Source organism: Lissotriton helveticus, chromosome 9 (genome assembly GCF_964261635.1).
Source record: "Lissotriton helveticus chromosome 9, aLisHel1.1, whole genome shotgun sequence".
In the NCBI taxonomy this organism is placed as follows: domain Eukaryota; kingdom Metazoa; phylum Chordata; class Amphibia; order Caudata; family Salamandridae; genus Lissotriton; species Lissotriton helveticus.
Window position 1 is genome coordinate 1,199,844,786 of NC_136070.1, and position 72,089 is coordinate 1,199,916,874.

A 72,089-nucleotide genomic window follows, 5' to 3' on the forward strand; every position below is an offset into this window, starting at 1 on the left:
CTTCCGAGGACCGGCTTCTGGCATTTCAGCCATCTTCAGCCCGGCTTGCTTGAATCCAGTGGCAAAGTGAGCAAGGGACTCACGTCTGAGCATATCCTGCCAACTTATGGCGAACAAAGCGGTACAAAAGGGGATGATGATGGACGGAGCATCTGAACCAATCAAACACTCACATAGTCAGCATCGTATAGAGGTGTCTTTGATAGGGCAGGTCTCGAACTAGTACATGCCATTCACAGTTTTGAGGCAAGCATTATAGAGTAGACTCTCCTTTGTCCCCTTGCAGGCATCAGTGGAGCCATATTCACCAGTGGTCATTATTTTATGGTCAAGTTCTCTATAGACAATTAGATCCACAGTTCAGTTTTAGTATTTCTAACATGTTCGCGTGGAGCGAAGGAAAGGCATCATGCACTCAGAGCCAACGATCTACTTGGGTTTGACAGACCTTTACTCTACACCCTGAGTGCCTCGTGAACGGGTTGGGCAGCTAGATCAGATGTCTCTTTTTCTCAAACGTTTATCCTTTAAGGGTTTCATTTCCAGATTCTGACATTCCTCTTATCCATTGCCACATTATTTCTAGAACCCACTTACTCTATACCATTTGCTCAGAATCATACCCATTTTCTTTTTCTTCTCTACTCCTCCCAATCCTACCTACCCAAATATTTATTTTATTTTATTCCTCATCATCTTCTACCCAGATGACATTTGTGCACCCACTTGTTGACAATAAATTAACCACAAAACAATGTAAGCCGTGAAAGCAAGGGACAAACAAATGGTAGGCGCAGTTAGACTTACTTAACGTTCTCGCTGGATTCATGCTCAAACTTTTAGCCAATGCACCAGGTTTAAAGTTGGGCTGTTCTCCACCCTAGTTCACCTGGAGGAACTTTCCCCATACCTCTGATGCCTGGGGTCGTCGCGTGGAGTTTCATCCACATGACGACTCAAGGCATCTCTCTTCCTGTCGAGGCCTTTCCTGACGCCACATGCACCATTTGTTAAAAATAAAACACAGCGCATCTGGAAGTCTAAAGTCTAACTACTGTTTAATTAAAAAACACAAGCCGCACAGCAAAAGAGTTGAAGACATTTCTCATTTCAAACGACATGGACTCTTGTTAGAAGGGCCAATTGAACAATAAAGCTAAACTATGTAGAATTTTAGACTAGTATATAAATGTTTTTTTCTCAATACAAAACAATGGAGTTAAAACACGTGAGCAGGTGGCAATGATTTTCTCCCCAAGGAAGCGATGAACATCCCTGAGAAGATGATACCATTCATACATACGAAAATGAGGTTGCGCTTCCAAGAATTGTGTAGGCCTGGGCCAAATGCAAATTATGATGGAGTAATTGATGTAATTTTGGGAATTTCAAGTTACCATTATTGCGAAATTTCTGCAATTCCTTCATTATGCCACTTTGCATAATTACGTATCAAAATATACGGCAACTGGAGCATCTGCTATAAACATTTATTGTGAATGATTAGGAACAACAGAATGTGAGTGTTTTTTGCACTGTTTTTGGCATGAAATACATCATCGTGTGAAACATTTTAGCATGAAATGAACAATTTGCATTTTCCTTTATTATACATAATTTTGCCAATGATTTGCATAATCACACAATAGCAACTTATCGTTTTATTCACCTCTAAAAATGTACAAATGTACAACTTTGTGTATCCTAGCTTCCATGTGTACTAGTACCATGATAATTAACAAGCATATCCAAAGCCAATGCAAATTTCAAACCAATATAAAACAACATGCATAATAGTGGCATTCGCACGCAGGAAGTTTTTTTTCCCTGTGTGTGAGCTAACGTGAAGCTTCCCACATGAACTTAACACCATGCTTCACATGGTGATTCTGGCTAGAGTAGAGATAGCGAGTTACTGTTGACCCTCCCGAAATAGGATGACGAGCACCACTGAAGTACACTTTTCTCTCTGTCATGCAACAAAACGTAAGCATGCCTTCTGTTGTAGTGTGTTTTCTTCCCTTCTTTCTTTGCATCAATACTCTCCCTTCTGTTCAGCCTGAATGACTGGAGAATGTAGGATGATGTCACGGAATGTTGATGTGTGGTCTTGGTGAGAGTGTCAGTTGAAGATGAGAGGCTGAGCAGCAGGGAGGCTGCTCCTGGTGGTGCTACTATTATTTACCATCTTACTACTATCTACCTTCTTCTACTTACCTGGAACTTAATATATTGAATTACATCTTGGAACCTATCACCTTGTCTACGTTGTGGACTTTTTTACTTAGTACATTTTGGCGACGATTCGACTCAGAACTGTGGTTCTGAAAATCTGGGTCCTGTGGTTCTGAAAATCTGGGTCCATATAATCGTTCTGGACTCGAGAATTAAAACTTCGTCGAAACATGACGAATTTGGTATCAAAAGACCGAGAATAACGAGTACATCATGTACATATATTTTCAGCACATTCGAGTGACGATTTCACCTCGAAATCGTCATTTGCGTTCTGGACCCGTGGCTTTTATCCATGTGTTGCCCTTTACATAGGCCTTAATCCAGTTGAATTCAACTCCACAAGGACACATACTCCTTAATCGACTTTTCCATGACCTGTACAAGTTGGAACCATTGCCCCAGGCCGAACTCGTTAGGTCAGTTCCCCTCCCAGTGGCCGAGCAAGATAGCATCTAGGCTCAACAAACCATAAAACCATTTCAGCGCGCACACCTGCCATATCTCCCTCACATCTATCTCCACTCTTTTGCTTCACTTACTTTATGGTGGGGAGGTGCCCGTTTTTATTAGGGGTCCAGTGATATCTGATGAAATGTTGGGCCTTGCCAAGTGATTTGTTGTAGGCAGCACGAAGTGAAATATGGACATGTCATCAAGACTCTGCGTTTTCTTTGTATTAGAAATATGTTAACTATTTACTTTACAACCAAGAATGTTTTGCCTGAAGCCTAATATTGTGTATAAGAAGAGAAGCCTGATTTTGTGAAAGCGAGCAGTCTCCTGAGAATATACTTCATATGTCGTACTTCTAGGACACTTGTTACCTTGGTTGCAGCCAATAAACTAATCCTTGACTTCACCTAGAAGACTCTGAGTTTCTGTAGGTCTGGATCAGGAAGAACCCGAGGTCTCTGGGTGTACCCTGACACTGCTGGGTTACCGGTTCTGTGCCGGTTCTTAAAAACCCAGTACCTCAGCTGGCGCCCAACGTTTGGGGCGATTCCAGTGGTACCAGTCAGCCAGAAGATCGTGAGGAGCTTCGTGTGGAAATTCCGGAGGACGGCCAACCACCTCATTGACCCCTGCATGTCGACGTGGTCCGAAGGTCTTTGCTGCGAGGTTCCCCGCTTCCCGACGGCTACAAGGACTGCTGCCCTGGCTATCGCCCTGATTTGGACCCTTGAAGTTTGGTAGAGCGAAACACTAAGACGAGTCTTCTGGTGACGTCATCGATATTTCAGTTAAGTGGAGCGTCTCCCAGTCCTTAGTTGGTCTTAGTTTTGGGTATCCTTTGGGATAATTTGTTGGTACTTGCAAGCACCAAAACCGAAGGACTCGTGTATTCACGAGAAATATCGTAATCGATAATCCTTTGAAGTTTGGAACTAGACTAGAGAGCGAAGATGCCTGGTCTTAGACTTGGGAATTTGTTTTGTCTTGGTGGTAATAATAGGGACTCCCGATTGGAGGACTCATGTCCGGTTCCTCCAGTTGGAACTCCGACTTATGAGCTATATGTGAAACATGGGGTAGGCCCCATCACCTACAACGAAGTATGGATTAAATACACCAGAAAAGATGGTGTTCTAAAATGACCCCAATATGGTAGCTTTGATTCCGAAATCTTAGACAACCTTGAAGTAAAACTCTTTAAAAAGAAAGCCCGGCCGGCGATGTTTGACTCTTTCCGCCTATGGCGTAAAGAAGCCAAGCAAAAGGAAATGAAATTAGCTAAGATAAGAGAGAAGGGGGACTTTCAGTAATGCAAGCTGCTATGCAGTTTAAAGACAATGAAGAAGAGCAGATGAATGAGCAGTTGCACAGGCAACGTAAAATGGCAGTAGATAAATGCTATCCAGTTTTGCCTTCTCCTCAGCAAGAGGCTGCAAAAGAGCGTGAAAAAGACCCATTAATGTCACATTTGTTAAATTCACCACCCCCCTATGCGCAGAATGCCACGCCCCCCCCTGCAACCTTTAGTTGCGCAAACTCCGCCTCCTGCTACTCCACAGCACCCACCAGCTGTTCTTCAGCTGGCTCCTACTTCTTTGGTGCAGCCTCCTCCAGGCCCACCGACCACCTCTGTTTCACCTGTGTTTTCTACGATTTTGCCTACTGTATTTTTCACGTCTCCTAATGCCCCCTCTACGATTTTGCCTAGTGCCCCCTCTATTTCCCCTGATACCTCTTCTGCTATCTCTACCCCTGCCTTATCTCACCCCGTTTTTCCATCTGTTCTTCCTTCAGTTTCACCTTCCATTCAGCAGAAAATGGCCAATACTGTTACTAACCTTCTTTTACCTCTTTTCGGGTCGCCTACTACGATCCCTAACATGGGAAGAAGACAGTTGCGAAGTCGACTGCCTGATTATCAAGAGAGAGACTCACTGAATAGTTTAGCACGGAAATGGGTCATGGACACTGTGAGATATGATGTACAGTCTGTCATGGAAGTCTTCCATCAATGGGAAGCAGCGACACAGAGATATGTTTTTGAACAGATGTGTGTTTTCCTTTGCGAGGATTTAGAAGACAATGATCAGGAATGCATCCCACAAGAGATGTGTCGTGTGCGGTTTAAGTTTGGAGAGGGTATGATTGTAGGTCCAGATGTGGAGAAAGCAGTTGAAATGTTGTTATCATATCGGAGTAAGGGGAGCAGTTCTGAGTCACAATCTGAGCCTAGTACATCTAGTAGGAAAAAGGCGCGACAATACCCTATGAGAGAAGTTCCCCCACAATGGAGAGAGGGCGACACAACCGCTAACCCACCTATTCTGCCACACTTTTAGCGTGTATGGGTACATGTCCCATGGAAGCGAGCTGAAGTTTTAGCACTCAAACAAACATTACCAGATCCACGTAAAAATCCTGCAGGGTACTATAAAGAGTTGTCGCAAACTGCTGGGTCATGTATAATGAATTTAGCCGATATCGATATGTTATTTGGGAATATCGTTCCACAGCCTTTATGGGGTAAAATTCGTCATATAGATCATGACCAGGAATTAGGTAACTCATGGGCTAATATTACTGCTGCAGATGCCCGACAAGTTGGTGGTGCCAAGCCTGAGCCTTTGATAGCAGAGCTCCCTGGTAAAATAGTAGATTACATGAAAACGATAATGCCTGCAATACGTGTAAATTGGGATAAGCTGTCTGCATGTAAGCAGAAGAAAGAAGAAACAGTCTCGGATTTCTTCACCAGATTTGAAGAAACATTTGTTGACCACAGCGGTCAAGACATGACGACAGAAGGTGGTCAGAGATTGTTTGTCGATAAATTCGTGCACAATCTGCTTCCAGAATTGTGTAAAAAACTAAAAGATTCAGAAAGTTCTTGGGCAGTCTCATCTTCAGCCCAGATATTGGCTACTGCAAAATATTACGAGAATAGAGACAAAGATGAGAAAGATAGAGTAGAAAAGAAAACTAGAGAACTAAAAACGAAGGTTTTGCTACAGCAAGCCTACCCGCCACGTGGTGGTGGTAATCAAAATAATAATGGTCAGAATCACTACCAAAATACTTTTCAGCAGCCTCAACAGTATCAGAGGAACTCGCAAAGAGTCGAGTATACCCAACCCCGCGTATCTGTAGGCCCCAACCAGTGTTTATATTGCAAACAAGAGGGTCATTTCAAGTATAATTGTCCTATTCTATTACAATGTGCAAATGGAGTTTCTGGTGTGAAAGGTCGTGGCAGTCAGCAAGCACCTAGAGGTAGAGGGCGTGGAAGCGCCCCTCAGAACACACGTCCCCTTCCACCACAAAACTCTATGAACAGGTTTGATCAGCAAAATAACGTATCTGACAGGACAGCTCAATACTACGTTGATGATTATTACACAGAAGATGAGCATTGGGAAGGTAATGATTGCTAGGACAGCCATAGACAAAGAGAAGGAGTTGTTTCAGTTCCAGTAGATCAGAGTGGACCTTACGTCGAGGTGATTACATCAGGTGTGTCAGAGCCTTTTCTGTTAGATACTGGTGCTACAAAGAGTTCTATTATGCACTCCAAACTCCCTGGCGCACCTTTGTCTGGCGAAACGAACGTTTCTGTAGGTTTTTCTGGCGCCCCAGTTAGAAATCCAATTTCTGACCCTTTGTCTCTTTCTGTTGGTCCCTGCGAATTCGAAGCACCCCTCATTCTGACAACGGGTTGTGGTGAAAATTTGTTAGGATTGGATTTGCTAAAAAGATTGTATGCGACTTTGTACTGTTCTCCTTCAGGAGTACAACTTACTTTAGGTAAGAAAGTAGTTTCTCCCATGTATTTGTCGAGAGATGCACTTCCAGCAGAATTGTCACTTCTCCCAGATATTCTTTGGGCCACTGGTCCTAATGATGTAGGTCTTTTAGAAATTCCACCATATGTTGTAACATTGAAGTCCAATGTCAAAATGCCACGAATTCCCCAATACAAAATATCTAATGAGGGTGAAAAAGCTTTGCTAGCAATCGTTTACGAATTGATTGAAAAGGACGTGATTGAAGAAACACGAGGCAACATTTGCAATAGTCCTGTTCTGCCTGTTTTAAAACGAACTGACCCTTCTCAGCCACCTGTGTACAGATTTGTGATTGATCTTCGAGAAGTGAATAAGATAGTTGTGCCACAATTCCCAGTTGTCCCCGACATTAACACATTATTGACTATGATTCCAGCTTCTGCTTCGTGGTTTTCGGTGATTGACCTAAAGAATGCTTTCTTCAGCATCCCAATTGCTGAGGAAAGCAGGGATATTTTTTCCTTCAATTTAGGAGGTCGCAGCTTCCGTTTTAAACGCGCTCCTCAGGGCTACTGTGAAAGTCCATCTATATACAGTCAAGCTCTGAAAACACAGCTTGATACGATTGTTTTGCCTCAAGGTGCCACGCTTGTACAGTATGTGGACGATTTGCTCATTGCTGCAGACTCTGAGAGAATTTGTAAAAAAGCCACGCTGTTATTATTGCGTCATCTGTGTGCTTTACATCACAAGGTGTCACTTTCCAAGCTTCAATATTGCCGACAAGAAGTGACCTACTTAGGTCACCTCTTATCGAAGGAGGGAAGGAAACTGACCCCAGAAAGAATTCAGGCAATAGCGAAATTGAATGTGCCAAGAACACAGAGAGAAGTGCGTGCTTTCTTGGGCATTACATCGTACTGTAGACAGTGGATTCCACATTTTTTGTTATTGGCCAAACCCTTGGTGGCATTAACGTGTAAAAATACACCCAATCCCATTCCTTGGTCTGAAGAGTGTCAGAAAAGTTTTCTCGAATTACGCACAGCATTATGTTCGGCTCCTGTGTTAGGTACCCCCAACTACAGTAAGCCTTTCACACTGTATGTCCACGAGAAGGAGGGCTGTGCATTGTCTGTGTTGACTCAGTCATTTGGAGGCAGACAGCGGCCATGTGCCTATTTTTCGTCAACTTTGGATCCGGTAGCTAAAGCATTGCCAAGTTGCTTGAGGGCCACAGCAGTAGCAGCTGTTTCTATTCGACAGTCTGCTGGTCTAGTAATGAATAATACACTAATCGTGATGGTCCCGCATGCAGTGGACACATTGTTAAATAGGACCAAGACACAGCACTTAACTAGTGCGCGACTGTCCAGTTACGAATTGACACTGCTAGCGAGCCATGTGCACATAAAAAGGTGCAGTACCTTAAATCTAGCCACATTGTTACCAATTACAGAGGAATCAGATGCTTTAGAACAGCAAGATTGTTTTCTCGCAACAGAGGAAGAAACAAAAGGGAGAGTAGATTTATTTGACACTCCTCTTGCTGAATGTGATGGTACATTATGGGTGGATGGTTCATGCTTCAAGCTCCCAAATGGTAACGTGACTGCAGCATATGCTGTCATGACTTTGCACACAGTTGTTGAAACTGCACGAGTACCACATGGTTCAGCTCAAGCTGCAGAATTAGTTGCACTAACGAGAGCATGTGTTTTGTCTAAAGGAATGAGAGTGACTGTCTACACTGATAGTCAGTATGCGTTTGGAGTGGCTCACAGTTTTGGACGATTGTGGAGAGAACGTGGGTTCCTGACTTCGCATGGAGCTAAGATTCAGCATGGTCAGTTGGTGAATGAGCTTCTTGAATCACTGACCTTACCCCTGCAAATGGCGATTGTGAAATGTAGTGCTCACAAGAAGGTGACTGATGATGTTGGTCGTGGGAATGCATTTGCTGATGAGACCGCTAAAGAAACGGCAAAGAATGTGATGAGCCGAATATATGTCGCAGGCCCTGAAAGATGACCTGGTGATGTCGGAATATGTGAGGACACGATAGAGAGTGTGAAGTCCATCCAAGCTGAGGCCACAGAGAAAGAGTTGAGCACGTGGAGAGAGAGTACAGTTAGAATGGATGCAAATGGTTGTTGGATTGAATTGACAGAGCATCAGAGATGGTTGTTACCCGATGCATATGTGCTTGCAGTGGTTACAATGGCCCATGGAATGGCTCATATCAGCGTGAAAGGGATTTGCGAGTTGTTGGCCCCAGTGTGGAAGAATTCAGGGATTCCCAAGTGTGCAGAGAATGTTGTCAAGAATTGCATGGTATGTCTGAAGCACAATCCTGGTAGGGGAACCCCAACTCCAGCTGGTCATTTTGCACCTCCTACGTATCCGTTCGAGGTTTTGCAGCTAGATTTCATACACATGGAGAGGTGCAACAACTTAAAATACGTGCTCGTTGTTGTTTGTGCTTTCTCAAGATGGGTAGAAGCATATCCCCTAACAGACAATACTGCCTTGTCCACAGCAAAAGCCCTTGTGAAAGAGTACTTCCCCAGGTTTGGAATGCCTAGAATGGTCTGGTCTGATAATGGAAGTGAATTTGTGGGTCGTGTGATGAAAAGAGTGTGTGAAGGGTTAGGCATTAGGCAGAAGTTCCACGCTGTAAATCACCCCCAATCAGCTGGATTAGTAGAATGTTACAATGGCACTTTAAAACTTAAATTGGCCAAAATCCAAGCGAGCACAGGTCTTAAATGGCCTGACGCTCTACCCTTAGCACTCCTATCCACCAGAATGACTGTGCATTAGCGAGTGAATCTCAGCCCATATGAAATTGTCTTTGGCCGGCCAGCCAACATATGGGGAGTGCCTAGGCCCACGAAGTTCAGCGAGCTAGAACACCCTATTTTGCTTGATTACCTGTATGAATTGACGGCTAAATTGCGTGTTTTGCATCAACAGGTCCACAACACCCTGCCTCCGGTCTCTGAGACTCCAGGTCACTCCATTGTCCCTGGCTCCTGGATCCTTGTGAAAAACTTCCAGAGAACCAAGAACGACCAGCCCAGGTGGACCGGGCCACACCTCGTCCTTCTTTCCACGAGGTCAGCCGTTCGAGTGGAGGGGAAGGCCAACTGAATCCACGGGATCCACTGTAAAAGAATACCTTCACCTCTGCCACATGACCAGTGGGTCCAGAAGGGTGTCACTGACCGAGAGTTTACAACTGTGCCACGTGTCATACCTTTCAGCAATGACCGTGTAAAAGGAACTAGCCCTGAATGTGAAAGCGAGAACATTTTTCAAGAGACTGTGCCACCATCAGAGCGATTGAACTCTTTGGAGCCTGAACTCCTGTTTCAGGACCAGACAGTACCAGGGAAAAGACGCTACAATCTGAGACCGAGGAAAACGAACCAATGAGAGTGATTCCTTTTTATGATTTGAGACCAAGACCAATGGACAAATAAACATATCTTTTTTTCCTCCCAAGTACTATTTTTTGAAAGTGCAGCTCTCCCATTTAGGAAACTTGCTTATTTTTGTTTTTCGAACCGCCATCCGGGTTCCGCTGCTAGGGCTGCGGTTGATTAAAGTCTTTGGGGTGCAGCTGACGACGTTAGGTCGGTAGTTCTGGTTGGTCCAAGGGAGTTACCCTAGACTAACGGAAGCATCCTTTAGCAGAGGCAACCTACCACCGCGGGCAGCACCTTAGAGAGTATGGAGTTTCCTGATGTGGAGAGACCTGCCAAACAAATGAACTTTAAGCAGAGACTGTGTAACACGATGACAAAGAAAAGTTTTATAATATTGTGTATTTTTATGCTATCCAGCGTAATGATCTTTTTGATAAGTTATGCTTTATTCTCTTTCCATGTGACATTTGTGCCCACTGCATCACCCATACCTCCTCCTACTGTTTCCTCTCATTCTTTCCACCCCCTGCCTGACCACGAATCCAATAGAAGGGTAGAGTTCATTAATAACTCCTTCGTTCAGTTATTACATCAACACCAACTTGTAATGAACACAACTAACTGTTGGGTGTGTGGTCTCATGCCCCACACAACGGATAAAGGTATTAGGCATACAGGACCATGTTCATATATGCACGAGAAGTCCAACCCCTACGTTCTGTAAAAGACAACCTCAAGACTAGCGCCCTAGTCAAAGGTATAGTTGACATGATTAAGGAAGTAACTTCTTATGAAGATACTCCGGATGATGAAATACTTGCATATGTAGGTTGGAACGTGACCGGATATGGAACTACTTTAAGTGAGAAACAGCAAGCTAAAAGATCCTCCCCAATCTGGATCGTACCCCATCAGGGTCACCTGTGTCTGCAAGGTATTGGTAAGAATCCCAGAGCTCAGCTAGGGAAGAGTATCTGTACAGAAACATATGTTTTTGGGTCTCAGACTTCCCCAGCATTCTTAGCTGCTAAGGGTACTTATTTCATCTGCCATGATAGGGCCTATACATGGTTGCCCCCTGACTTCTTGGGCTCATGTTTTGTTTCATTCCTGTTGCCTCCCACCTACACAGCAGCGGCGGATTACCACCGGACAAGGGTAGTTAGAGGTGTTTTGAGTAAAGAAGACACTGCAGGTCAAGAATTTGGGGACTTTGCAAAGGGTTTTCTGCCGTTCTGGGGATCCATGGCTAACAGCAGAAACATAAGGCAATTAACAAGGGTAGTTGAATCCACCGTGACTGAAACTGCTTGTGCCCTTAGTAACTTGACTGCTGAGCTCCAGTCGGATCGACTTATGACCCTTCAGAACCGGGTCGCTTTGGATGTTATACTTGCCGACCGAGGTGGAGTATGCAAATTGATCCAGTCTAGTTGTTGCATTTTCATCCCAGATAATGCTCCAACAGTGTACAGGGCCATCTCCAAGCTACATAAGATTTCCGAATCTATTCATGTGGATAAAGGAGATTGGTCGTTAATGGGATGGTTCTGGGAACTGATATCTGCCTGGGGATGGAAAATTCTAATGGTCATTGGGATGGTCTTAGCCATTCTTTTCCTGTTCTGTCTGTGCATACAGTGTGCTCCTGCAATATGTAGCCTCTGTGTTACATCATGTGCAAGGAAGACTGTGTCAAGAGGTGAACTAAGTACTAGAATGATGTTACAGCAACATCTCAATGACTTTAGGAATATAGATCTGGACTCAGACTAACATGAGGATAGATTAATTGCCTATGTAAGGGCAAAAGGAGGGATTGTGGTTCTGAAAACCTGGGTCCTGTGGTTCTGAAAATCTGGGTCCATATAATCGTTCTGGACTCGAGAATTAAAACTTCGTCGAAACATGACGAATTTGGTATCAAAAGACCGAGAATAACGAGTACATCATGTACATATATTTTCAGCACATTCGAGTGACGATTTCACCTCGAAATCGTCATTTGCGTTCTGGACCCGTGGCTTTTATCCATGTGTTGCCCTTTACATAGGCCTTAATCCAGTTGAATTCAACTCCACAAGGACACATACTCCTTAATCGACTTTTCCATGACCTGTACAAGTTGGAACCATTGCCCCAGGCCGAACTCGTTAGGTCAGTTCCCCTCCCAGTGGCCGAGCAAGATAGCATCTAGGCTCAACAAACCATAAAACCATTTCAGCGCGCACACCTGCCATATCTCGCTCACATCTATCTCCACTCTTTTGCTTCACTTACTTTATGGTGGGGAGGTGCCCGTTTTTATTAGGGGTCCAGTGATATCTGATGAAATGTTGGGCCTTGCCAAGTGATTTGTTGTAGGCAGCACGAAGTGAAATATGGACATGTCATCATGACTCTGCGTTTTCTTTGTATTAGAAATATGTTAACTATTTACTTTACAACCAAGAATGTTTTGCCCGAAGCCTAATATTGTGTATAAGAAGAGAAGCCTGATTCTGTGAAAGCGAGCAGTCTCCTGAGAATATACTTCTATATGTCGTACTTCTAGGACACTTGTTACCTTGGTTGCAGCCAATAAACTAATCCTTGACTTCACCTAGAAGACTCTGAGTTTCTGTAGGTCTGGATCAGGAAGAACCCGAGGTCTCTGGGTGTACCCTGACACCGCTGGGTTACCGGTTCTGTGCCGGTTCTTAAAAACCCAGTACCTCAGAACCTACAAAGTATGTCTATCTTTTACAAGGAACTTGGAAACTGGAATTAAGAAATCTACAAAAGAAACTACATTATACTTAAATTCAAGCTTGAAGTATCTACATGTATACTACTTTAACAAACTGGCATTCCCCAGCCCCACCGTGACCTTAATATCCGTCAGCCTTATCTTGGGCGTGCCAGTTTCCACTTCACAAGCTTGGTTATTGGAGCAACTTGTACAGTTTACCCAGAACGCCTTTCATTTTAAATATTCATTGGTGAGTCAAGTTGTGTCTATTATTTGGGAGCACTGTTGAGACTTTGCTAAAGAGGTCGTTTTTTTTTAACCATCCTGTTTCTATTTAAAATATAAGCACAAGCTATCCACAGAGCTCACACATCCAGCGTGTGCAATCCTACCTGTTTGTGCACAGCTCCATGGATCCTTTGTGACAATGGCTTCTCCCTCTGCCAGTCTGCCTGCTCTGGTATGTTTTGGTGCCCAAGCGTAGCGAGAGCCATTCTGCAAGCACATCGATTGTGTGCCGCCATCTTTTGTTTGGCAGGAAGAAGTACTTTTCACCATCTACTGCGCACATGAAGCGCAAGTACCACCAAAGGAGATTATTCTACAACGTTTGGACATCAGACACCATCTTACTACTATCTACCTTCTTCTACTTACCTGGTACTTGATATAATAAATTACATCTTGGAACCTATCACCTTGTCTACGTTTTGGACTTCTTTACTTAGTACACCTTCAAGGCCTTTAAGGAATGGTAGCATGCTCATTCTTTGCCTTGCTATTGGGCAGGAAGACTCATTTGCAGAATCATAGTTTCCTTTTGCGCCTATGGTTACATCTGCTGTATTATTCCTTTTTTTCTTATTAAAGTTTTACAATATGTCTCTCTTCCTTGGTCTGGACTGTAATCTCTTCATCTCATAAATATTTTTAGTTTGCACTTCTAGATTGCTGCATTCCACAGTTATGTTAAGTCCGGAACTCAAGCAAAGTTACCAAAGGCAGATCCAAAGATACCCTCTCCCAATTTGTTTGTGACAATGTGACAAACCCTGACAGTGGAGAAAAGGAATAGAACAAAGACATTAGCACATCTAAGTTGTGCTTAAGAGCCAAAATTGCTTGGTACATATAGAATGTTTATGGAGTGCAAATCCACATTTGTGATTACACTTGAAGGTCTATTTACTCACAATCAATAATACCCCAAAATGATGTAACAACACATCTGCTCTCAGAGATCTGGAGATGACCTTAGAAAATAGGCATACTCCCACCAGGTAACCTCCCATGACGGATGACCCTCAATAAATTTGTCCAGCCTCATCGTACAAAGGAGAGATACCAAAAAGGGTCAGAATTTGCAGTTTAACACCCTCCAGACCCAAGACCTGCTAACCTTCAGAAGACTCCTCAAGACCAGGCTTTTCAAGCAGTAGCAGCTTCCCAACCCCCAGCGCCTTGAGACCCTCACGGGTAAGTAGTGCGCTTTACAAATGCTTGATTAATTGATTGATTGCCCCAATAAATGAACGGTCCATCTGTTCTCTGAATGGCCAAGGCCAAATGCTGCTTCCAAGACCTGGCAAACTGAGTAAGGAATGCTTTGGTTTTGTTTGGGAGTGCTTTTATAGTTTGTCTCCATACTGAGGCAGTATTGCTGAGGCTACTAGTGGTCCTGACAACATGTGCGTACATGCCCTTGTGATGCAAGGCAAGCATGAACATGTGAAAAGGGGGATTGCCATGGCACATGTATAACCATTGAAATAGGCTATATCTACTTATAGTTATATTGCTCCCAAGAATCTTTGATGCTTCAGAAATTCAGAGACAGCCCAGTAGCCTTTACATCTCCCAATTTCCCAGCTCAAGAAGCTACTCACTTTTCACCAACCTCTTCTGATCACCAGATGCATTTTGTATCCCCAGCCCACACAACCTTACACACATGCAGACCAGCCCCTCTCACACCAGTCTCCCATCTCCTAAGAGAAGCAGGGGGTTATTCAGACTCTAGCAAACATTTCCAGAGATAGAGGTCATCCTCAGAAGCAGTCCAGCTGCACTATGTAAATTGCCTGCCTTACCATAGCCTAAGATTCTGCATCTAGTACCGCACCCAGCAGCAAACTGGTGTATGTGCTGGAGATAGCAGAGTGGTTGTATGTGCTGTAAATGTCTGACTCTCAGTGATGACCTGCACGTGTGAGTCTGTGTTTCTGCATGGTATAACTGTAGGATTGCCTAAGTAGAACTGCGATAGCAAATTTATTAGTGTGGGTGTATGTGTGGGTATGTGTGTTTTCGATGTCTGCGCACAGTTCTGTGTATTGAATTGTGTCATAGGTGTGATGCAGACAAGTAATGTGTATAAGTACAATCATGTGTGTTCATCTCTAGTTAACCATATATGTGGGGGATCTCTGTGTGTGGGGTCTATTTGTGCCTGGGCCTAAATATGTGTGTGTGGATATGTGTTGTGTGTGTATGTGATTGCCTTTTTCTCTTTGTGCCTTTGTAGGTAGGTCTCCTTTTGGGAATTATGTGTCTATGAATATTACTACCTATTTGCAGGTGTTTAGGGGGATTTGAGTTGCCTTTGTGTCTCTGTGTTTGTGGGTTTGTGTGAGGTGGTCTGTCCTTGTGTGTGTGAATGGTGGTCTGTCTGTGTAAATTGGTCGATGTGGGTGGGTCTGTGTGTGATAAGTACTTGGATATTTCTGTGTAGAAGCCCTTTGAGACTAGAAATGTGTTTGTATGTAGATTTCGTGGAGATACGTGTGCTGTACACAGGACTATGTGGGGGTGGATGGGTGCAGGGGAAATATTTGGGTTTTGGCCTGTGTGGGGGTTTTGAGCACTGTTTACGTGGATCCAAGGGAGCACTTGCTTGCCTGCTGATCTATGTGTGCCTTTTTGTTAGTGGGTCTTCGTACCGCTAGCGGGAAATGCATGTAGGATGCTATGTATGTGGATGCGGCCTCGATTGTCCATGAGTGTGAGATTCTCTATTTCTATAAGCACATGCACATTAGCATAGCATGGATGCCCTGGGCAATGGAGCAAACCAGGAGAATGTTGAACACCCTGTGTTATCTTAATTCATGCATGCGATGGTCATTACTTCAAACTGTTCAGTTAAATGGTCATTATTTTAAATCCTACTTGATAATGTCACCCTTTTAGGCTGTGGATAATTTGGTAATCACTTATAAACATGCCTTGTTTCCTTGTAACTTCTTGTTCTATCTGATGCTGTCATTACTTGAAAGACTGCCTTATAGGTAATCGTTTTCAATTTTGTATGACACTATTGGGACTATTAATCCTGACTGATATGATATTTTTTTTAAACCTGCTTAATAAAGTGATTATTATTAACCCTTAATGGTCTACTAATTGCATTGAATGCTATCTGTTGTGATCACTGCCATTTCAAAGCTTGTCATTGTTTCTGATAATGCCTGTTAAAGACACGACTGGCCAAATTTATCAAGGTTTTGCGTTGCCCTGGCACCACGCAAGAGGGCAAGAGTAATGCAACAGTAAGAGAGATTGATTATGCTATGCAAGGACACCTTGTGTGGCCCTGTGTGGCTTAATAAATGTAGAGTAACGCTAAGCAGCGCAAATTGCTGCCTTGCGTTACTCTGCCTCAGGGAGGCATTCCATGGGTGGGGTGTGGGTGTTCCCATGCATGCACCCATGGATTTTGGCAGATTCCCAGACTTACCATTACCGGTAAACCTGGGAATGCTTCAAAATGCTATGCCTCCCCAGGTGAGGTGCAAAGAGGATAATTATGTCTATTTCTCCTATTTGCTTCCTCTTTCTCTGTGAGCTGCATTCTGCATCATACAGAGAAAGAGGAAAATGCCTCTGAGGATTGTTTTTGTGCAGGAAGGCGCCCCTTTCTGCACAAATAACAATTCTGTCAGCAACACAGGCACCATTGCACCATGGTGCAAGGGTGTCTGCATTGGCGCTAGGCAGCAGATTGTGTGCCAGTGCAGGCAGTGGGCAGGAACGCGCCATATAATGTTAAATATGGCACCTTCCTGCCCTCTGCCTTTCATGCAGGGCAGCAAGGTGGCTTGTTTCATTTTGTTACGTGAATTGTTGATAAATTTGTGTAAGAGAGAAAGAGTGTGTGTAAATAAAAGTGCTTTCATTATTATTATGCAATGTTACAGAAGGACAGGTTAACATCCAGGTGTACGCACTTGGCGAGGAATTCACTGGGCATGCACCGAGTGAGCAGGAATACTATGAATATGTAGGGGTGATGTATGGGTCCTAGGGTGGCAAAATAAATGTTTAATTTACAAGAGAAAAAACTTCCACACTTGCTCTGTCTATATCAGGGATACTAAAAGTACGACCCGGGGTCGCATGCCGCCCTCCTGACCATTGATTGCAGCCCCCTGGTGAAAAGCAGCACTGGGCTGCTCTTCACTTGCCAGGCCAGGAACATTCAGGAATCTGTGAAACAAACGGGCGTACTTTATTTACAGGTTAACTAGAGTAATGGTAAAGAGGAAAAGAAGGCGTCCTTGACAACTTATCTTTAGGAACACCTTTAGTTTTAAAAACATCTTGCACTAAAAATGTAAAAACATAATAAACTATCTGCAAACTTCAAAAAAGTGTATTTTATTAACATGCATGAGCATTTTACCTTAGTAGATCAGATTATTTCACTGCATTTATTAGAAGTGATAGTTATCAAACATGATCTTAGAACCATTCCTGCCGCTCCCATTCTGAAAATAATGCCATTAGTGAACGAAGAGGCATGTCATTTGTTAGGTGCACCCTTAGTTGGCATATAATTGGAACACCATTATACTTTATTAAATAAAACTCAAGAGAAGGTTTGTATAGCAAACATCCCAAACTCGTATATTTTAAGGGGCTCTCATATGTGATAATGAAGAAATTGGAGACAAAGTGAAATTAACCAATTGCCTAGGATAACAGAATTTCATCAAGTGAGGAAGCCAAGACTGATATCAAATTTTTTGGGCTTCACATTTTGCAGTTCAGCCACCAGATGAGTATCTCTTTCCCTCTCTTGTTTTATATTAGAATTAATTCTTGGTGCATGAGAATATATTGATGGAAGCAGACAGAAGTCACACGAAGGCTCAGTTTTGTTGTCCTCTGCATGCATCTGCTTCATGCCCCCCTATGCCCACCTTTCATCACTCCGACCCTCGTATTGTTGGCATCGGTGTGGCCCCCGGGCATGCCACAGATACTACTTGCGGCACCCAGGGAAATGTTTGGGAGTACCCATGTTCTATACTGATGCTATTTTGTAGATCTGGGTTTTCTAGTTACAATGTCATAAGTTAGGTAACAGAAATGCTCTTTTAAAGCAGATACAACTCCACTGCAGTATAATGAACTACATAGAGCAGCTGTGTTCTTTATGGTCCAAATGCATTCTTTATGAGCCATGTGTTCGAAGCCAGCCTGCCACCCTTTCTTGGACCGGTGTGCAACATTCAGTTTCCCATTCTGTTCAATGCATTTTGTTTTTTCTCCCCTTTTGCTTGTTCCAGACCTGGGGATATTACTAGTGATGTTTCTAGATCATATGACATCACACATGGAGGTCCCCTGAATGTTCATGTCATGGTATCCACCTTTGCGGGTAAGCAAGCTTTTCTTTCTCATTTAACGTGCTGTTGGCCTTCACAATATGTTTTCATCTGTATACAGGTACTTAGGCCTCAATAGTAGTTCTTCAATGTTTTGCTGTCCTCACTCTGGTGTATTCCAAACCTTGTGGGCGTTCATGCCTGTGTGTGTATGGATGTCATGCTTTCTCATGCATCACCTTCCTCTCTGCTAGTCCACATGGGAGGATGACTTTAGCTCAATGTAAGTGTAAGGCCTGAAGTAGCTGTCAGCCCTGAAACTAAGTTCTAATTTATGCAACACTGTCACGCTCCAGACTTTTTGCATTTTATTTCTTAGCTTGAATATACTTGGGGCATTCCTGCTGTGTGGACGTGCATATCCCTGTTGGTAAGTATTAGAATAAATTAATTTGTTTACTGCGTTTCATGCTGCAACAAATCCCTAGTGCATAATTTGTAAGAATTTTGTTTCTGAAGGGCCCCCCACCTACCCGTTGGGATTGCAAATGCTGTTCAATCAACCAATCAATCAGTAATCTTATTAAGCGCAAACTACTCACCTGTGAGGATCTCAAGGTGCTAGGGAGGGGCTGCTCTTTCTAAATATCAAGACTGCCTTGTCTTGAGTGCACCTCATGCCTCTTTCTTCCCTAACCCTAAACCTATTGTCACTTTAACCCACAGCTGTGTGTTATTTAGATCGACTCTCTCCCTTTTCAGTGTTTTCCTTTCTTTCTTTTACTTGTTCTCTCCCCCCTTTGCCTCCTTTCTCTGTCTTCAACTGGTGATGGTGGAGAGTCAGTCCCAGTCCCCCAATGCTGTGACCACACACCTGCAACCACCTGCAACTGTCCGGTTGCTGTGGCTGGACTGAAGAACAAAGCATCCAGAAACTTTAGACAAATAGGCCAAACTTACTATGAAATCATGCAATGCAGGGCTGAAAGTAGAGTTGCTGCATTGCGTTGCATGAACGCGCAAGAGAAGAACAGCAACATATCTACTAAGATATGATGCTGTTCTTTTATGTCTCTTTGCTGACACACTTTTGCCTACCATGTTCCAATGCAGACATCCTACTGTAAAGGTGTCTGCCTTGTGAAAAGCATAGTTTTAGAGCAGGAAGGGGCCCCTTCCAGTATGAAAAGCATGCTTTATGGTGTTTCCAACATTGTATGTGTGCCTCAAGGAGGTGCATAATTTTGGTGCAAATCCCTGCCTACTATTTTTTGTAGAGAGGGATTTGCATTAAAACGCATGAGTGGTTGCAAGGCAACCCCCATGAACCATCCATGGAAAGCCCCCTTAAAGCGAAGTAACTCTAGGCTAAGCATTGTGCAGCTTTGAATTACTTTGGGTGACAATCCAATGCAAATCGAGATTGACAGTAGGTTGCAAATAAATCTCAACACAACACTTTGGGGGTCATTAGGATGACGGGCGGACTTTGTCCCCCCACCATCCTGTCGGTATTCGGGACCATAAGGTCGGGGGTCCCGTGGGGGGTATTAGGATGTGCCCGCCACAGTGGCGGGCAAATCCTGCATTTTTAGCATTGTGGCGGGCGGTGCTCTCTGCGAAAAAATATGTTTCAGCATTTGCATTTACAAAGCAGCAGGCACCGCTCGGTGCCTGCCGCTTTGTAAATGCAAATGAAGGGGGGTACCACAGGTACCCCCCGTGTGCACCCCCTACCTATACTTCACTCTGGGGGCCCGCAGGGGTCTCCCAAAGTGAAGACCGCATGCCTTACCGTGGCGGCATCGCCGCAGCGGAAAGGCACCTAAATTCAACGATCATAATATGGCTGGCGGTGTCTGATAGACACTGCCACCATATTATTCCTTTTCCACCCTCGGCCGCAAGGCGACCGGGGCGGAAAAGCGCCGTCCGCCGAGGTCCCTCCCGCCATACTAATATGGCAGGAGGGGGAAACGAGTGTGGATGTCGGGTGGATTGCCCCCACCAGGCTAGCGGTGGCTACCGCCAGCCTGGCGGGGGCAATCCGCCCGACATCCTAATGGGCCCCTTTGTGTCGGAATTACATCACAAAAGTAACGAAACCCGAAGCAAAATTTTAGTAAATTTGAGCCGAGGTTATGACCTCAACGTGTCAATTCCATTAAAAAAGTATCCTCTGTTATGGTCATGATGTTGGAGACCTATTTACTGGGTACTGGCATTTTATTGAAAATTATATATATGCATTTGCAGCTCCAGAATGCGAATAAGCATTGGCCGCGGCCTCAAATTTAAACCTGTGTGTTCGAGTAAGAGAGAGTGAGTCATTCAAGACAAGAGCTGCTGTAAGTGACAATGATTGACTGTCATATGAAGAGCTAAAGTTCATCCCCTCCTTGGCATTGAATAGAATTACACATGGATTCAAGATTCTTATCCTTTTATGACCATTAGAAACCCATTTCATGCTTTTAGGAGTTACATGCTGAAGGAGTCACAGAGCTTCCTGCGGATCTTATAGTTATCTGCCTGATTGAATGTCAAAAGCATTTAGGTGTATCATTTAGAAAATATACAGTGATAAAATATTACTGCTGCAGCAAGAAAGTACTTCAACAGAGGCAGGATGGCTACTTTCACCTCGATCGACAATCTCATTTCAAGGTCATTGTCTGCCCTTAATGGGACAGTTTGTTATGGGGACCACAATAGTACCTGCACTTAAAGAGACAGACAGGTAACAAGTCTAGCTGTCTAGGAAAAGTATTGTTGACTTTTGGATTCCTGTTTCTTGCGATGCATTGATACTTGCATTTAACAGATAAGATAATTACATATTAAATCAATACATTGTACTAAATACTGTCAGGTGCCAAAGCAATAAAATGTATCTAGATTTAAAAACTGAGAAGAATATATTGTTTCTGTGAAGCATTGTTCTCTATTGCATGAACCAAAACATGTGCATATTGAATAATATGTGTCTCCTATTTTTTATATTTGAAGAATGTACGAGATGCTGCAGTGTGTGGGTTTGCCTAAGTATGTGTATGTTTTGCACAGAGATGTAGTAGTGATAACTGATAAAGCTTTGCCTTGAAAGTTGTGAGTTACACAACAAATTGAAATGCATCAAAATACATTCTGAGGGGGGACTTGATGTTGAGACTGCTGGGAATATGGGTATGTGATGGGGTTTCCTCCCTCATTGCTTGTGAATATTATGGCAATGTATTAGTGGTTTGCAGCTAATCCAACCGTTGCATAGCATAGAAGGGTTCCACTTGCCCTTATTGATTGGTAGTATGTTGCAAGATTTGCTAACGGTGTCCTCGAGCCCATACAGGAAGCGAGAACACATTTACCACTGAAATATTGCACTAAGTGAATTATTTTCATTTTGTGTAGTTACGTGAAATTAAAGACGTGAATTTTGCATTTTCCTTCAGATCACTAAACCTATTATCACATTTGCATGGGGCCTTGTTCTGTCAAATTCCATCAGAACAAATTTGTTTCGGTCATTGGCTCTCAACACAGATACATGCATGAGTGACAATGAAGGACGCAGAAGATAGTCTAATAGTAAGATTTTTTTCTTTTTCTAAAGTAATAACTAAATATTTTATTAGTCTTTTGGTCCAGAAAACAAGCAAAGATATGTAATAACCTATATGTTAAAACCTATGCACCATCGGTTAAAACATAAATTCTGTTTCAATTGGGTCCTGCCCATTCAGGTGCATAACTGTTACCCTTTTTGGATCACCCAGTTTTTGACTCTTTTTACTGTCAGTGAGAGTCACTACGTGTCTCACCCATGGTAGTGACTTGGCAAATGTACTACTCCTGTTTACCATCAGTGTTGGTGTTTTAACCCCTTCGCCGCGGGGCTAATTCCCCCGCGACGCGGGGGGAGGTGGCCGCGAGCGGCGCCGCGGTGCTTGTAACGAGCTCAGCTCGTCATGCAGCACGGTGGCGCTGTGCTCATGACGAGCTGAGCTCGTCATGACCACGCCCGTTTGATGGAACGCCCAGCACAGCAGGGGAATTATCCCTGCTTGGGCGTTCCGCAACGGTCATGACGAGCTCAGCTCAACATGAGCACAGCGCCACTGTGCCTCATGATGAGATGAGCTCGTCATGAGAACCTAACAGGTTAAGATAAGGCTGCTGTGATACAGCTAGTGTAAGGGGCACTTGGCTGCTTACACATGAACACATGAGCACAAGTGTGTGAACATGTGTGAGGGCTGCGTGTGTGAGACTACTGTCGTATACAGTATGGTAACTGTGCACAGAAAGCCTGGCACAGAGGGGACTCTGCAGGATTAGATATTAACCTGGGGTGGGCCTTAAAATGATAGTGTAGAAACCAGGGAAAGTACGTGTAATTTACTGTTTGGTCTACAGTGACAGCCCCTCGAAGTCCTGGTATCGATTTGGCTGGTGGATGCAGCCCCAAGCATGGTGTCATGGTGAAGAAGGCGGGTGTGCCTGAACTGGAAGTACCAGCTGACCAGGTGAGCTCTATTGCAGGTGAAGGGAGTCTTGGATCATTGTGAGACTTCTGTCCGGCAGGGGTGCTCTGCGCTTACCCAAGAGCAGTTGACCAGGACTGAACCCGGCAGACGTCTGGTGGGTGCACTTTAGGTGTACCTGTGGGGCTGAATATTGGAATAATAAGCAATTATCATATTCCTCTTTAGATTTATTTGAATGTGTTAGGCCTGTCAGACTTAGGGTAGTTTCCCAGCAATCATTTTGCCTGTTTCCTTCCATAAATGCTGAAATTCGTTTTTTCTGGCCTTAGGACTCTCTGAACTTTAATACTGCTAACCAGTGCTAAAGTCCTTGTGATCACTCACCTAAGCATGATAACATTGGCTTATACCTAATTGATATATTTATTTTAGTTAGAAGTTACTTTTAGAGTGGTATAGCATATACTCAGGGCCTGTAAATTAAAAGCCACTAGTGGGCCTGCAGCACCTATTTTGCACACCCACTGAAGTAGCTGCGTAAAACATTTTCCAGGCATTCCATTACAGGTTTACTGCAGTTTTATACTGCCAATTCGACTTGGCAATATAACTGGGGAAAAAGAGGAACTCGCTGAGTTTCAATCTGCGGAATACCACAAAGGTACATAAAAACTAAGCGAGATTCAGTTAAGTTTCGCCAACAGGCAGAAATGTGCATGCCTCGGTGCTCATGCTGCAATTTAGCACCAGTATCATGGGCAGGGCTGTTAATCAGCATGAATTGTACCATGTTGTGAGCAAGAGCACGTGGCCATTCAAGTTGATTTTCCTGCTGCTCAAATAGAAAATCTACTCGAGGACCAGCAAATGCACGTAACTAACTGCTCATGACCATCCACATTAGAAAATGGCATTAGGGGATGCTAAATCGCGCTCTTGCTCGCATTTCTGGTGCCTCGCAGGAAAAAGTTATGCCATGCTGCAATAGGCAGATTTCGGCCAGAACTCTGCATCACAAAAGTAACGCAGTAGCCAATTTCCACAAAATCCACAGTCAGAATGAAACAGCCCACACACCCCTCAAAATAACCCCCTACCAAGCCTTATACCCCCCTTTTATTGCATATATTGCACCACTAAGGTAGGCCCTCTGCATTGCAAATCTCTCCTCGACGGGACGCTTGATTACGACACAGGGTCTTAAATCGCAGCCCCACAGCTCTTCAGAAGCGAGGCATCACATCGACTAGGCAACGCATTCTCAATGCCGGAATTTGTTTCTAAAGACCTCATCGGCGAGATCCTTGAGAGCAATATAGGACCCCACATTACATGACAGCTCCACAGCTCCCAATACCAGACACATCACTTCCACTGCGTGATAAACCCTTGGCGCTGGACCGCTCAACACTCTGCAATCAGAATCCTAGTGTAAGAAATTGGGTTGTTGGTTGACATGATCAAGCAATAACCTGAATCTTGATTTGCGAACCTGTGTCTTTGTCGAGGCTGCCGTTGATGAGAGACAAGCAAAACCCCAAATTAACCTGTGCTCAACCCCTTGGTAGCTTGGCACAAAGCATTCACGCTTAACTTAGGAGCAATGTGTAAAGTATTAGTGCAACACTTCAAACAATAACACAGTGAAAACAACAGGAATAGATATATAGAACCGAATTTAATAAATAAAACAGGACCAGAATTACACAAATCTGATTAGTAGAACCAGAGATATTGATTTTTAGAGTTTTCAGTGGATCCAGTGCCAAAAAGCAAAAAAATAGCTTCTGGGGATTTTTGTTTGCACCGTGCCGGGACAAAGTCACAAGTTCAAATCAAACGCAATGGAGTGTGGGCTAGTACAGGGATCCAGTAAGGCCTGCTGAGCAGAGAACACTAAACCTTGGTTGCGGAATATTGCATGAATCTGTGGTGAAGGTGCTCCATGTAGTTGAATCGATGCGTCAGGTCCGATATGCGGCGAGGCTGGGGTGCGAGATGCTGTTGCATCATCATCAAGGATCGCATTTATTGCGATATAAAGTCTGGAGTGCGCAGATGGCGATGCGTTAGTTCCAAGGAGCTGCGAGGCTGCAATATGTAGTCCGTCGTCATCGTCAAGGCTGCCGTTGATAAGAGATGCGAGGACCGGGGCTGTGGATGGACCACACCGTCAGAGATGATGCATCAATTCTGAGTACTACGGAAACGATGTGGGTCTTTGCCACAGGTCTAATCCACTCAGCAGTGGTGATGTGTCAATTCTGCTCGGGGATGTGTCACTCAGCAGAGAAGACGTGTCTGCCTGCTGGCAAGCACCTTAGGCCCACTATAAGTGTCCAGGACAAGGGGTGGGGGTTCACAAATTAGCATGGTAGACGCAAACATGGCAGAATCCAGGTGCAGGTGCAAGATTGTTGGAAGCCTGTTATGTATCTGAGGCTTCACATCAGGAGGCTAGCCAAAAGGTCCTTGGAGCCACTCTGGGTTCTGGCTTCAGGAGATTCAGGTCCAGTCCTTCTTACCCAGGCAAGAGGACATCCGAACCTTAGTGATGATCCAGAAACAGCTAACACAGAAGTATAAAATTGGATTATTAGTGCACTAGACTGTATTGCACCCGCTAACTACCTGTACAGCCACTCAAACCAAACCTTTTCTGCAATTGGTTTATTAATCAGCTCTTCCTGCTAAAAAAGAACTGCTGGCACATAGAGTGCCAATGGTCCAAGGAATACGATGGCATGCCAACGGCCAAATATGACAAAGCACAAAAGTCCTACTGCAAGCAGATCATGCTAATACATAGCCAATGTAATGCTCATAAGATTGAGCAAACACAAAATTCATCTTGGGAATAATTTCAGATAGTGAAATCTCTGTCCGCTCTGGAGTGCGTCTCCCCTGCCATGGTGCCTTCTGTGAAGAAATGCAGTGAAATTGCTCAATTGTTTTGCAAACAAAGTTGCTAAGATATATGAGACCATCCCCATAGAAGCCAGAGAGGCCCTCTGTCCTGCAATCAGGCTTGAGCCACCCTGCTCCACCTGTGGCTGCTCAGGATCAACACCCTGACCATATCAGAACTGAGCGTGTTGGCCCTTAAAGTAAAATCAGGCTCCGCACTTGATCCGGTCTCTCCTGAGATGCTAGGGCAAGGATTGGAGGCCATTTTACAGAGTCTGTGCGACTTACTTAACCAGTCTTTCAAAATTAGCCAACTTCCTCGAAAATAGAAAGGTGCAATAGTAAAGCCCCTACTGAATAAGCCAGAAACTTTTAGGCCCATCTCCTTGTTCCTGTTCTTTTCTAAAGTAGCAGAAAAACACGTCAACCAATAGCTGACAAATTACATTGAGGCAAATAATTTGCTACACGAGACGCAAACAGGGTTTTGACCCCAGTAAAGCACTGAATCCGCATTGTAGCTTGCCTCAGAATCTCTGAGACTCATAGTGGATGAAGGTAAAACTGCAGCATGGATTATGCTGGATTAAAGTGCAGCCTTTGACACCATGTCCCACAGGCTTTTAATTAAACTGTTGTGGTCATAAGGTGGCTAATTGGTTTTCTTCAGAATCGTGCTTATCAGGTGGTCCAACAGTCATGCTCCTCAGAGGTTGTCACCCGTCAACTAGGGATTCCACAAGGGTCTACGATGACCCTACACTTTTTAACTTGTATATGCATTGCCTCGCTGATGTGGTTGAGCGTCATGGCACAACCATAGTGTCATACACTGATGACATTCAACTTATCACTTATTAAACTGCACTGGCTCCGATTAACAAAAGAGCGTTCTTCAAAGCCCTTTGTTTCTGCCATAAAATTCTAAACAATAGAGGCCCTCGCTACCTTAATACACAGTTTAAGCCCTACAGACCTAATAGGTTTCTTAGATCCACGGAAACCAGGCTAGCAGTTGTGCCAAGGGTGAAAAAAGCTCAGAAGGGTGGCCACTCCTTTAGCCTCTTGGCCCTCAAACTGTAGAACTCTCTTCCACTTGACCTGAAGCAGGAAAGTTCAGAACTGATCTTTCGAAAAAAAAAACATAAAACCGGTCATTTCGAAGCAACTGAATAACTTCTCTATTTGTAGACCAGGCAGTTTGACTTCCTAGCGCGGCAACACTCTGTTTTGGAGTAACAAAGCGGTTTACAAATATAACATAACATAACACTACATGAAATCAGTAAATCTGCCCCTGTGTCCCTATTAAGCTGAGTCAGACACAAGCATAAGACGTGTATCGACTAACAATTTAGCAATGTATCAGTGACGGCTCGAAGGTGGCTGACCAGTGGAGTATAATACAAAAAAGAGCCACCCACTAGCCCCTCGTTGGCCTGGGTATTTGTAATATAATGAACAAAGGTGCCAACATTGGATTCGTTTAGATACACAGTAATAATGATCATGTACTTATTTGGTGAAGTTCACTCGTATCATCACAATTCAACTGTACGTAGATTGTATAGAGAACATGAAGTTGTATAAAAAATATTAAATAATTCACATAAACCAATGTATATGCTTCTGGCAAAATTTTATTGAACGATCTTTGTGTACAGATTGACGGGCACTCTTGCAGTGTGTATTAAACAAACATTCAAATGCTCTCGATCCATGGGTGTTTGGTCTTTTAATTAGTTCTCTGTGATCTAGATTTCTATCGTTACTTTCCGGGCTCTCCTCCAACATGGCCGAGAAAGGTCAGCGCTCTAGTAGCGCAGTATTAATCAAGCATTGACTCCTGCACACGTTTCTGTGTCGGAAAGGTGCTGTTTGCCAGCCCCTTGAGCTCGTAGGCTTTGTGTACAATCAAGTACGTTTGTCTTAACAATGGACCTTATATTTGATTAAATTCCCTCACACATTGTTAATGCCCATAGTCAAGCCACTTCCCCCTTTTCTTCCCCTATGTTCAGAGAGTGACTCATCCGCTGTATGCACAGTCTGCACAAACCTTCAAGGTTTAATGATTTGAACGAGTAAATTCTCTAATTGTATTTCTCCCTTCAACTGTTTGAGGCCAGTCCTGTTCATTTTTGTTTCATTGATTCACACAGGCTCAATACAAAGGGATGCTTTATGCGCCTGACTAACAGCTGTTGTATATCCCGACGAGCTGAAATTTATCACCTGCCCATGAGTAACACGGATCTGTGTCTCTCATGCCGGTTCTCTGTTTTCTAACTAAACTTAGAGCCAGCTGCCAGCACGTTTACATGTCGGACGGGTCTCACACTTGCAAGTGGGTCTTTTCTAGGTGTATAGCTATAATTAATGCCATTCAAACCTCTAAACACCTTAGGGCATATTCTCAAGGACTTATCGCCGAGTTAGCGGCACTTCATCACATCCAAAGTGCGATAAATTTATCGCCCTACTCACAAGTTGGTGCTAACATCCGATATCACCAGTTTTGCTGTGATAGCAGCCACAAAAAACATCGTCACAGATGACACCGGCAACTAACGCTAATGATATGCAGAGTAGGTATTCCCGTTCAAAAAGCCGCGACAACACCACTTCGCAACATTCTTAACGACCAGCCAGATCAGCGATAAGATCCCGAAACATGCAATAAGGCACGTTAGTAGCAGGGATTAAACACCTGCTCTTACCTGGTGTAAAGTGGGACGACAACCTGCACCATAAAAGGGAGCCCAGCCCAGAGCCACCCTGAAGAACAACAGATGCCATGGAGCTACTGTTCATGCAGCTCAGACACCCAAGAGGGCCACAACACCCACCTCCACCACCCCCCATGCCCCTCTCCCACCCCTGGGCCCTACCCCGGGCACCCTTCCCGGACAAAGATATTTGACATCAACTTTACGAAATCATGAACAAAACAAATCGCCTGATGTCGCACAATTACAACAACTACCATTCATGTGTGGTCAGAAAAAGGAGAATCATTCATTCATCTTTGAATTTCCAAACAAATCATTTTATTCTAAATAAACTCAAAACTACTATTTGGGTGAGTCATGGTGGGTCTTCTCTGGACAATCTGCAAGTCACAGCTTGCAAGACAAAATGCACGATGCGCTCGTCAAAGGACAGAGAGAGAGAGAAAGAGAGAGAGAGTGATCGAGCAGTGTCATGTCATCCTGATCGACCGTGTCAGAAATGCAGGCATCCAGGGCCTGGCCCTGTCATGGATCGGGTCCTTCCTTCGACACCGCTCCCAATCGGTTCAGTTGTCCTCCTTCTCTGCCCCTCAAATTTCACTTTCCTGCGGTGTTCCCCAGGGTTCTGCTCTGTCCCCTCTCTTGTTCAACCTTTATATGCAGCCCTTTCTTGCCTCTTTCCGTTACTCTCCTGTCACTATTTTCAATTACGCAGATGACCTGCAACTAATCTTTCCCATCGACTCTTCCCCTCTTTCTTGCTCTAATTTTCAATCAATTATGCTCACCATTCATGAGTGGATGAACTTCAGCCAGCTGAAGCTCAACCCTAGCAAGACTGAGCTGGTCCTGATCGGTGGGTCCATGAACCCTTGGAGTCCCAATTTTTGGCCCCCAGCCCTCGGCCCCCCCCCTTGCCCAGTCAACTCTGCGAAGAGCCTGGGTGTTATTATTTCCAGTGACCTATCGATGAGGCCCCAAATTAATGCTGTCACTTCGGCCTGCTTTTATCACCTTCGCAGAATTGGGAAAATCCGAAGGTTTTTATCTTCGGAGGCTCTCATCCTTGTAATTATGGCCCTGGTCACCTCACGTATTGATTATGCCAACTGTCTGTACGTGGGGATCCCTGCATACCACCTTCACCGGCTCCAGCTGGTACAAAACCAGGCGGCCAGACTGGTCTTTCAACAGCCCAAATCCCAACATGTTGGGCCCTTGTTGAAAAGACTACACTGGCTCCCGGTAGCGCACCGCTGTATTTTTAAAATGGGATGCATTGTTTTCAAATCTCTATCCACTTCTGCCCCTGTCCTTATTTCTCTCAGCCTCCACCCTCACGTTCCCTCACGGCACCTTAGGTCCTCTGCTCACAATCTCTTGATCACTCCCTGGTTTAAACGGAAGAAACACGGTGGTGCCTGTTTTTCTTTCCTTGCTCCTTCTACCTGGAACTCCTTTCCTCTCTCAATTCGGCTCACCCAGGACTACATCTTTTTTCGTAAATATCTGAAAACCTATCTGTTCCACCTAGCTCACGATTAGCCCCTCTTACCCTCCTGCATCCTTTCTCCACCTGTCTCTGAGCGCCATGAAACCAATTGGTGACCGTGCGAGGTAACAAGTATTTTTAACATAACATAACATAACAGGAAGGGAGGGAGAGAGAGAGAGAAAGAGAGAGAAAGAGAGAGAGAGAGAAAAAGAGAGAGAAAGAGAGAGAGGAAGAGAGAGAAAGAGACGGAGAGAAAGAGACAGTGAAAGGAAGAGAGGGAGAGGGAGAGAGAGTGCCGACACTGCGGACCCAGTCCTCAATGCTCACCTGCTGTCACTGGTGTGTCTCTAACCACATGCCGCTATACACTGCAGTCCACCAGGTCCCTTATCTGAAACACAGTCCAGATTTATGAATTGAATGGCAGAGTTTACATAATTGCACACGTTACCCTCGCTTGCCCACCCCTACGCACACAGGCTGCTGCACCCCAGCCCCTCCCGCCGCCCAGCAGTGATTGCCCGCCCCTGCGCACCCAGGCCTCACTGCTCACCTTCTGCCACTGGCGTGTGTTTAAAGAGGGCCCACCACATGCCGGTTCAATCTCCAAGCCCGGGGCCCGCAACCTTGGCAGCCACACCGCGGGCCACCAGGTCACACACATGATTCTCGGTCTTGATTTTGCAATGGCAAAGATCATATCAGTATGCACGGCATCATCGCAGGCTGCACACCTGTTCAGCTCTTTAGGTGCCACAAACTCTGTGAACCGCGAGGCAAAGCCATGTGGTGGCAGGCCCGCGCTGCCCGCTGGCTTAGGCCTACACTGCGGTCCAGCAGGGCTCACACAAATCTTTCTACCTAAAGGTATGCACTTCCTATGACTGTAGTGCCTAGGGTCCTGACACACCCAGCAAGCTAGGTTTCATGCTTCATCATATGGACCTGCTCATCGTTGGGTCAGCGCTGCACTACCCATCGGGCACCAGTAAAGGGGCTCCTTAGCGGAGATCTTTTGTTCCTCACCGTATGATGCAGTGGGGGGGTGGGGGGCCTTTAATGTGTAGAGATAGTGAAAGGGTGATTTAAAAGAGGTAGGATAGTCCAATAAGACTTTTATTCTGGCTGGCTATCCACCTCATTAAAATAAACAGAGTGGCAGCTTATCTGACACTATGGTTCAGTTTAGCTATGCTCATCTCTAGAGGTCTGATGAAGCATGACACCTAGCTCGCTGGGTGTGTGAGAACCCTAGTCCGAAAGAAGGAATCCCCCACTCTCTTTCTCACCCGACAAATCAGTTTGTATTAACAAACAGGGGTGGCTTGGTCTACTGGTTTAATTTTCTCCTTGGCACTACAATAAGAGGAACTGCATACCTTTAGGTAGTAGGATTTGACTGGGCATTTATGCTGGACCTCTATAAAAAGCCCCACAGTCCCCTTTTTTGTTGAATGCTCACACAAATCCTTACCAGTCGGACCGCCAGGATGGTGCATCAGCGCAGGCTGCACACCCGCTCAGCTCTTTAGGTGCCCCTACCTCAGTGTACCGAAAGTCACCATCCCGTGGCGGTAGGCCAGTGCCAGCAGTAGTGTATCTGGTGCCACCAACTCTGTGCAACACAAGTCATGGACACTTTATGATTGATTATCGTGGTGCGAATGCAATTATGCCACCTCTGGCTGCGGGGAATGTGATGTGGTAGGGCCCTAGGCCCTCATGCATAAATATTAACCACGTGGATACACCCAGAAAGAGAGTGGAAATGGCCTCGAGCATGTGCGCCCGGCCCGTTTTATTGGCAGGGTCACCTGTCCTGTGACGCCTGTGCAGGATGGGTGTGTTGTGTGAGTAAACCAGCCCTCAGGGAGTGGCTGTGGCATGCTGACAACTAGACCTGTGATCAGCAGATCACTACAGGGAAGACCTAGGACAAGTAGCGTTGTCGCCCCCCCCTGTAAGCGCAAGCGGAGTGTGCTGGCCTGGCATGTGCCAGGCCAGCGTAGGCATGTGAACAATGACCATGGGACTTTGGCCGTGGTTCCGTCCTGGGCTGGACAAGGAAGTAACTAATGCATGTGTCTCTGTTGTAGTGTCGCCACCACTCGGACCGCAATCGATAATGTTGCACCCTGTGACTCAAGTCCCAAAACATGAGCAACATGGACGTAAGGGGTAATCCCTGACCCAATATTCATCCATACTTCCACACTTGAATGATCATTGACATGACACATCTGTGTGAATATGAATGTTTAATGCACATTCAGTGGAGTTTTGTAGCTGGAGCAGTATAGTGCCATGCAAACCTCACTTCACATTGCTGGCCCGCGGAGGGCCAGCCAGAGTCCTTTAGGGAATGACAAGTTCATCAGAAGAGGAAGAGTTTAGTCCGCAGTCTGATTGCTGTGTCATTGGTAACCAAACAGAATATGGCAGTCCTTGTTGAAGTCCAAGGTGGGTGTTGCAGAGTGTATCGGGGAACAGTGGAAGGTGGTGATGCAGAGGGCAGAACCAAGCAGAAACAGGCCATATGATGGAGATGAATGCTACTGCTCCCTTCTTACCAGTAAGACAGATTCATCCACATCTTCGTCCTCTACTGTTTCATGTGCCTGAAATGTGGGTGTTCTGTCTCCAGCACTATCTGGCAGTGACACATCAGGCGCCGGAGGTAGAATGTCTGCCGCACTGTGTGGCACTGACACTTCAAGGGGCAGAGATGTGGATGGAGTGGTAGCAGCAGCATTCATCTGCGCCAGCCCTTGTGGCAGCAATGCCATGAGGATGGTCTGCACGGCATGGAAGAACCCAGCTAACTCTCGCTGGTCTGCAGCTGTGGCTGCCGCTCTTTCCGCCTGCGTCCACTCCATGTTCTCCATGATCCTCCGCATGTGTCCCAAATCCAGGGTGACATCGCTAGAGCCACTCTGACTAGACAGTTGTTCTTGTCTCCAAGTCAGGACTCCAGCGATGTCAGCCATGGATCGTTGAAGAGCATGGAGAGGATTGTGGGTGTCCGTTAAGTATGGGCGAATTTTGCAAATCTGTGGTCCGCAAATGCGCGCGAAATCGCAAAAAAATCCTTGAGTTCGCGGATTTTCCCACAAACTCGCAGATTTTTTTGCGATTTGCACTCCACTCAACTGGAGTACTTTCTACTGGCTAATCAGTAAGTGCTACCTCGTTGGGTAAATGTAAAGTGCTTTTCCTACACTGCAGCTGCGTAAAAAGTACCAGAAGATTTGTCTCCACTGACCATGTGTGCCTGTAAATTTGCCACCGCGCCAAAAGGCGCCGATGTGCCTTGAGAGAGCTGTCCATCATAGTTGGGAAAGGGCGGGAAGACGTTTGATACCGCTAGTGTGTGGTCCAGGGCTTCTATGCGTGTCAACATTCCTCTAGTGTATAAAGGGTCAGAGAGCGAGCAGGGCAGCAGATGAGGAGAAAGCAGCCTCCTGGTCAGAAGAACTACACGGGGGTTGCGCTCGAGAAACTCATGGATGCAGAAAGTGACCCGTGGCTTCTATACGTGTTCACATGCCTCTTGTGTATAAAGGGTCAGAGAGCGAGTAGGGCAACAGATGAGGAGAAAGCAGCCTCCTGGTCACAGGAACTACCCGGGGGTTGCGCTCGAGAAACTCATGGATACAGACAGTGACCTGGGGCTTCTATGCGTGTTCACATGCCTCTTGTGTATAAAGGGTCAGAGAGCGAGCAGGGCAGCAGATGAGGAGAAAGCAGCCTCCTGGTCACAGGAACTACATGGGGTTGCGCTCGAGAAACTCATGGATGCAGAGAGTGACCCGGGGCTTCTATGCGTGTTCACATGCCTCTTGTGTATAAAGGGTCAAAGAGCGAGCAGGGCAGTAGATGAGGAGAAAGCAGCATCCTGGTCACAGGAACTACACAGGGGTTGCGCTCGAGAAACTCATGGATGCAGAGAGTGACCCGGGGCTTCTATGGGTGTTCACATGCCTCTTGTGTATAAAGGGTCAGAGAGCGAGAAGGCAGCAGGTGAGGAGAAAGCAGCAACTACACGGGGATTGTGCTCGAGAAACTCATGGATGCAAAGACCTCCCTCAAGTATTACAGCTAATTTTTGACTGCAGATATGGGGTTAAAGCACACTTGTCCAGCCTCGACCGTGCTCACTAATGTTTTGGGCTGATTAAAACGTTACTGAATTTGAGATTCAACTCGGGCACCTGCTTTATTTATATCGGTAAGTGTTTCCTGTTGAGGTTTATTTTTTGGCCCACAGGAAGCACTTACAGAGTTAAGGCAGGTGCTCGAGTTGAAGAAAGCTAACTTTGTAACCATTTTAGAATGGCGCCGGCAAGCTGCCAGAGTTGCCTACTTGGAAGTTGCAACTCTGGCAGCTTGCCGGCGCCATTCTAAAATGGTTACAAAGTTAGCTTTCTTCAACTCGAGCACCTGCCTTAAGAGTTGCCTACTTGGAAGTTGCAACTCTGGCAGCTTGCCGGCGCCATTCTAAAATGGTTACAAGGTTAGCTTTCTTCAACTCGAGCACCTGCCTTAACTGAAATCCGCCCGCGAGTGGATTTGCGGATTTTTCAGCAATTTCGCGAGATTCGCGAAATGGCTGATAATCCACAAATTCCGCGAGTGGAACGGATTTTCTGCCCATAGTTAGTGTCCATTAAGGACTGTGAGTGGTCCCTGATGGGACTTAGACACCCACATATGGTTTCTAGTTTGGATGCCATGCGGTCAAACCCCACCCGCACCTGCTCAGCCATCTTCTCCTGGCACACAACACACAGCGTTGGAAGGCCATGTGTTGCTCGTGGGGGTCCTGGGAGGCAGCTGTGGTGGTGGGTGCTGTCTGCTGTGTGGTCTGTGAAAAACATTAAAGATTCCTATCGCTATTTTCAAAGAAATAACAACTGGGAATCCTTTTTCCATGGGGGTGCGATTATTTTAATTATTGATTCATACTTAGGTTTGGAGAGCGGTACACAGGGAGCACAACATACATTAATTTAACATTATACCCTTCTATAGAACTCACTTACAATTGCTGTGCACAGACTCCAACCCCATTGATATTTCGTTTTGTCTGCAACCAAGTTCGGAGCACGCCATACAATAGCCACTATGGCTTATGATGCCATTTCAAACATAATGGATCTACAAGCGGATACGTTTGCATTCGGAAGTGAAGCAGCAACCAGGATCTATATTCATTAATACAAGAGGAAACCAAACAATTTTTGACAAACCGTAAAAAGGAACAGCACATAAAACAATTGATATACCTATCAAAAAGGGAGATCAATCAACAGCTACACGCCAGCACTTTAATTAAATACCACAGGGTCCACAGGATACCGAGAGGCTTGAAAATTCCAATTAAACTGTCAATATGCAAAAATGTCTAGAAATTCAAAGACCAATGGTACTCTATATTAAACAATTGTTCTCTTGACTTGATGTTATTAATAATTGAGGAATTGTCTAACATCTTGGATAGATTATCAAAAGAAATCTCCAACATCAAAACAGAGTTAACCAAATCAATGTCTAAAGAAGATTGGTCGAAAGTATTAGAAAACACCAATAACCAAATGACTAGGCATACCCAGGAAGTCAATGAAAGGAAAATCCGGAAATTTCGGAGAGACACAGAAGACTAAAAACTAGGTGAAGTATATAGTTGGGCGCAAATATACGCTAAGATGAGACAAAGTAAACCATATACTCAGAACACAGAGATGTCATCCTCAGAGAGCGACACTCATAGTCAACCACATAAGAGACAGCAAGCATTGGCCACAATGCCCTCAGAAGTATCTCAAACATCAGGAGTTTCTTTTTTAGAGTCAGGCCAGATAGACAGAGACGACCCAGGAGGGGCAAAAGAAAAAGAAAAGGAGAAAGAACACCCCAAACGCGAACATCAACATGGAAGAAATACAAGGGCAAGAAGACAAGTTAGAACAGAATCTGGTGATCAACATCTCGGATTATATCTTTTCTACCATCGAACTGAAAACTTTACAGAAAGGAAAGTCATTCATTCCAACAAGTCATACTAATTGTTTGGAACTTGAAAATAGTTTCTTTAAATTTATGTGAAATTTAACATTCACACATTTCTTTGAAAGCGTGATGACAGATTGTCAAGACAGCGGGAAAGATCCCCTACGAGGGTTGAAACCCAGGAGTACCTATATGGCACCCATCAGCCATAAGAGCCGTGATGTCTTTGAATTCTTAGTTAAACAGAACATATACAAATAGAATTTTAAGAAGAGATCAAAACAGAGGAATTTGACTCAAAAAGAGTTTGGTATCTTTTCAAATATAGCATGGAATCCAGCCATTACATGTCAAAAACAGACAAAGGGGGCGCCATTGTAGTAATGAACATCGCATATTATGAAACACAAGTTGAAACCCATTTAGCGGGTGAACACCCTTATGCTAAACTGGACACCAATCCCACAGTACAATTTATGAATGCATCAAAATCCATTTTGAATCAAGCAACACAAAGAGGAACTATCAATGAAAAACTAAGAGGTTTCTAATACACACCCATCCAAAAAGTCCTGTGATTTATAGTCTCCCAAAAATACACAAGGACCCAGTGAATCCACCATTATAGTCTCAAGTAAAGGGAGTTTACACAAACCTATCGGAAAACTTCTGGAGCATTATTTACAACCGAGTGTAACAAAAATGAGCACCTACGTAAGGGTCGCTACAGATTTTTTGACCAAAATCTACAATATCAGGATCACTGAGGAGGAATCTATTTTATTGTGCACAAGCGATATGAAGTCCCTTTACACTTCAATCCCACCCCAAGCTGTTGAGCATGCTTTGTTACAAACTGAATTAGACCTGGATTTAAAAGTCTTTCTCATGGAACTTTTACAATTCACTTAACATCAAACTTATTTTAGATGGAAAGAACAATGGTTTTCCCAACTAACTGGGACTTCCATGGGAAACTGTTCAGCTCCTCCTATGCTAATCTCTTTATTAGTAGATTTGAAGAGGAACACGTCCTATCAGTATCTTCATGGAAACAACATATCAAATTATTTTTACGTCACATTGATGACATAGTCATTCTGTGGAATGGTACTCAAATTTAATTGGTTGAAGCATTGGTAAAACTGAATCAAGTGGACGATAGGATCCAATTTACCCATGAATTTCAAGACCATTCAGTTACCTTTCTGGATGTGAGAGTTACCAAAACCTAAACAGGATTGGAAACAGACATTTATAGAAAAAACACGGACAGAAACAACACACAACACTTCAGCAGTTTCCACCAGGAATCCTTAAAACGTCATCTTCCTTATTCACAACTACTGAGGAGGACAAAACAAATAGTAGCCAGTCCTGCTACATCCATGGAACATATGAATGAAATACTACAAAGATTCAAGGAACATTGCTATTCAGATCACATATTAAATCAAGCTAAAATCAGATGCCAACAAAAAACTAGAGATCAACTGTTAGCAACTAAGAATGTCACCAATCACAACCGTATGGTAGTAGTGTCCAAACACTCCACTCTCAGCGCTTCTTACAAAAGAATAATTAAACGTCACTGGTCCATATTGACACTAGAACTGGACTTCAAACAACAGTTTGAACACAAACCCATTTTTGCATACACCAGAGGGAAAAATCTTGGAGAGATGTAAAAAAAAACATCACACACAGTGATCAACTAGAGCACAAAGGAGCAATACCTTGTTGGAACTGCAACAACTGCCACAATATTATTCCAGGATCTTTCATTACACATCCTATGAAAGGAAATAAGATCGTTAACAGTGACAGCCACCTGTGATACCACTAACGTTGCTTATATGCTAAGGTGTCCATGTGGTAAGATTTATGTTGGTAAAACTGAAAGAAAAATCAAAGTTAGGCAAAACGAACATAAAAGCAGTATACCAACCAAACAAATGAAATCCACAGTCACTTTCCATTTTTTGGAAGCTCAGCACAACATCAGTGTAGGAAGGTAGATCCCTGACTATGGTTGCCCCCAACTTTTTGCCTGGTGTTTTGCTGGTTTTCTGACTTAGTTGACCTGGGACCCTGCTATTCAGGGCCCCAGGCCTACTGCTCTCTCTGTAAAATGGATTCCATGTACCTTAGGTACATATCTAAATTGGATACTGAGTCACCTTATCAGTCCCTGTACAGTGTACCTTAGGTACCCAGGGCATAGGTGTACCCAGGGCCTACCAGGGGCTGCAGCATGTATTATGCCACCCCTGGCTGGCCATCCAAATCTGACACAACTGGCTGCTTGACAGCTGGGGCAAGGTGGTGTAATCACCCCTTGCTTTAGATATAGTATACCTATATCTAACCCTAAAATGGACACACAGATCTCCTATCAGTCACTCCTATGGCAGGCCTTAACAATCCTGAAGGCAGAGTGCTTGGAATCATGTGAGATGGTGCTCTGGCATGAGCTGAGCCTGTCTGCGGCTTTCGGGATCTATCCCTTAGCCGTTTCCATGATATCGCATACCATATACTCTTAGGTGCATTATAATCCTCGCGGTTATATGCCAACTCTGGTATCGCTTTATCAAAACATGTCGAGTAAGGTGTCATACGAATTGGAATACTAACCCCTCGCCAAATCTGGCGACGGGGTTAGCATTCCACCCTTCTAGAGGGACACGACATGTATGTAACCTGTAACCCCGGTTAGAGTCAGACAGAGCCTTAGCATCCACAAAATGGATGCTGCCACCGAGACACAAGTCTGCCCTCCTGCTGCTGGGAGTCCTCCCAGAGCAGGAGGCAAGGACAAAGGGTTTCCTGCCAGGGGCGGTGCCAGCACCGTCCCAGACAGGGTTTTGTGTATTGTAGGTAGGCAGGGCTTTAGAGGAAGGTGACTGCACGTGGCACCCCGGTGCTCACTGTGCATAGGCTGGCTGGAACCAGTTCCAGGGACACTCCAGACCCTGTGCTGGGGAAAAGCCCGCCAAGGAAGTGGGTGTAACCACCCCCCTCCTGGTCCCACCCATAGGGCAGGACTTAGTCGCGTGCCAGCCCCCTTTTCCCAGATAAAGGTAGAGACTGGCCCCCTTCCAAATCAGATCATCTTTGGAATCAAGATACCACTTTCCACGAAAGGACTTCACGATTTCTTCCTCAAGATTCTCCCTTGTGGCTAAGGAGTAGTCACCCTGCATCCGCAGGCACCATCTAAGAACACTGCGGTCTGCTGCACGTCCTTCCTCCGGAATCCGACTGCCCAGCTCGACGAGACCCGGCTTCCCTGGCACCTCTGACCTCTACCCACCTCTACAGCACAGCTGAGAACCGTGGGTGCGAGGAGACCTCGAGGGACCGGCCATCGCCAAGACTGCACAACTTCTGCACAGCAAGCCCACCGAGTAATTTCCTGGTGAGTGCTTTGGGGTCCGAAAAGCCCCCACCCTGAGCAGCTCCAGCACCGAAGAGCAGCCCCCCAGCATCTCCACGATCGGCGTGGGGCCCTTCTGCTTTCAGCTGCTCACCGCGTTGTTTGGCTACTAGCCCGCTGGCTTGTGGCCTTCCGAACGATGCCCGACGACAACACTGCTGCTAGTCTGGTTGCTCCAGACTGGCCCTTGCTTCCCTCCATCGGAGAAGTACCCTGGACCCTCCTGGTCCGGCTAAGACGCCATTTTAGGTCCACCGCGTGGGCCTTGCATTTGCCAAGACTTGTTGCCCAATCCTGGGTCCAGCGATGTCGACAGCAAGAACCTTCGTGGGACAGCTCGCACCTCCATCCTGGTCGCCGACAACGCCTCCTGGTCCGAGAGACTGCAGAGCCCAGCAGCGCCCACTCACCTGACTGCGGTGACTTCGCCCGGTGCCATCCTGGTGCCCACTTAATCACTGGCTAGTGATTCAAGAACTTGGTCCCCTCTGCTTTCAGGTTTCCTTCTTCCTTGATCCAGGCTTGGATCCATCGAACTTTCCTTCACTGGTCGCCTGCCAGCAACTTCCTTCTTCCAGGCTCCTGGTCCGGCAACGAGATTCCCGACGTCTTTTCAGACCTATGCAGCTGCAGCCCCTGGGCTAGGTAACTTCGGCACTTCGGTGTCCCAGCATAGCCTCACTATCCAAGGGTCAGGATCCACTGTCGTTTTCTCCCTACCAGGTCGGGTTCGCCCGTGAACACTAACTTTGCCTTTACTAGCCTCCATAGACTTTGTCCCGCATCCCGCGTGAGAGTGCACACTCTGCACCCGAGTCCCCTAGGTCTCCTAGAAGTAATCTAACGATTCCCTAGTCAAGTCCTAGCGATTCCAAAGCCTATTAGTACAGTTACTTACCTGCTAGTAATTCGCATTCCACTTTTAGAATATATGGTTTTTCGTGCCCCTCGGGCATTTGTGTATAACGTGCTAACTTAAGTATTTTCATAAGAGTTTTGTTGTGTGCTTAGCACCCTGTCCTCATAAAGAGTACAGGGTTGTTGTGATTCTAATAAATACATTGTTTATTTTCATAACACTTGTGTGGTGTCCTTTCACTGGGTGTTCAAGGGGTAATGTGATGGTAAAACAGCTGGCTTAACACGCCCTCTAGAGTCTTAGCCTTAGACTGCTCGTATCCATGCTACTAGGATAGCTGGTCTATAAGGTTGACTTACAACCAATCATCAATAAGGGTTGTTTGGACTGATACATAGTGATCACTAGAATAGTGAGCACTGCATATCAGGCCAACTTCTCACAATCAGTCAATCAAAATTCTTGGTACTGGAGGTTGTTGAAAAATTGGAAGGAAGAGACAATCATTACTACTTGTCACAACGAGAGAACTTTTGGATTAGACATTTGAATGCGCTCAAGCCGCACTGAATGAACGACAGTATGGAATTCCTGTGTTACCTATAAATTACATCTGCCATTGACTGACTTTCTGTTAAATTGTAGATCATTTTTTATGTTAATTTTAAGGTGATCGCAAGTTAACTCATTGTTGGGTTGGTATTGTGAGACCGCCTTACTGAATTCTCACTATGATTTCACGTTTCACTGATACTTTGCTTCTTTATGATTTTACACTGATCGTTTTAATTTGTTCACAAACAGCCCATGCGAAATAATTCACAAATCGTGAATAAGAATTGGTGTCAATAGTTAATATGTGATGTCACATTTGTAGTACGATATATCATCTTATGCTTTACAAATGTGTCAGTTTCACTTCATGGATAATTTCTCTACTTACACCTTTCATTTAGAAACTAAGATGGCCACCACTGTTAACGGTGTTCACATCACACTTTTAGGCTAATGTCCCATGTTAATGTTTATTTCCGGTCACTCTGCGATTTAATGCACGCCACAAGACCCGACTCTTAAACACGAGGAGTTTTCAAGTAGATCTTAAGCATTACTTGAGTGAGTATACTTCAGAGGCACTTAATATTGAGGACACAGGGTGTTTTTACCCTAACGAACAGCGTTTTCAGATGCATGAGTTGAATTTTGTTCTATCTATTCTGTTGCTGGTTGGGCCGTGCAGGTTCTATTCTAAACTTGATATCATAGACGCATCTGTAACGCTCGGTGATTCTTCTTTGAAGTTGTTTATAGTGGTTTGTTCAACTTTTCTTGCCAGCACTGGCTTCACCTCTACTGCACGAAATACGTATTTCTTTCTACGAGATTGAAGAGAGATCTTTACCATGGTCAGTTGGTTTAATGTTGCATGCACTACACCCACTGACAAGCACAATCTAACCCAGTTTGTTTAGGCCTTTATCTCTGCACATATTGATACAAGATTAAACTTTGGTTTCCTCATGGTATTGCATTTTGTTTTACCTCCATAGAGGTAACCCCTGAAGACGGGCGGAATGCCCAAAATGCATTGGGATATAAAACATCGAAAAGTGTTGAACACATTTTCACAACAGAAGAATATATAATAACGCATTCTGGATATTGCAGTCATTTGGTATTGAAACCATGATTTGATTGGAAGAATTCATCTATATCTTGTGAAGAATAAACAAGCAAAACATGTAAAGATTACTGTCGCTATTTTCAAAGACATAACAACTGGGAATCCTTTTTCCAGGCATTGGTTTCTGCCTTTGGGGACACACCCCATATTCATGGGGGTGCTATTATTTTGATTAAAGTAAGAAAATGCCAACTTTCTAAAAGTGGTATTTTCAGGCCTGCAATTTAAAAACCAACTTCACTAAAAGGTGCATTTTTAAATTGTGAGTTGAGAGACAACAAAGTCCAATTTTCTCTCACCTCCCAAGTGACAGATACACTTATAAGATGTTGCAAGGCAGCTACAATGTCAACCGATGGGAGAGATAGGCCTTGCTGTAGTGAAAAATTAAATTAGCAGTATTTCACTACCAAGACATGTAAAGCACAACAGTAGATGTCCTACATTTTAAATACACTGCACCCTGCCCATGGGGCGACCTTGAGCCTACCTTAGGGGTGCATTACATGTAATAAAAGGGAAGGATTGGGCGTGGAAAGCAGGTGCACTTGTCATGTCAAAAAGGCAGATTAAAACTGTACACGCAGACTCTGCAGTGGCAGGTTTGAGATATGTTTGCAAGGCTACTTAAGTGGGTGGCACAATCAGTGCTGCAGGCCCACTAGTAGCATCTGATTTACAGGCCCTGGACACACATGGTGCACTGTACTAGGGACTTACTAGTAATTCAAATATGTCAATCATCGAGAAACCAATCATATCATTTTCTAGAGGAGAGAGCATATGAGCTTTATCACCAGTTAGCAGTGGCAAAGTGCCCAGAGTCTTAAAGCCAACAAAAAGAAGGTCAGAAAAATAGGATGAAGAAGGCAAAACATCCGGGGATAACCCTGCAAAAAGGGCCAGGTCCAACAGTTAGGTTATGTTATGTTGGTTTGTATTATAACAGAACGGGTGAAATAGGGTCCAAGGGAAAAATTTTAAGACTAGCCTAGGTTCATATCCTCCAATACTTATACATGAACAACATAAGAAACCTGGGGTCTAAGAGACAACACTATGGCACTCAAGCTGTACTTTCACAGGGGTAAAGTGGTACCTCAGTTACCAAAACTGTCAAGAGACAGAAAATGATATCTAGCATCAAGAAAAAAAACGTATATAGTGAAACAGTTCATGAAAGCCTTCAGCCCACGTAGTCTGGATAGCCATCAACTCATCTGTGTGATCATTATTAGCATTTGGTCAACCAGTAATTGTAATGGTAAGTCTATTGATCATAGAGACCTCCAAGCAACAAGTTGTGGGCTGAAATGAGAATCACTCAGGGTAGTACAAATCAACTCAGTCGTTGATTGCCATGAAGTGCAGTGCAAAACCCCGCTCTGTGGCCTCGCATATTCCTGAGCATGATCCAGGTGAGGTGAGGTCTAGCTTCCGGTCAAGTAGGGTGAGCATTCTAATTCGTTTACTTACATCTGAAATATGCTATAAGTGTATCTGACTCAAGAATGGAACGTTTATATTATTTTTTTTTGATTTTTCATTTATTGCAGATGCCATCTGCATTCCTTGATGCGGAGGATCTATATCCACAGGTTGTATTGATTCCAACCAGATATTCATTTTAGTTTGATTATTACTTAACTCTCACTGATTATTATTTGGTACGCAGTAGCGAATGTAAAGAGCAGAGGCCCTGAAGAAAGCCTTGGGATTCTGTGCCTGTACGGCTGAACATGTTGGCCCTTTTTGTGGCAGCTATTTGTTGAAACTGCCTTGTTTGCACTGTTCTGTTTTTAGCATAGGGGTTGTGGCTATATTCTAAATAAATAGGTTCTTATGTTTCATGCCACAACACTCTATTTTAACTCACCACCTATTTCTTTGTTTTGCACTGCACTTCATGGCAATCAACGACTGAGTTGTTTTGTACTACCCTGCGTGATTGTCATTTCAGCCCACAACTTGTTGCTTGGAGGTCTCTATGATCAAGAGACTTACCATTACAATTACTGGTTGACCAAATGATAATAATGATCACACAGATGAGTTGATGGCTATCCAGACTACGTGGGCTAGAGGCTTTCATGAACTGTTTCACTATATACGTTTTTTTCTTGATGCTAGATATAGATTTGTCTCTTGCCTGTTTTGGTAACTGAGGTACCACTTTACCCCTGTAAAAGTACAGCTTGAGCGCCATAGTGTTGGCTCTTAGACCCCAGGTTTCTTGTGTTGTTCATGTTGGTTTGTATAGCATACCAATCACCAGAAAGGGTATCCAGGCTCTTGTAACTCATAAGTTTTCATAAAATGTTGGAAAAATACACTACATAAAATTGGCGATCTTGTGGTTTTCTTTTCAATTTCAAGTCACCTGTATTTTGTATGCATTTTTGCCTGGTATAGTACTAATGTTTTAAACGCCTTTAATTATCACCTGCACTCCCTTTGCACAGACAGCTCTGAGGAGGGACTGCCATAACAGAGCAATTCTTTTTCTACTACACGAAACCCACAAGGCTAGGCTGACCCACAAATTTGAAGATTGTTGAAAAAGCATTTTTAGAGCATTTCTCCAGCAGTCATGTTTCTAAATAAATTCTACATGTGATTGACAGGAGTTAACAGTCATGACTCATTATTTGACAAGACAGAGAAATACATAATTGTTAACCCAGTTTTAAACATTTACAATTCAAAAACTACTGATAGGATACACACAAAGTAAACAATACCACACTATCTGAGTTTTTTTGCCTCAGCTGGAATGATAAATGTAAGATTTATATGGTTAATTTTTACAATATTAATTTCTCCAGCAAGGACCATTGTAATTTTCAGGGGCTTTTTTGCTGTAATTGATATGCTGATGGATAAAGAGGATCACTGAAACAATATCGATAGCAAAAATATAGAACTACAAAAATATCGAGTAACAAATATAGAATGCCAAAATATCGACTTCCTATCTCCAAACAGGTAAGTACAAAAATATCGAATCAAAAATATCGTTGTAAAAAATATAGATAGTCGAAATATCGAATTTTTTAATTAGTTAAAAGTAATTTAAAATTAATGAAATAATAAATATAACTAACTTAAACATACTTAAAATACTTAAATAACATTAAAATTAATAAATAATTGATATAAATAAAAACACGTTTTTTTAATACATATACATATACATATATATGTATATATATATATATATATATATATATACATATAAACATAGTATTAATAAAAAATATGCAATATATTTACAATAGGATAGTGAGAGGGTTAAATTTACTATTCCCACTCCAGTGAGTGCAACAGTAGAAAAAACATTGGATAGCATAGCAGTAACAATTACTATTCCCACTCCAGTGAGTGCAACAGTAGGGAAAGCGTTGGATAGCGGGAGGATAAAAATTACTATTCCCACTCCAGAGAGTGCAACAGTAGGGAAAACGCTGGATAGCATAGAGGTAAAAATTACTATTACTACTCCAGTGAGTGCAACAATAGGGAAAGCGTTGGATAGCGTAGGGGTAAAAATTACTATTCCCACTCCAGAGAGTGCAACAGTAGGGTAAGCATTGGATAGCATAGAGGTAAAAATTACTATTCCCACTCCAGTGAGTGCAACAATAGGGAAAGCGTTGGATATCGTAGGGGTAAAAATTACTATTCCCACTCCAGAGAGTGCAACATTAAGGTAAGCGTTGGATAGCATAGAGGTAAAAATTACTATTCCCACTCCAGTGAGTGCAACAGTAGGGAAAGCGTTGGATAGCATAGGGGTAAAAATTACTATTACCACTCCAGAGAATGCAACAGTAGGGAAAGCGTTGGATAGCGTAGGGGTAAAAATTACTATTCCCACTCCAGAGAGTGCAACAGTAGGAAAGCGTTGGATAGCGTAGGGGTAAAAATTACTATTCCCACTCCAGAGAATGCAATAGTAGGGTAAGCATTGGATAGCGTAGAGGTAAAAATTACTATTCCCACTCCAGTGAGTACAACAATAGGGAAAGCGTTGGATAGCGTAAGGGTAAAAATTACTATTCCCATTCCAAAGAGTGCAACAGTAGGGTAAGCGTTGGATAGCGTAGAAATAAAAATTACTATTCCCACTCCAGTGAGTGCAACAGTAGGGAAAGCGTTGGATAGCTTAGGGGTAAAAATTACTATTCCCACTCCAGAGAGTGCAAAAGTAGGGAAAGCGTTGGATAGCGTAGGGGTAAAAATTACCATTACTACTCCAGTGAGTGCAACCATAGGGAAAGGGTTGGATAGCGTAGGGGTAAAAATTACTATTCCCACTCCAGAGAGTGCAACAGTAGGGTAAGCATTGGATAGCGTAGAGGTAAAAATTACTATTCCCACTCCAGTGAGTGCAACAATAAGGAAAGCGTTGGATAGTGTAGGGGTAAAAATTACTATTCCCACTCCAGAGAGTGCAACAGTAAGGTAAGCGTTGGATAGCATAGAGGTAAAAACTACTATTTTCCACTCCAGTGAGTGCAACAGTAGGGAAAGCGTTGAATAGCATAGGGGTAAAAATTACTATTCCCACTCCAGAGAATTCAACAGTAGGGAAAGCGTTGGATAGCGTAGGGGTAAAAATGTACTATTCCGACTCCAGAGAGTGCAACAGTAGGGAAAGCGTTGGATAGCGTAGGGGTAAAAATTACTATTCCCACTCCAGAGAGTGCAACAGTAGGGAAAGCGTTGGATAGCGTAGGGGTAAGAATTACTATTCCCACTCCAGAGAGTGCAACAGTAGGGTAAGCATTGGATAGCGAAGAGGTAAAAATTACTATTCCCACTCCAGTGAGTACAACAATAGGGAAAGCGTTGGATAGCGTAAGGGTAAAAATGACTATTCCCATTCCAAAGAGTGCAACAGTAGGGTAAGCGCTGGATAGCGTAGAAATAAAAATTACTATTCCCACTCCAGTGAGTGCAACAGTAGGGAAAGCGTTGGATAGCGTAGGGGTAAAAATTACTATTCCCACTCCAGAGAGTGCAAAAGTAGGGAAAGCGTTGGATAGCGTAGGGGTAAAAATTACTATTCCCACACCAGAGAGTGCAACAGTAGGGTAAGCATTGGATAGCGTAGAGCTAAAAATGACTATTCCCACTCCAGTGAGTGCAACAGTAAGGAAAGTAAATACTTCATATATAATTAAAAATAAATTAAATATTAATACCAATTACAAATTTATTAAAATGAATTCCCAATTTAAGATATTATAATAATTATTCAATAAAAAATAATAAAAGTAATTTAATTACTAAAAAATTAATTAACTATTAATAAAAAATATTTACCAATAACAATAAATTATTACAAATGTTAAAAATAATTAACAATTAATTCAAAATAAATACCTAATTATATATATATATTTTTTTATTAATTACAATTAAATGACTTCCCACCCAATTCCCCTTTAAACCCACAACCCACTACAAAAATTAAATACATAAAATTAACATAATTATATCAAATAATCAATTAATAACATTTAATTACCAATTATATATTAATTAATTACCACTTAAAACATTAAATAACAATTAATTGTAAATACGTAGCAATAAATAATTTAACATATTTAATTATTATAATTAAATTACTTCCCACCCTATTCCCCTATAAACCCACAACCCACTCCAGAAAATAAATAAGGAAAATGAACATAATTATCAATTAATCAAATAATAAAATGTAAATACCAATTATAATGTAATTAATTACCAATTATTTTTAAATAAATACCAATAAAAACATTTAAATATTTAATTAATTATAATTAAACTACTTCCCATCATATTCCCCTATAAACCCACAACCCACTCCAGAAAATAAATGAATACAATTAACATAATTATCAATTAATCAATTCATAAAAATTAATCACCAATTATATATTAATTAATTGCCAATTAAAAATTAATTAACAATTAATTGTAAATAAATACCAATAATTTAAAATATTTAATTAATTATAATTAAATTACTTCCCACCCTTTTCTCCTAAAACCCACAACCCGCTCCAGAAAATAAAAAAATAAAATTAACATAATTATCAATTAATCAATTCATAAAATTTAATTACCAATTATATATTAATTAATTACCAATTAAAAAATTAAATAACAATTAATTGTAAATAAGTAGCAATAAATAATGTAACATATTAAATTAATTATAATTAAATTACTTCCCACCCTATTCCCCTATAAACCCACAACCCGCTCCAGAATTATACTACGCAAAAATTAAATACCATAAATTTACTTACTTACTTACCTAAAATTCGATATTTTTGTTGTCTATATTCTATCCATCTATATTTTTGTTGTCTATATTCTGTCCCTCAATATTTTTGTTGTCTATATTCTGTCCATTCGATATTCTGTCTATTCTATATTTTTGAGTCGATATTATTGTCATTCTATTCGATATTTTTGTAGTCTGTATTCTGTCTTATCTATATTCTGTCTACTCGATATTTTAAACTCGATATTTAGCTACCTCGATATTTTTGTTGTCGATATTATATCTGTATACCGGATAAGGAGGCTCGGGCAGAATGCCCCCTAAATCTGATGGTGGCGGGTGATTTTAACGCTAAATTAGGGTACTTACCATCTTTACCATCAGCCACCTTTGATCCTGTTATCCGTGAAGCAAATCACAACATGATGGATACTAGGAGGCGGGCTCTATTCCCTTTACTGGCTGAACAAATCTTGGTTGATAAGAGCAACTACCATATTGGGTGTGACATCCCAACTTTAATACAGAAGGGGACGGGGAGCACCATAGACTACATCTTTACCTCCTGGAGTATGTCCTCTATTATTAAAAACAGTGAGGTCCTTCCCCAGATTTATAGTGATCATAACCCGATTGCTGGGCAATTACCTAAACCATTTGTGAACCATAAGGGCAAGTTACTACTGTCCCAGGTTACAACAACGAAGGATGCAGGGCGTAAATTGGTTTGGCAAACTGCGAATCTGAAGTACATCATGTCACAAGTAGTTCATAATAGCACGTCCTTGGAAAATAGTTGCAATCTGGAAATGAGCAATCCGGTCCTTATTTTAACTCACTTCGCAAATCTTTTACTGTGGATTAAGGAGAAGTTGTCCAGGTCTATTATTCAGCCTTTTTTTTTTTTTCTCATATACCATTATTGGAAATCTTGATGGGAAACTGTCCGCCTCTATACAGTTGGTCATCCTGGTCCAGCCCTAGTTTCGTATACCACTGGTAAGATAGCAGTCCTGATCCCTCAAGTAGCCCCTGCTTTCCCAGTTCAACTCCATTTCACACCACGATTTTTTGGGGGCCCTGTGTTACTTTGGAGGCAAGGGAACCATCAGTGCTCCAGATAAATTATAGCAAAAGGAAAAAAAAAAGAAACCATTTTAATAATAAAAAATCCATTCACTTATCTTGCCAATCCACTAGGGCTGCCCATGTCTTAACGAAACGTGTAGGATCACATACCATATCTGATTTACTTGTAAGAATAATATGTTTTAGACAAGTTGAAAAGGAAGGGGGGATTGGATCCTTCCAAGCGCTGCAGATTTCACGCCTAGCTAGAAGAATAACATAAAGGACAAATCTCGTACGAGATTCATTTACCCCATATTCCATGCACAGCCCAAAAAAAATGGTTCTTGTGTTGAGATCCAAGGGTACCTGAAGGACTTCTTCCAAAAATTCCCGAATCTTGATCCAGTATTCTCTGATCTCTATACAGTCCGGATTAGCTTTATACAGATTATGCATATAGGACTTAGCCTCTTCTCTAATCTGATCGTCATCAAAGGTGGTATCGCCTGAGTTAGAGAGTAATAGGCTATTAATATGATTCCTGGTCTTATCCACTCGAGATTTCCATGCGAGCAGGCGACCGCATTTCTCCCCGTAGGAAAAACTCTTGGAGCTTGCTGGCATCCTATCTATCTTTTAATACTTTATCTATACTAGCTTGATATTCTTTTTGTATACAGGGTCTGATATCTGACTGCTCTGCCGATGCTTCTTGAAGCTCGCGTTCTTTCAGTTTGACCCTCAGGATATGTTCTTCGTTCTTCTCCCTTATCGCCTTATTTCTTCTAAACATCAAGGAACTCAGGGAACCCCTAACAAAAGCCTTGAATGTCTCCCAAATCACCTGTTGACTTGTTTAGCCATTATTATGCTGGAAGAACTCTTCTGTCTGTGTTGCTAGGTCTTGCCTAACACCTTCTTGAAGTAGTAGAGCTCTATCCAGTGTCCACCTTCTTTGCTGTATCTTCTGATTAAAAATGATTACAATTTCAACAGTTGAGTGGTCCGACAAGATGGCAGGAATATAAGATATAGAGTCAACCGCAGAAGAAAGTGATTGATCCAAGAGAAAAAAATCGATTCTGGAGTGCTGACCGTATTTACTACTATAAAAGGAAAACTCCTTTTTACCAGCATTTTTAACTCTCCAGATATCTATGAGGTTAAGATCTTTCATAGTGTTTTTAAGCTCCATTCGGGACCTTTGGGGGGGCCTGAATTTAACCCTAGAGGTTCGATCTAATTTTTCATCAAATATCATATTAAAATCGCCCCCCAATATTATTGGTGCTACGGACTCCACCAAGATAGATTTAAGCTTCATAAGTGACCCTGGAGCATCCAGGTTGGGCCCATAGTACACTGCACATGTAAATGACGTCTGACCTATAGTTAATAGGGCCACCAGCCATCTCCCGGATTGGTCTGTCTCAAATTTCACCAATCCTATCCCAGCATTGGCTCTAATCAGTATTGCTACCCCCCTCGTGTTGCCACTTTGGTCGGAACAAATAATCTCTTGAATCCACCTCCGCCCTTCAAATGCAGACTTACACTCCCGTCTCTCTAAATGTGTTTCCTCAAGAAGACAGATATGGGCTCCTGATTCATATAAATACTCAGTTACCCTATGCATTTTTCTGCTATCCCTCAGGCCGTTGACATTCCAGCTAATAATTTTTATTTTACATAACGTATTAGCCATATGGACCTTTTGGGTGTACTGCTGCCCTGCTCCCATCAAAAGTGTTATCTTTCTTCATAAGCACATGAGGATTAATTTTTCCCCTTTTTTTTACCCCCCAACTGACTACCCACCACCCATGAGGAACCCCCATACCTATTTTGGCGATCTTGTCGCCTATTGGGGCTCTTGATGTCCGGTCAGAATTTCCCTCCTCTTATAGACGGTATGTGGGCACCTAATATAGGGGCTGATTAGGATTGCGATTTTCCCGCATTCTCCGGGCCGGCGGAAGCCACCGCCGGCCCGGAGGATGCGGGAAAACCGCTGGGGAGGCACAAAAGACCCACCAACAAATTAGGATGGCGGTGGGTCTCAAAATCGGTCTGCAGCTTATCCGCCGCAGTCGCCTTCCGACCGCGGCGGAAAAGCTCTAACATGGCTGGCAGTGTCTATCAGACACCGCCAGCCATATTAGGATGGGGATCAACAGATGCCTTTCCGCGGCGGATTCTCCGCCGTGGAAAGGCATACGGTGATTTCTTTGGGGGCCCGTTGCGGGCCCCCAGGTTGAGTGGGGGGGTGGTGGGTGCACATGGGGGGTACCTATGGTACCCCCCTGCATTTGCGTGCACGAAGCGGCAGGCACCGCGCGGTGCCTGCCGCTTTGTGCATGTAAATGCACTGTTGTCATTTTTTACATTGTGGCGGGTGCTGCGCCAGGGTGGCGGTCACATTCTAATTGCCATGGAGGGACCGCCGCTGCCCATGCGGACGGTCCCTCATACTCAGTGGTGGCGGACGGACACAAGTCCGTCCGCCATCATAATCGACCCCATTGTCTCTAGTGCATCTGATGTGTGTCCCTTTTTTTATTTTTTCCCCTTTAACTTTGTATTTTCCGCCCGCCGTGTCATGTGAAATTCCAGCACCCTTCTTCTCTTTATGTGTACTTTTTTTTTTTTTTTTTAATTCCTTTTCCTCCCTTTTTTCCTTCTCGTTCCTTTCTCCTATATTGAATAATCTTTCCGCTTTTATCTCCTTATCTCCGTATTTTATCCTGATTTTAGAAAAAACAGACATATCTTGTTATCATCAGTCTTGAGGGGGGTTAACAGTGCCCATTTTGACTCTCTTTCATTAGAATCAAAAAGGAGTCTACTTCCTGGGGCAAGAAAAAATAGTGTGTTTTATTTCTCCAAACCACTCTCAAAAAGGCTGGGAATTTCATCTGAACCTGTGCGCCCAGGCTCCTCAAATCTGGCATCCTATTCCCCAATTCCCACTGCCGTTGCGCCGTTGCTTTCCAGACGTCTGAACGGATAAGGTACTTAACAGAGTCTATTTGAAGAGGAGAATCTGACAATGCTCTACCCAAGATTAGCTCTTTGATAGTATACGTTAAGAAATTTACTAGGATCTTCCTGGGGGCTTTTCTATTAGTATGCTGTCTAAAGGGGTCCCTATGGGCCCTTTGAATCTCTGACTCTAGATTTATATCGGGTCTATCCTTAAGAACTCCCTCCCTAAGAAGCTTACATATCAAAGACTTAACGTCACCATTTTCCGCCCCCTCTGGAATCCTCAAAAATTTTAGGTTATTTCTCCTAGAGTGGATCTCTAGTCTTTCAATATCCATTTGGAGGGCGGTATTTGGGGTTTTAAGGGTCTCAATGTCCCTGTCATGTTGTTGCGAGGCCCCAGTTCACTGTTCGCTTACAGACGTCGTCCCATTTGGCCTCTAGATTTGAGTATTGCTCATGGAGACTTTTCTGATTAGCCTCTGATATTTCAAATTTGGACAGTAAATCGCCTCTTAGGTTGTGCAAAAGTAATTCCACCTGTGAAAGACCTCCATCCAAGGCAGCCAGTACTGTCTCATTGCCTCTGTCGCTCTTAGCTGATTCAGTTGGTATAGCATCGGCTACAACAGCGGGAGTAGTTACACCTTGTGCCCCTTGTACCGGACCTTGATGACCAGGCATATTCTCTTCTAGCAGCATTTGCTCATCAGTTTCTAGGTCATCTGCTAAGACTGCATACCTGTTCCCCTGGGTCACTGGCTGAGGCTGAGGCCCTATAGCCTGGGCAGCTGGTCGTTGACTTAATGAGGGGGTAATGAGGGTAGTAGTTCGAGAAGAGGAGGAGGGAGGAGAATTAGGACCCACTACCTTCTCCATGATCTTAAAAAAGGTTTTTAAAGATGGAGTAGGTTTTAATTGAGAAGGGCAAGTTTTTGGTAGTTTCCGTTTTCTAGTCTCCCCCAAAGTAAGATTTTTATCACTTTTCTCTTTCTTCCTACCCCTAGGGGTAAGTGGTCTAACCTGTGCCCCTGTTAGAGTGCCCAGGTCCGTAAGTCCAGACTTCTGTAGTTCTAAATGGGATCTAAGTTGGTACCTGCTTCTGACTGGTAGAACAGGTATAACTTGTAACGTGGGAAGTGTAGATACCAGTGTCTCTTCACTGTTACTGCTTCTCCCTGAAACTACAGGTAAAGATATCTCTTCTGCTCTGAGTGGTTTGTTCAAGTGTTTAACTGTAGACTTCCTGGTTAAGTCCATCCCCCTGTACTGTGCCAGTTTGAAAAAGGTGGGGTCAGCAGAGCCTGTTTCTGTGTCTATAACCGTTTTAGGCACTTTTGAAATAAAACATCCAAGATATTGGGCACCAGCAGCACAAAATGGGTCAGTGACGATAACAGTGCTCCCTGCAGCGCCTGGACTGCCACCCAGCCCTCCCCCTACTGACCGTGTGGAATCGTAGATATAACTACGAGGTGAGCGACGGCCGGTTCTAATAATTTCTAATTCAGCCTTGTCATCAAATTAAACCATGGTTCAACAAGGATTGTAGGTCAGCCAATGTATCCCTTTGCAGGGCCTTAAAGCAGTCCCCGAGAGATCAGAGTACCATTATTGCCAGCCGAAACTCCTATCAGCAAGCAGTAAGGAGAAGGAAACAGTCCATAAAGGAGGAGAAATGGGAATCTGTTGTTAGTGCTTCACAACTAAAAGATTCACAGGCCTTCTGGAAATCTGTGCAATCTGTTTTATCTCCTCTATTACACTAAGATAAAGTAACGGTTCATATTTCAGGTGAGGCTTGGTTGGTGCACTTTGCTGGTTTGCATTCTAATGACAGTGGGGATGTGGATGTGCTCCAGCCACTGGGTCAAAAATTGGAGTTTAGCAAAGAAGAAGTTTTAAAAGCAATTTTGGACAGTAGGTGTAAGAAGGCCCTAGATCCTGATGGTGTTCCACTTGATCTGTTTAGGGAGGACCCATGGTTTTGGACTCTATTTTCACTTCTGTTTTTAATTCTGTTAGTGGCATGGACGTACCCAGGCCGTGGTGCACTTCAATAATAGTCCCTGTTTTCAAAAAACGAAATGTGCATGACATTAAATACTACTGCCCAATATCTCTCTTAGATTCCACCGTAAAACTTATTGGGAGGGTAGTTCTGGATGGCCTGGACTAATAAAAATAGAATACTTGCTCCAAGTCAAAAAGGGTGTAGAAAGGTGCTTGAGACTATTGAACAGTGCCTCAATCTTCACCAAATTGTGGCAAAATAAAAGTTTCTAAAGGACGTTTCAACACATTTGGCGTTTATGGACCTGTCAAGTGCCTTTCACTGCGTTTCTAGAGCAAAGCTGTGGACCATTTTAGAGAGCATGGTTGTTGACGAGGGTCTGGTCTTACACAAATGAGTTGGAAAAAACCCTGGTGTCTGTTGAGGCAGATGTGCCATGTGTGGAGAAAAATCCTGTACCAGTGCTCCTATATGCTGACAATGCAGTGCTCCTGGCAAGGACGGCCAACGGCCTTAATAGGCTTATTTTTAGCTATGTCAGCTGCATGAGAGACCTGGGCCTGGAGACTAAACTGAAGAAAACCTTTACCATGGTATGCGGGCCCAGAAATACGAAAACCCATACTCTAAATATTGATGGTAAATCACTAGATAGGGTTAGCTCCTTTTCGTATCTGGGCCTTGATTTTGATGTCGCCTGTACATGGGCTACTTGTACTAGAAATAGGATATTGCGCTTTACTCAAGCCGTTAGTACCACTGAAGCGCTTCCCATGTCTATTGGCAAAAAAACATTGCCCCTATCTGTGGGATATATACATGGAAAGGCATGCCAATTTTAACATATGTAATGGGTATCTGGGGATGTAGAGATGTTCATTTAATCCAGATGGAAGGGAATAGATTCTGTCGCCGGCTATTAGGCGTTCCTCCATCAACCCCACGCTTCCCATTGCACCTGGAGTTAGGCTTGGAGTATGTACAAGACACTATCAATGCTACCCCCTGGCTCTTTGGTGCTCAATTTGGTTCAATAAAGAAGCCAAGCTCAATCAGGCAGTCATCAGAGATTGCTTGTCTTGTGCCCAAGGATTGGCCTTACCATGGTTAAAATACATCAAAGATTACTTTATAGCACTGGGTTGTCCTTATTTGTTTGAGCACCCTCCTGAAAAAGATAGAAATTGGGCTCTGGAGTGTTTCTTTAAGCATAAACAAGTTACCAGGGAATTAAAGGAAGTGTCCAACCTTCAGTCCGAGACCACTACATTATCCAAATGGTGCCCAATATTTTCCCATATTTATTAAATGTGACTAAGGTTTATGTGAAGACACTGTTGGCAAGGTTCAGGTTAGGTTCCTTTTGCTGCCTAATATGTTTTCCCTTAGGTCAATATTCTTCTGCCTCAATTTGCACTTGTCCATGTGATGAGCAATCTAGTCAAACTATTTTACACTTTGTGTTTTTTTTGTCAATTGTATCTGCCGTTTACAAGAAAATTCTTATTACCGCTTTTACCCAGGCATAAATTCTCCAAGTGTAAAGCAGATTTATTGTGCCTGTTGCAACTTAATGATCACTGTGTATGCTATGCAGTTGCTTGTTTCTTGAAGAGTATTTTAGGTAAAAAAAGGAGTATGTTGTCTTATTGAAATCATTTTTATATCCTTTTCTTTTTTTAAGTGTGGTGGGCTACATAATGTAAATTGTAAATTGTGTTCCACACATCCTTTACCTTATCTATTACATTGTTTCTGTAGATTCAATGCTTTTTAATTCAAGTAGTAGGCACTGTTACTTTATAAATTGTAAATGAATATACAACCCCGTTTTTTATTGTAGATGTTTTTAATACATGTGTTTGTAATTGCATGTTTTTTATCATCGTATGTACGTCTGTATCTTTTATGATCTGCTTCTGCGAGATCAAATGAAGATGAATTGAATTGAGTAAAGTTGTACTTTCATGCCAAAATTGATGCTAATCCATTTAGTTGTTCTCACTGTAGCCATGAGTTAAATTACCTATGGGAATTTAAATTGGAAAACATGAATCTTGGCATGACAAAACTTACCTAACTAAGCTAATGAACTGCCAAAAGCTCATGTGGCTTCTCCACTGGTAGATATTTGTAACCTTTCTGTGGGCAAGGTGGAGGTTCCTTAATGCTGGAAGCATGCTTATTTCATTCCTCTCTCTGGACCATGGTGATTCTGCCGTCCTCGTCTTACTTGATATCTCTCTTTATTTTTATTTTGCCGAGTTTTATGTAGCGCAAACTTTGACCCGAAGGTATCGGGTATCAGAGCGCTTTACATAACACCAGTTGCATTACATGAGGACACATTCATTTTTCTTAGGCACGGGGAGATTAAGTGACTTGCCCAGAATCACAGGACGTTCAGCGTCATTGTCGAGACTTGAACCCGGTTGCCCAGATTCGAGGTCGACCTCCCTAGCCGTTAGGCCTACTCCTCTCCCTAAGAGGAGTCACATTTCAAGCCATAAGGTGCTCATCCAGCGTCTTTCTGATGTTGGGGTTTGTGGCTCCAACTTAGGATGGCTTCGTTATTTTCTTAAAAGGAGTTCCAATAGTGTGGCACTGCAAACTTTTGCTATACATCACTCCTCTTGCAGCACTTATCTGGTCCTATAGATTTCACACCATGTTATATGTGTACAACATGAAGATCGTTGTTTTCATCTCAGATAGCCTTTTCAATATACAAAATTACTAAACGTGCACAGATGAGCCTCATCTTCCTAAAACTGAACTCAGATAAGAGTGAGATCACAATCCTCAATCTAATCATGATCCCCTCAAATGTAGTTAATGCAGTGTAGCTACCAACTTGAATAAACTGTGTATGGAGGTGCACGCCTTCTAACAATTTGAAGGCATATGTTTAGAAATGTAAAGTAGTGATGTCATTAGTGATGTCACTGACCATGTCATGAGTGATGTAAAATGTGAGGTCATGAGCAGTGCATTGCAGGGGTGCGAGTAATAGGTAGCACACTAACTATAATGGCTGAATTTCTCTGGTTTTGTACGAGTGACACCAGAGCCTAACTATAACGTCCCTGTAATCTTTGTTTTTTTACAGTGAATTTCTAAGATTTTTTAAATGCTAATTTCTAACTATAACCATGCCCCCTTTCTCTATTGAGGGTCCTTTGGAGGCCAACTACCCCTCCAGTTACCTACAGCAAGCCCCATACATGGGATGCTGAGAGATTGTCAGAGGCCACGCCCGCTTTCTGCACCACTCTGCAAACGCATATTAGATTATATAATATATATATATCAAAACGCTTGTTCTCTTGCTGCTCACCGGATTGGTGCTTGGCAGTGGGTGCAGGACCTGATTCAAATCCAAAGAGAATCTTGGTCACAATCAGCCCAAGAAAAGAGCCTGCACTCCAGTTTGTCGAATTCAGAAGAAGATTTAATTAGCTTGCTGACGTGTTCGATCGGATGGTCTTTGTTAACCCAGTACATTATGGTGAATGGTGCTTAAAAACAGTACATCACCGTTTACATAGAAAGACGATGAAAAGACTGACAGCAAGTCACTCGCAAGGCAGAATAACACATTAATAAGCAATGCTAAATCCACTAATACAAACCATATTTAGTCATATGTTTGATCCCCATAAGATAAAAATTCCTTCCATGAAATATTACAATTTAAAAAATAAACAAAAGTACTATTTACCCGGTGCTGTTTGAAACTTTGCATTCTTATATATCTTTCTTAGTAGAAAGGGAAACACAAGCGTTTCGAGACAAGGTCTTTTTAAATGCAGTGCCAAGTGGCAAATAAATCATGAAAAAAAGTTGTAATTCAGAAACTCAAAAACTGAAAATAAAAAAAATAAAAATTAAATACAATAACAATAAATTATATAGTAGCCAAGTGGCTGTTAATACTTCAAAATAGAATTTTTGCAGTTCCCCTGAAGCAGCTCAAAATAGCACGAGAGATAAATAAAGCAAGCGTACACCCTTGTGAAAAACACATACAAAACAAGGGGAGGGGGAACAAATAATCCAATATACAAATAAAATTGGTATAGGCAGTACCTTAATTTTAGACAACTAGTTTATGGCAGAGGCAACTGTATATTGATGAGGGCACTAAGAGGAATAAAAACACAAGGCCATCTGAAAAATGGAGAAGATATACTCAACAATTGGGCCTCGAATCTGAGTCATTCCAGGACTGAAAGGGACAACCCAGCTCACCGTCTCACAATTGATGCTGATGTGAAATACAGAATTTTCACAAGGAAGAAAAAGGATTCACAAGATCCGATGTCTCAGTCAATGTACACATGCAGTTTATCATCCTGCGGCCTCCTGGGTGTCTACTGTTGAGCATATTAATGTACTCAGACTCCATTCTCCTCGTAATGTGCTCCCTGTCACCACCTCTCATGTTCTTCACGACCCTGTCAATTCCCAAAAATGTTATCTCATGAGTGTCTTGTACATGGACCTTGTGCCAATGAAGTGCAACAAAATAGCTTGGATCTCAATTTTTTATTGCACACCAGTGCTACAATATCCTCTCTTTTACTGGAAAGAATGTTCTTCCTACATACGGCAAACCATATGGGCAAACCAGGACATAAATATCAAAGTGAAATGAAAAAAATGTATAAAGCACACGGCTACCCGGGGGCGTCCCAGCGCTACGGAGTGTGCTAGAGGGAACGATGAAGTATAAGGTAAGAGCCAGGTTTTCAGTAATTTACGGAAGGATAGAAGGTTGGATTCGCCGCGGATGGCAAGGGGCAGGGAATTCCAAAGCTTGGGGGAGTTGTATGAAAAGAGACGACCCCCTGTGCGTGCCTTCTTGATTCTGGGCGTGAAGGCTAAATGGAGGAGGTAAGACCGTAGCTTTCTATTAGCTTTTTATGGTCTGATCATGTCTTTTAGGATGGGGGGACCCTTGCCATGAAGGATCTTGTGAGTAGTGCACAGGGTTCTAAAGTGGACTCTCTCCTGGGATGTACGTTGTTACAACGCAGGTTGTAACAACGCATACCTTTACCACGCGGCCGCTACAACGCAAGTCGTTACCACGACTTGCGTTGGAGGGCGCGGATTTAGGATTTTTATAATTTTATATTCCAACACCAGTCCCCGTGGATACTAGGGAAGGTGTTGGAATATAAATTTATAAATTCCTTATCCCACAGCGCCCTCCAGCGCAAGTCGTGGTAACGACTTGCGTTGTAACGGCCGCATGGTAAAGGTACCGCGTTGTAAAAAATTCGTGGTAAACGTTGTTTACCCTCTCCTGTATTGGGAGCCAGTGGGGAGATCTCAGGGCGGGCTTCGCTGAGCACCTATTTTTTGTGCCTGTGTGGAGCCTAGCTGCTGAGTTCTGAACGACCTGGAGTTTAGCGATGACTGTATTAGGAGCACCCAGGCACAAGGCATTACCATAATGTAGTCTGGAGAGGATAAGCTCCTGGATAGAAAGTTTCCTGGAATCGGGAGGTAGGAGGGGAAGGATTTTGCGGGTTGTTCGGAAAAGACCAAAGCAGACGCCCGCGGTTTTCCTTGCTTGGTGTTAAACGTGAGGTCCTGGTCACGCCATATTCCCAGGCTTTTTATGTCTTCTTTTGGGATAGGTGCTGGTCCCATGCAAGATGGCCACATAGTATCGGGTGTAAACTTAGATTGATTGCCCAATACCAGGATCTCTGTTTTTTCACTGTTCAGTTTGAGGTGGGAGCTGTTCATCCAGCAGGTAATGTCTTTGAGGCAGGAACATAGGTCTTCAGGGGAGCGATCCATCTGATTCAGTGATACGATAAGCTGGGTGTCATCTGCGTAGGTGACCAGTTTAATACCATGTGGGGTAACTATTTTCTCCAGGGGGGACATGTACACGTTGAAAAGTGTAGGGCTCAGGGATGAGACCTGGGGAACTCCACAGTGCAGAGGAGTCGGTTGGGATTTAATGTTGCCCTCAAGGACTTGGAAGGTTCTGTTATGTAGGAAGGATTTCAGCCAGGACAAGGCCGATCCAGTGAGTCCCACTCTGTTGAGCCGGTGAACCAAAGTGTGGTCGTTCACCATGTCAAGGGCTGCACTCAGATCCAGGAGGATCACTGCTATGGATCCTCCTGAGTCGAGGATCAGCAGTTTCAGTGCCCTGACCGGGGCGGAAGCCCATCTGGGAGGAGTGTAGGAGTCCACCGGACCCAAGAAAGGTGGAGAGCTGGTGGTTGACAAATTGTTCTGCCACCTTGCTGATTCCTGGAAGTAAGAAGATGGGGCGGTAGTTGCCCAGCTCGGTTGGCTCCAGGTGGGGCTTTTTTAAGAGTGCTTTTACTACGGCCCTTTTCCAGTTTAAGGGGACAGTTCCATGTGATAAGGAGGCAGTGATCAAATTATTGATAGGGGGGGTGATAGTGGGTGAGGCTAATTTTAGGATGTTGAGCAGATCTGGGTCGAGCGGGGAACCGCTTTTTATTGAGTCTAGAATTGGGAGAAGTGTTTCCTCTGTGATGGGGGAGAAAGATTCTAAGATAAGGTCCTTGTGCTGGGGTGCAAATGATTGGGGTTCTGGTGGGACATAAGTATTGTTGGGAGGGAGGAGTTTAAGAATATTTTGAATTTTGTTGGCGAAGAATTCTGCCAATTCATTGCAGCGGTGACCGAAGGGGTCAAGGGGAGGGGGAGGGTCAAGAATTTTCAAGAGCATTTTTACAATGCGGAATGTTTCCCTGAAGAGCTAGTGGAAGATTGGATTTTTTCTTCGAAGAAGGCCACCTGAGTTGTTTTGAGGGCCATTTTATAGGCTGAGATAGCTTGTCTGTAATCTGTTTTTTTATTGGTAGCATAATCTTTTCTCCATGCTCTTTCTGGTTTTTAACAATGTTTTTTTAGGAGGCGTAGTTCATGGGTGAACCAAGGGGATTTGGTATTTCCGCCTTGTTTTGGAGCGACTTTCTGGGGAGAACTATGTCCAGTGATTTCTCAATCCATGAGGAGAATTTCATATCTGCTACTGAAGGATCAGGGTCGTGTGGAGGCAAGGAGAGTTCCAGTTGATGCCTCCACTCTTCAAAAGCTAGTTTCGACCAGGGCCGTTCGAGGGTGCTAGGAGCTGGCCTGGGGAGGGGGGTGGTGAGGATGTGCCAGCTGAGCAGGACTAAAAGATGATCTGACCAGAGCACGGTTACATTCTCCAACACTTTTAGTTCAGAGAGATTTGAAAAGATAGGGTCTAGGAGGTGGCCTTTCGTGTGTGTGGGTTGAAGGTTCATAAGGCGAAGCTGGTAGGCTGCAAGGTCAAGTGCTAATTCACTAGCCACTTTGTCCCCGGGGTTATCAAAGTGGAGATTCAAGTCTCCTAGGATGGTAAAGTTGGGTAAGGTGCTGGCCAGGGAGAGGGAGGTTTCAAGTAGTGTGCTGCAGAATTGCCCTAGTGCTCCCGGGGGGCGGTATAAGAAGAGCCCAGATAGTGACTTCAGGGGGGGAAATTGAATAGTGAAAAGAACATTTTCACAATCTGAAATGGGGCTGTCCAGAATACGACAGGTAAGGTGATTTTTAAATACAATTGTTATTCCTCCCCCCTTGCCACCGGTTCTTTTGAGGCGTTGAATCAGGTATCCCGGAGGGAGAGCCTGGACAACGTCTGAGTCGGCATCTGGGGAGAGCCAGGTTTCCGTCAGAAACAGAACCTCAGGGAGGCCGTCTTGTAGGAGCATGGAGATGTCCAGAGCATGTTTGGCCAGGGACCTGCAGTTTAGCAGGGCCATGCTGATTTGATGCCCTGTTGGATGTTGAGTATCTAATGGGGATAACTTGTAAGAGCAATGGGAGCTATTGCAATTTACAAATTTCATGATCTTAACTTCTCTGCCCGTATGTAATGTGAAAGTTTTCTTGATGGTACTATGGGAACGCCTTTACACTTTCCACACTTAAAAAAATCCAAGCTGCTCTCTAAGCCAGGATCCTGAATCTGCATGTTGTTTCATAGGATAGCTGTGTACCAACATATCTTTCAGCGATCTTCTCTTCTTGTAAGTTATCAGGGGGCGCAAGCTCACCAAATCACCAATGACTTGATCCGATCTAACCAGGTGCCAGTATTTAGTTAGCACCCCTCAGACAGAGTCCGACTCAATGATAAAAGTGTTGATAAGTCTCACTTATTTATCTTTCTTCTTTTTCTGTTTCTGCGTTAGTAGGCTGTCCCTACTGACACCCTCGACCTTTGCACAGGTTGCCCTGATAACATTCTCAGGGTATTCTTTAGACTTGAACCTCCCCGTCATTCTAGACTGTTCTTTCTCAAATACCTCAGCAATACTATTATTCCTTTTAGCCCTTACCATCTCCCCATAGGGGATTCTACACTTAAGTGTGAGTGGATGGTGACTACAGGCATGTAAACCGCTGTTGCCAGCAGTGCTTTTCCTGAAAAGGCTTGCATGTATGATTCCTCCATCTACTGTGACAAGGTAATCTAGGAACCCATAGTTACTCTATGTGTTTTTTATACGTGAATTTAAGGTTGAAATCGGTATTTCCAATCCAAATGAGAAATGCATCCTGTGAACCATTCCAAATTTTAAAAAGGTCATCAATATATTGTATCCAAAAATGTTAGCTGTTGGATCCATCTTTTGTTGCTTCTGTCCAGATGTACTGAGCCTTCCACCATCCCATAAAAATGCCTGCATTCCTGGGAGCAAAGCAACTTCCCATCGCAGTTACGGTAAGTATTATTGCAGACGTAGCGTTATCAGTCAATGGAACGGTTCTCCTATGTGGAAAACCTTCAGCAGCTAGGAAGTTAAACAGTTAGACATGATAAATACTTGGAACTGAAAAAAACCACACGACTTATAGCTTAATGATTGAAAACACAAAAAATCATCCAGAGCTATTTGGGTGAAAATGGTACTGACTCATCAGGACGACGACTCATATAAATAGATATGAAAACATATGAAAAATTATGACTCACAATAATGCTCATACTGTGAGTTTTACTGCTTAATTTCTTACTTTTAAATCAAGTTTTACATTTCTTCGCTGGAAAGTCTAAGCCTGAAGGGGAATAAATGGCTCTAACATGAGAAACTTGTGGAAGCCATCGATGGTGCAAGTTATTAAAGTTTTTAAGATCTGCTTCCGACGAACAGTGAGAGTTAAAACAGATTTCAAAATGACAGTCTTATGGATATTATATGGTGACTGCTTTTGGAAATTACCAAAGTAACATTTTATCAGTGGCATGGACACATGGTCTAAGTGAGTAATCCATTGAGCCACTGGTGAATGTCTATAATATTTGCAATACAATATGGGCCGATCTACAAACATTTTGCAACACTGTGCAAAATGTTTTTTTTATTTACTTTTAGTTTTGTGCTAGAAAGTTGCCTGAAGGTAACGAAAAGTGCTGCTTTGTGATACACTGCATCAAGGATGCATTTCATGGGTCGTACATAAGTGTTTCCATGCAACCACCCATGGTTTCTTGGAAAAAAACTATCTACTAACAATAGTAGACAGGGTTTTGCACCAAAATAATTTGAAAAAAGCATTAAAAAGAGGAATGCTTTTATTTATCCCAACTTTTCCCATGCATGTGTGATGCATTGTACAGCACTAACTAAAGTTTGTCTGAGCTTAGTATTTTGTACTGGTTAATGTTCAGAATATTTCACTAATAGGTTTTCTGCTAATTCCTGGAGAGTTTACAGGATTGGCAATTATATATGAAAATGTAAATAAGATTAACTAATTATTGAGGTCACAATGTATTCACTTAGATACCAATAATTGTATGAATATGAGAATAGTTCTAAATACTAGTATGTAACATCTATCATTCGGAAAAACATGAGATAGTACATTTCTGTTTAGTAGAATTCCTTTATTGAATATTGTTTAAAAAATGTAAAACTGGAAACTTTGAAGGTGATTAAAGGTATAAAAATAAGAAACAAAGAGAGCCAAGAGCTGTTTTGAGCCTTTTATCAATTACAATATGTGAGGCTTCAAATTCTTCCGAGATGTTCAGATCCATGGATTAATCAGTTTTTTTGTGTAATTGCACAGTTTCAGAGGTTATCATTAATAGAAAATTGTCTCCTCAGTTTCAGAAAATGTTTGAAAGCAATAAAGAAAAACTCTGGGCTTGATTACGAGTTTGGCGGACAGGGTTACTCTGTCACAAACATAACGGATATCCCATCCACGAAATTACAATTCTATTATATCCTTTGGAACTTGTAATATGGTGGACGGGATATCCGTCATGTTTGTGACGGGTTATCCCATCCGCCATGATCCAAATTTGGCCCTCTATCTTTACAAAAATATAGGAATTGCTAGAGGGGCTATGAGTTGTGACCTAACAGCCAGAGCTGCCAACTTTGGAACTGTGAAACTGGGATCAAATCCGGGCGTCATCTCAAAATCCTGTGTCTCTGGGCAAACACTTAGGGGTCCATTAGGATGGCGGGCGGACTTTGTCGCCCGCCTTCCAGATTCAAAAAGGGACCGTCCGCCATAAGGCCAGGCGCATTCCGTATTTTTAACATTGCGGCGGGTGGTGCTGAAAGCACCGCCCGCCGCAATGCTAAAAATGCACACCTAGCAGTTCAATGTACAACGCGACAGGCACCGCACGGTGCCTGCCACTTTGTATATTGAAATGGTATGGTACCCCTCCCCATGTACACCCCCCAACGCAACGGGCCCCCACAAGTGATTCCCGCATTCCTTTCCATGGCAGACATGTATTAAAGTAGTTCTACTCCGAAAACAGGATGACAAGTAGGATGACAAGTAGGTCCAAATGTTAAGCACACCAAACTCACAGCTAGGTAGATTGGAACAGTGATTTGATTAAACTTCTGTCAAATTTACTAATAAGTTGGCAATTATATAACCTCAAATACTGTCTGGCTAGATTGTGAAAGGGTTTAGGAACAACAGAGACAGCTTTCCAAAGGTTTTTTCTGAAGGTTGGCTAGTTGTTTTAATGTGTTTGGGACCTAGAAACACCCAATCCTTGATTGAGTCTATTTATCTGTTTTGTTGTGAAAATACAGGGATAAGGTATTCTTTGGAGAGAGACTGAGCCTCTATGCTTGGGATTGATAAGGATTTTTTTAATTATTATTTATCCTTCTGTACTGCTGTTAACACATGTAAATGCACTTTTTCTCAATGGGATTGCCCACTAGTTTTTTAAAAGCTGCTGTCTTGGTTTTAATAGTACATACAGCAAATGATTGACATGGGTTATTATCTAAATTGCAATCAAACTGCGTTATTAAGAGACACCTAATAAATGTAAGCAAATGTGAAGTGCTGATTGTGCTAATCATGTACATCAGGAAAAGTGCAACTTGAAAAACAGCCTGTTGAAGATTGTATCAGAATAAGAACATTTGTGTTTCAACTTTATTAATCAGGTGAATTTGAGGGATCGAATTGAAAAAATCATTAAGTCCTGTCCAACTCTTACCATCTTTTGTCTTTGACAATTTCAGAGTAGGGTGACTGATGCTTGCCCCAATTATTGAATTTCAGACAAAAACAGAACCAAAACCCACTTCATGGTGCAGAGCTCCAGGGTTTGGATAATATTTTTTTGAAATGAACACCACAAAATTAAATTATATTTTATGTTTCTGGTCTTCCACATTCTACGTCTTTGAAATGGTTAAGAAAAGATTTACAGGTTCTGGTATTTTAGGGCCAGTCTGAAACCACTAATGTTCTGTATCAATTTTTGGTCCAATCCAAGTGTTGGCATGCATCAGTGTGAACTAAACGGATTTCAGTCCCAGGATGAGTTTTGAAATTGCCCTTCTTAAAGTATTTAAGGTTTGCTTTGATTGGTCTACGGCAACCTAGTTATGGGACTGAACCAGAGAAGTTAACTAGGCACTGAAAAACCTTAATAGAGGGCCTTTATAATGGCTAACGAGATAAATGACTTTAACATGCTATGGAAATCGATGTCGGGACAAAGATATTTGAAGCATAAAAGTTTCCGGGTTAGGAAGAAAAATCTTCACTGTGCTATTTACATTCTCTCTGTGTTGCATTCTGTTTATGGATGCCTAAACTGAATGCACTTTAAATGGGGATCCATGCCATATCCTGCTTGTCATTGTTATAATGTCATCAATGCATATTATTGAAAGCTATTCTTTTGCAGTGTGAAAGCAAAATAGGGAGAAGTGATTCGTAATTTGTAAGTAAAGGTATGGCTAATATGCAACCGCTAACTACAGCATGATTGGTAGAGGTGGAAAATTTGCATTGACCTTTAATGAGTTTGTTTTAATCTGTTTTAGAACTGTTATATTTTAGGTTTTTGTTGTGTATGTCTGATTTTAATATAAATTATGAGATCTTTCCTATTGATTGATATATAGGTTTTATAGATTTGTAATCCGGAATGAATCTTTTTAAAACTAAACAGTGCTGGTGGGCACATATAGTTAGAAAATATAACCTCTCAGTAGATTTTCCATTTCAAGCCCCAGAAAGAATGCTGGCTAATGTAGGCCTTTTCCTGCTCTCAGAATGCATTGGGGGAGCTGGTGCCTCTGTAAACACAGGCAGGTACATCCACCAAGTTACTGCTCTGGTGGAAACCTTAAGTATCTAATCAGGCAGGGCCAAGAGACTTCAGAATTAAAGATGGTGGATGAAGAAGTAGATGGTGAGTTTCTGTTGCTTCTCTGTGGGCAGTCGACATCCTCGATCTAAGATTGACAGCTCATACAAAATGATGTCCACAATCACTAATAATGTCCGGTCAAGTCTCTCTCAATATAGTACTCTTTGCTCAACCCTTGGTATTTTGAAAGATGAGCAGTCGGGTTTAATTTAGGAGACAGATGTGTAAAGCATTTAATATCATCAAAACAGTATGTAAGTGTTAGAACCGGGAGTCTCTGGTTGGCAAAGGTAAGTACCTTGGCCCAAGTAGGGACCCCTAGCTCCGGTCAGGGCAACGGAATAACCCTCTGAGATAACCCCTGCTCACCCTCTAGGTAGCATGGCGCGAGCAGTCTAGGCTAAACTCGGAGACAATGTGGATAACATTTGCACTTAACACAACAGCAATTCCCAATCCACCACAAACTGAGACCACACAGGTAAGTATATATAAAATATAACTTTATCTAGTTTCAGCATGTAAATGAAGCAGTTGCATGATAATCACTTCTTTAGAACACATAGCATCTCTAACTTAAAGGTTGCACGTTAAACACTTCACTTAGAACAAGGTTGCACTTAATTCTTAGTAGGTCTTGTAAATAGGCAGTTCTTAGCATAAAAATAAAAATAGTCTCTAGTCTCTTAAATCAGCACTTAAAAATATATGGCCACTGATTTATATGCACTTCGCTCTCAAAACGAACCAAGGACCATGCCAATGTTTTATGCTAGAAACGCTCCCAAAAATGAGCCAAGAATCATGCCCATGTTGTATAACGTAAACGGGACCCGGCCCCTAGCGTCAGGGACCCTTCGCGCTTCTAGCGCGTCTCACCGCAATGCTGTTGGGAGGGGGGATTCCCTTCCAGGCGCACCTCGTGGCGAGCGCTCACTAGCGCTCCAGCCCGGCCGGTCTCAGGACGCTCCACCGCCCGCTCTCGGTTCTCCAGGGAGCAGCGGGGAGCAGAGACGGCAGGCCGGGGGCTGGAGCACTCTTTCAGGTCCCTCGGCGAGGTCAGGTCAGTCTTCCCCGGGCCCGGCGGTGATCGCGGTGAATTCTCGGCTCCTCCAGTCGAGCGGACCAATCCAGACGCGGCAGAACGGGCGAGCCTCCACAGCACCCGGGAGTCAGCCTATGGCAGTGCGGCTCCCGGGTCAAGCCTGCGATGACGCTCCTCGCCCTAGCCAATCACCACACGGCAACAGTGATGACGCTGCGCCGCACGGGCCAATCCCGTCGCGGCGTTTGGTGAGGGGGCCCGGCTCTCTCGGCCAATCGGAGAGCAGCAGGCTCGTTTTCGGTCGCGTTGGTACCAGCAAGGTACGGGGCCCTTCGTCGGGGGTTTACTGACCCCGGGTCGCGGTGGTGAAGCTGCACACAGGTTGTTTTAGTGCGCTCGGCTCGGGGAAGGCTCACAAACCTTCAGTCTGCACCTAACACGTGTCGATGAACACGGCGACCTCACAGCACGGCACAGCAGCCGGTTGGGCAGACAATGCACAGCGCAGCACCCTCCAGCCAAACAGAGGGCCGACGGTCAGGCAAACAGCAGGGCTTCACGATCTCTTCAGCCCACAGCAGCTTCAGGGGACACAGCAGATTCTTGTGGTCCTTGGGCAACCTTTATGTTCCTGGGTCGCAGACAGGGAGCCAGCTCTTCTCAGGCCCTTGGAGATTCAAGCTGTAGGCACAGCACACAGCAAAGTCTCAGCAGTTTCAAGCAGGCAGGGACACAGCCCACAGCAAAGTCCCTTTCCCCTCCTCAGCTTCCAGTGATACAGCAGAACAGGTCAGCCCTTAGAGCACACAGCAAGGCAATCTTCCTTTAGTTCTCTCGCCGTCCTCCTTCCAGCAGAGGGTCCGTCTTGATTGTAGAGTTTCAGAATCTAACTTTCTGCAGACAGGGGTCCTTTCCTTATACCCCCAATGTCTTTGAAGTTCTTGGTGCATGGAGGCCCTGGGTCCAGCCTAAACCAGTTCTGGGGGTTGCGGAGCACTGAGGTGTCTCTGGCTTTCTTCTTCCTGTCAGCTTCAGGGCCAGGGGGGTCAGTTGACCACCAGGAGAGAGCGAATGTGGGGGAGGTAGGCAGGCACAGCCCAGCACTTATCTGGCATTCCTTCCTCCCTCCTCCCAAGCAGGCAGATGTGCCCTTTCATCCCCGGGATGGCTCCGACCCTCTCCTCTGGGGCTCTGCAGCCCCTTCCTGTCACATCCAGACCGGGCAGACATTCCACAAACCCAGGCACACAGAAAAAGGTTTAGACAAGAGAACAGCCACTTTCTAAAAGTGCTATTCTCCAACACAGGATTTAAAAACACCCTTCACTAAAAGATGTGTCATTAAATTCTGAGTCCAGGGGTATCTTTCACTTATGTCCCATCTTGTTCCTATGGGGAGATAGGCTGGTATCACATGGGCCCAGCCCCCCTCCATGTTACGCTATGGAGCAAGATAGCCTTACAGCAGTGAGCACACAAAATGGCTGTAGCCCACTACCAGAGCATAGTACCTGCACTAGCACATGCTCTTCCTTATCCATACACTGCACCCTGCCCAGGGGGGTACCTTGAGCCTTCCATAGGGGTGACTGATGTGCACAGACAGGGAAGGATTGGGCCTAGCCAGTGGGGACACGGGCCAGGCTGACATGGCAGTCACGGACTGCACACAGGCCCTGCGCTGGCAGGCCTGAGTCACCATTTTAAAGCTACTCATGTGGGTGGCGCAATCTGCGCTGCAGGCCCACTAGCAGCATTTGTCATCACCAGCCCTGGCACACACAGTGCCCTCTACTAGGGACTTCGTGGTGATACAAATATGCCAATTCGGTATACTCAATCAATATCACAATTTACAGAAGGAGCACTTACACTCTGACACTGATCAGCAGTGGCAGAGTGTCCAAAACATCTAAATCAGCAAAAACGAAATCCAGCACAGCATCAAAACACATGAGTCAGAGGCAAAAAGATGGGGGAAGAACCACGCCGAAAGGTGTCAGGTCTAACACGTGTCCCCTCCAGCTGAAAGTGGGGAGAACTACCCAACCTCTTGGGAGTCCTCATCACTAAGGCGGAAGAATCTGGACAGACCGTCAGCGTTGGCGTGTTCTGTACCAGGGCGGTGCTCCACCGTAAAGTCCATCCCCTGTAGGGAAATGGACCACCTCAACAATTTTGGATTCTCACCCCTCATCTGCATTAACCATCTGAGGGGCCTGTGGTCGGTCTGAACGCGGAAGTGAGTCCCAAACAGGTAGGGCCTCAGCTTCTTCAGAGCCCAGACCACAGCGAAAGCTTCTCTTTCAATGGCACTCCATTTTTGTTCCCTGGGGATTAGCCTCCGGCTAATGAAAGCCACCGGTTGGTCTCCTCCCTCATCATTGATCTGTGAGAGCACTGCTCCCACGCCTTGCTCTGAAGCGTCAGTTTGCACAATGAACTCACTTGAAAAGTCAGGTGCCTTAAGCACCGGTGCTGTGCACATGGCCGTTTTGAGGGTGTCAAAAGCAGTTTGACAGGCCTCAGTCCAATTCACTTTCCTGGGCTGATTCCTAGATGTCAGCTCTGTCAAAGGGGCCACAATGGTGCCATAGCCTTTGACAAACCGTCTGTAATACCCGGTGAGACCTAGAAAGGCTCTTACCTCCGTCTGGGTCTTGGGGGGTTCCCAAGCCAGAATGGTATCAATCTTCGCCTGTAGGGGCGCCACCTTGCCGCTCCCCACCTGGTGTCCCAAGTACACCACAGATCCCTGCCCTATCTGGCATTTACTGGCCTTGATAGTGAGGCCTGCCTTCTGCAGAGCCTTCAACACTTCAGTGAGGTGTTGCAGGTGTTCCTCCCAAGTGGAGCTGAACACTGCAATGTCATCCAGGTAGGCTGCGCTGAATTGCTCCAGCCCTGCCAGTACCTGGTTGACCAATCTCTGAAATGTGGCGGGGGCATTTTTCAACCCAAAGGGCATGACACGAAACTGGAAGTGTCCTTCGGGCGTTGAAAATGCTGACCTCTCCTTTGCCCCGTCAGTTAAGGCAATCTGCCAGTACCCTGAAGTCAAATCAAAAGTACTCAGGTACTGGGCAGCTCCCAACCGATCCACCAGCTCATCAGCTCTGGGGATGGGGTGCGCGTCAGTCTTCGTGACCGCATTGAGCCCACGGTAGTCCACGCAGAACCGAAGTTCCGGGGGGCCACCGGGGGTAGCAGCTTTCTTAGGCACTAAGACCACTGGGCTAGCCCAGGGGCTGCTGGAGGGCTCAATAACCCCAAGCGCCAACATCTTGGAAACTTCTTCCTTGATGCTAGCTCTGACCTTGTCAGCCACCCTGTAAAACTTCTGTTTCACAGGCATGCTGTCTCCAGTGTCCACGTCGTGGACGCACCATTTGGTGACACCTGGGGTCAGGGAGAACAGTAGGGCGAACTGACCCAAGACTTGGCGACAGTCCTCCTGCTGTTCTGGGGTCAGGGTGGGGGAGAGGACCACACCATCCACTGACCCATCTTGCTCCTTGACTGCCAGGAGGTCAGGGAGAGGATCACTATCCTCCTCCCCTCCAACATCTGTAGCCATGAGCATGGTCACTTCAGTTCTTTCAAAGTGGGGTTTGAGGCGGTTCACATGGAGCACTCTCAGGGGCTGCCTGGGAGTCTTCAGGTTAACCAAATAGGTAACCTCGCTCTTGCGCTCCACCACCTCATATGGGCCAGACCACTTGTCACGGAGCGCACAAGGCTCCACTGGCGCCATCACCCACACCTTCTGACCAGGTTGGAACTCAACCAGAGAAGTGTTCTGGTCATACCACCTCTTCATTTCCTCCTGACTAGCCTCCAGGTTCTCTTGAGCGAGCTTCCTGAAGCGCTTGGTCTGGTTGCGAATGGCCAGCACATAGCTGAACACATCCTGAGGGGTTTTCCCACGGGATTTCTCCCACCCCTCCTTCACCAGAGCCAGAGGCCCTCTGACAGGGTGGCCATACAGCAACTCAAAGGGACTGAACCCTAATGATTTCTGAGGCACCTCCCTGTAGGCAAACAACAGGCATGGCAACAAGACATCCCATTTCCGCCTCATGGGCTCCTCCAGGCCCATGATCATGCCCTTCAATGTGCGGTTGAATCTCTCAACCAAACCATT